This window comes from Ziziphus jujuba, chromosome 8 (assembly GCF_031755915.1).
Source record: "Ziziphus jujuba cultivar Dongzao chromosome 8, ASM3175591v1".
Classification (NCBI taxonomy): Eukaryota; Viridiplantae; Streptophyta; class Magnoliopsida; order Rosales; family Rhamnaceae; genus Ziziphus; species Ziziphus jujuba.
The window spans coordinates 4,383,922-4,453,742 of record NC_083386.1 but is presented as its reverse complement, the minus strand read 5'-3'; the positions used below and the strand labels follow the sequence as shown (position 1 = coordinate 4,453,742).

Genomic DNA, 69,821 nt, shown 5'->3' with positions numbered 1-69,821 from the left:
ACCCCACCTTAAAAGACACAAACTTTTCACTCTCAGCGAACCCAAGAAAGCTGCTTTGCAAACCTCCTCGCGGCAAGTATGTTAGAGAAGACTATCTTGTGGTATGTCATGCCCTTTATGTGTTGAAATTCTTCTTCTTGTTTAAACAATTATAAAAGAAAAAAAAATTGCTTTGGAATTTTCGAATTTGCTTGTGCATTCCATTTATGCCCCTGGTTCGTGACAGGATTTGTTTCAAATTGTTCAAAAATTTTACTTTGTTCTTTGATGTGCCATAGAAGTCTCTTTTTGGTTCAGTTTTGCGTTTCTTCCTGATGAGAGTGCACTTCCTTTTTGTTTGGAGGCCAAAATGGTGATATCTTATATAATTTTGATATTTGTTATAGTGACCTCTAATGGAGGTACAAGGCAAAGAGAGTGCATAGAAAGACTAAAAAAAGAAAATTAAGAGGACCCAAAATTATTGGATTTTGATATTCTTTTTTATCTGTTAAGTTTGAAGTTTAACTCATGTATTTGTTATTTTGGGAGAGCAGAAGAAGCTTTCAGCTCAGGAGATCCAGGAACTGGTAAAGGGAGAGAGAAATGTACCTCTTATTATTGATTTTTATGCAACATGGTGTGGACCCTGTATTCTGATGGCTCAAGAACTCGAAATGGTATTTTTGTCTGTTTCAGTTTTAGACTATCAGTTATAAGCTTTGGAAATGATTTAGATGTTCCATAAGGTGCAAAATTTAAGAGGAATAAAAAAAGGACTTTGCGTTAATCTTTTTCTTTTGAGTAATTGAAGCTTAATACATAATAATTTCTGATGGTTATTTGGCTACTAAAGAAACTTAAATCATTTAACTTAAAATCATTTTGTTTTATTCTTTTTAAGAATTAGTTGCCTTGAACTTGCCAATAAATGTATTTACATATTGCAAGAAGCTCTTTGAGATTTTGAACCTTTTTTTTTTTTTTTTTTTTTAAATTTTTTTTAAAGAAAACCAACTGCTATTATTGTTTCATGTTCATGAGTATATTAATTCAAATCTTTTAGAAGGGAAGCTAGGGTGAAAGTTGCTCCAACAATGACAAAATCATTTAGGCTCAAACCCCTATTTTTCAACGCTCATTCTCACAAATCATATTTGCTTTTGGAAAATGCTGGATTCAGCAGTTTTTCTTATTGAATGAGTCTAGTGTCATCAGTTAGTGGGTTGGCAAAAATCTTGCCATCCAGATAGAATATTCCTAAAAATTTATTGTTCTTACTTCTTAGTCTATAGCATTATTATGAAATTTCTTGAAACTTGTTTCAAAGCAGGATGTGAGAACGTGAATACAGCATGACTTTTTTTTTAGAACAATATTTCTATTGTTGGATATTTGGAATTGACTTTCAATCAACTATCTTTTAATTTTTGTATTTAAGAGGGATAGAAAATTTTGAGACTTTGTTTCATTAATAGGAAATTTTAACCATTAGATCTACTCTACTATGTTTTGAACCATATCTAAAGCTGAGCTATAATAAGTGAGGGATTCAGATTCCAAATCTGCTTTCTTTTGTATTTGGGATGTAATAGCATTAGTGTTGTCTATAAGAAACCATTTCAATTATATTTTGATTGTAATTTAATCATATCAATGGTGAGAATGGTTGTTAGGTCTCACTGGATTTGGTGCTAATTTAACATGGTTTAGATTTATCTTATCTATCATTTTATGAATCGTTTAACACGCAGATTATCTTTGGAATATAGCAAGGTTCCATATTCAGGATTGATAATAGCCGAAGTTAGATTTGATAGCCCTTATCTCAGATATACAGACTATGAACTAACACTATTTGCCGTACTGTGACTATTTGTGAATACATTTTTACTGCTGTGTTTGTTAGGTCTTATATTTGAATCGTAGAGAACCTCGGTTCTGGTAAATTATTGTCTGCATATGTGATGCTTATTTTGTTTCTGATTATTTTGTTCATTTGATATGTATTGGTTTATCCAAATTCTAATCTCATAAATTTTTTAGAAGTAAAGGTCATTCAATAAATCTTAACATGAATTCTTATAACAGCTTGCTGTGGAGTACGAAAGCAATGCTATGATTGTTAAGGTTGACACAGATGATGAGTATGAGTTTGCACGTGACATGCAGGTAATTACTTTTCCCTTATCTTTTCTTTATTCTAGATCTGCATGTTGCACTAGAATATTTGTTGATAGAAAACTTCTGGGATCTGTGAGTTCATGAACCAAATATAGATCCAGTTTGAAGTTGGTATTTGTAGCTATACTTATCCGTGGAAATTCACTTATTTGTATCATGCCTGTTTTGGGGTTTAGCAGTCTAAACCTTTTACATTCTGGAAGAAGTTACCTTGGTGTTGATTTGATATAATTGCCATGTATGAAAAAGATTGAGTTACCAGTATAAAAATTACCATTTGAAGATGATAAATGCGAAGTTTTTCACTGGTTTACTCCCATAACTCAGGTACGAGGCTTGCCTACACTTTTTTTTATCAGTCCCAATCCAAATAAAGATGCAATCCGGACTGAGGGGCTTATTCCAATTCAAATGATGCGGGACATCATCGATAACGAGATGTAATGCAAAGGAGCAAGAAGATGATTTGCCTGTTGCTTGACATATTTTTGCGTGCCTCAAGCTTCATTTTTGGTATTGCCCTTAGCTTTCTGTCTTCTAACTCAAAGCTATGTTTAACTGGAGAAATGCCTTGAAATCGGACAACATCACGGTCAAATGATGAGAAAAATGGGACGATTAACCTGTTTGGATGCAAGGATTTGCACTGTGCTGGTGGAAACATGTGAACTGAGAAACTTGGTGCAGGGATCAATGTGCCTAATTTTTGTCTTGTTTTATTTTTTGTTGGACTACCAATTGGTCAATAGAGAGTGGATATGAACTCTAAACCCTTTTTCCTCTTGTCAATTCACTCAATGAAAATGCACATATGTTAGCAGATTTTTGAGATTACATTGAGTAAAGGATAAGGAAATTGTTGCTTGGATGGTTACGTAAGAAGAATGAAACACATTTTTTGGCTTTCATGGTATTTATGGATTACATAAAAGGAATTTTCCATATTCTTAATAGTTATAAGATTCATGTGTTTTATCATGTGCAAGTATTCATGGATACAGCACAAGGGAGTTAGAAAAAGGAATGGTTTTTAGTGATTATGAGGCGTATGTTAAATGTGGAGGGGTAGATTAGGAATTAGGGAAAACAAGCACGAGCAAAATAACAAAAATGTTGAAATAGAAAGGTGGGAGTAAAAAGCCATCTTCATAGGACAACAAATGGACGAGTAAGCTGTTTTCAATCCAAAGTCAAAGAGGTCGGCTCAGTCCAAAGTTGTACTTAGCCGGCAAAGTACTATAGCTAACCCACCAAAAAAAAAAAAGTCACACAAATAATTACTTAATTTTTAGAAATTCCAAATTGATTTTCAAACTGTTTACCTTCCCTTCCTCAAAATGATTATAATGGACTTTATTCAAATTAAAATTAATTAACATTAATTGGGATATTTGACCTCGATTATTTAAAATTTTTAAATTCCTGAAAATTAGAATTTTCTTATTAGTTACAACTTACAAGTGCTAATAATCACCAAATTCACTAATTTAATCATGTATTAATTTTTTATTTTACAATTAAATTTAAAAAAATAAAATTTTGTAAATAACTATTTAAATTATCATATAATACATAAATCTTTTTTAACAATATAGATTTTATTGCTAATAGACATCAATGATGACAAAAAATTTAAATTTTTCTTATGTTGGGAATTCCGGAAATGTACTCCTGAATTTGCAAAAGAATAAAATTGGTTAAACAAATATTTTTTTTATTTAAACTGGTTATTTTTTCAAATACAATTTTTTTTTTTTGGTTTTATCTATTTATTTTTTTATCCATAATAATTTATTCATTACAAAACCTAAAATTTATTAATTATCATTAAAAAAATTATATAACACATGATATATTTGAAATTCTTTTCTGGAATTATAAATAATTTTCTATAAGATTGCACGCCAATAATAAAATAGATAATATGTATATATATATATATATATATATATATATATATATTCAAAAAACAAAGGATATTGAATAAATCTTTCATTTACTAAACATACATTCAAGCAACATCAAAAATAAATAAAGATAAAATGAAAATTTTCATTATTCTACTTCTTTCCTTTGTCAAGTCAATGTATTAATCCAAATTTTCTTCTCATATTCAGTATTACAAAGTTAAAAAAAAAAAAAAAAAAATGGGGATACTAAAATTACGAAAGAGGACAAATGCGGCAGCAACGCAGCCGCACCGCTTCTTCTACACGGACTGAACGACGACGTTTCCAGGACCATCGATGGGAGAGAAAGCCAAGAGCATCAGAGCGGCCATAATACCAACCGGGAAGAAGAGAAGCATCAACGGCGGAGGAGGCAACGGCGGCAAAAGCAACGGCAGGACCACCATTGAAACCGCTACAAACGTCAGCAAAATAATCGAACCCGCACTCATACATCGTACCATTTCCGATCTCCGATCATATCGTAAACAGAAAATGCCACCTCAGAATACAACACCACAGTATCAATTCCGAGCTACGTCGTCTTTTTTTCCTTTTCTTTTTTTTTTCTTTTTTTTTTTTTTTTTTTTTTTTGTTTTCCAACCGAATTCACAGAGAGGTTTTTGAGGGTTCGATTTGCAGGTCTCTTGGTATTTTAGTAATGGTTGAGTCAAAGAGAGAGAGAGAGAGAGAGAGAGAGAGAGAGAACGTGTTTGTGAAAATTCTCAGATGGTGGGTTTGTGATTTTATAGTGCCTGGCAAATTGAAAAGCTTGGGTTTGACGAAAGGGACTGTTTTTCTATTTTTTTTTTCTTTTTTTAATTCTTAATTCTCTATTTTATTTTATTTTTATTTTAAAAAGAAATTAAAATATTATTTTAATTTTGCCGAAAAGTGAAAATCCAGCTTGGGGCGTTGATCCGAATCAGACAGAATCAGAGCGACAGATCCCGAGATATTGAAGCCGATACGTTTTTCACTATTATCTTCTGCAAAACTATTTTTTAATTTTGTATTTTTAAAATTAAAAATTATTAGTTTCGTCGTGTGGTATTTTGTAATTTAGTTAATTTATTTAATTAATTAGTTGATTAATTTAATTTAATGTTTGGTCAGTGAGTGGGGTTTGATTAGAGTTGACAAGTCAAGTTGAGTTTTAATTTTATTTTATTTTTTAGTTTATTAAAGTTTAATCTTTTTGGTTTGTTTTTTGACCCGTGTTTCTTATATAATATTGGATTTATTGTTTTTGGGGTAAATTAAGCACAGGTTTCGTGTGCATTTTTTATTTTGAATAATTTTTCCCTTTTGAAAGTCATGCAAATGTGCTTTATACATGTTTATTTATCAATAAACCAAATAAATTTAATTATGCCATAAATAAGTGATACTATTTCAAGAAGAGAATTTTGGTCAATATTTAAAAAATTTCATTTGTTTTGAAGTTCATGAAAAGTATACATTTTTTAAACGATTCCAAGAGCCTAATGGAGCATTTATTTGATAATACACCACAGTTCATAATTGACATCTTTTTTTAAAAAAGAGAGAGAGAAAGATAGAGAATTAAGGAATAATTTTAAGTAAAGTACATTCTTATTGACAAGACTAGGAAAACAAAAAAATGTACTGGGAGAAAGACAATGGGATGGAATAAAATTATTTGTGAACTTGACGCACAACCTTTTTATTAACTTTAAATGTGGAATTTTTTGTTGTAGCAAGTAGGAATTTTGAAGGATTTAGAGAGGAAATTAGAAATATTTAATGAGGTTTGAAGGATAAACTAGGTGATGGTTGTATCTCTTCCCTTAATCTCCATTATGGTTTATGTAATAGCCTTTTGTTATGAAGAGTGTTTTATTAGATTGTTACTGTAGCTTCTGATTAATGAAATTCATAGTCACAAAAAAAAAAAGGACAAATAAAATGTCAAGAGAAAAAAAAAAAAAGAAAAAGAAAGTAGAATTTCATGATATTGTCTCACCTAAAGAATATAAATAAAGATTAGACAGGAATAGTCCCAAATTCATGAACCAATTGGAATTTATTGATATAGCCAAGAAATACAATAATTAGAATTTCATGATGTTGTCTCATCTTCACAATATAAACAAAAATTAGGCAGATAAATTAGTCCCCAAATTTGAATAAAATGAGAAAGCTCACATATGACTAGTAAAAGTTATTTTAACCAATTAAAGTTTTTTTTTTATCATCTACGATTATTTTTATAACAAATTTAGCTAATGACTTAATTAAATTAGATTACTAGTTTTAGTAGTTTAAAACATTTATAGGAAGATATAATTTAGAGGAATACTGACAATTTAACAATTACTAATATTCGGCGTTGGATTGTTTTTGATATCTTAAATCAGGAAATCCATCTGACCAAATCACTGAAAGGGGGATTTAAATTCCAATTTATTATATAAAAAAAAATAGTGATTTTACAGTAAGATTGTCTTTGAGGACACAATAAAAAGTAATAAAGAAAAAGTTGAATTCTAAAAAGTGGAGCATCATGGTCCAATTCAACGTTTCTCACATGCTTTGTCTTGCAAATGTTTTGGGTATTCATTGAATGGTTTTATTCGCGTGGGCTGTTTAATTAGAGAAGGAATTTTCCGGGTATGAGATAGGAAGAGAAAGTTTAACTTCTCATTTCTTTTTAAATAATTGTCCATTTTTTTTTCAAAGAAAAAAAATCAAATAGAAAAAATGAAGGTGCTCATATTCTCTCTGCAAAGTAATTTAATTCATATATATATATATATATATATTGAATAAAAAAACTATATATATATATATATATATGACGTCGATCCCTTATTTTCAGAATCGAATCTAGTCTCATCTCTCAACATTTTCCAAGTATTGGAAATGAAAACCAATTATTAAAGAATTTTTACTGGAATCATTCTTGGTAGTTTTATTACCTGTGGACGCATAATAAAATGCCATTTTTTCTAAGGAATTAAATAATATAAATATATAAAATATTAATAATAATACAGTAGAATCCTGAAAATAGTATGAACAAATTGGAATAAAAAAAGAGATTCAAAGATGCTTTTTTTTTTTTTTTTTACCCCATAATCCAAGAATTTGGCAGAAACATGATGATTTGGGACAGGCAAAAGGCAAAGGCAAATGGGCAAATGGGGAATATGGGGGGGGGGGGGGGGGGGGGGGGGGGGTTTGAGAAGGAATGGCAAAGTGTTGGGATTGAAATCTGTAACCCCCCATTTTCCCAAAACACAAGCATTCACCGTGACTGTCTCAGTTCAATGAACTCCACCACCAAGTCAGTGCTATCACAGACACAAGATTAGATTGTTATAATGAGATTGAGAAGATTACCCTTTTTTTTTTTTTCTGGGATTTTGGATAATAATAATAATTTGTTTCCAACTTGGTATAAAATTCCTTTTTCGGCTTCCTAAAGTTTGGTAGCGGTTCAATGTATCTAATCACCACAATTTCTCTTTTTCCAACACCATACCAACTTCGTTATTATAAAATTTTCATTTTGTTTGCTACGTTTCTCTGAATTTGATTAATTAGTCTTAATCCAATCCTCTTAATCAGTGTGTTTTGTATTTCTTGGTATTTTATTTGCACTGAGAAGTTCCAGGAGATCTTTTTGCCTACCAAATTGCAGAATCAGGATTTTGGGTTTATGTCATTTTGTGAGAACTTGGGCCCTTTTTTTTTTTTTTTTTTTTTTTTTTAAGTTTTTAGTTTTTTTACTTTTTGTTTTCTCTATTCTTGGGACTCTGGAATATGTTTGACAAAGAACACACGGAGAAAGCTCAGCTTCCAAAACATGATATATGGGATCAGACTCGAGCTTTGAGTCTTGGTTTTTGCCTTTATCAAAAAAAAAAAAAACCCAAAAAAAAAGAGTCTTGGTTTTTGCTTTTATGTAAATCTTGCTTGGGGAACAAAAAGAATCTTTAACTTGGAATTTTTATTACTTCTATTAAATATTATACTTAGAAACTTGAGTCGTTTTGGAACTCTTAGAAATTGTATTTACTTGATCCTTTGAAATATTGTTTGGCAGCATCAAATGGGTTTGAGACTTGAACTGATAAGAAAACTGGGTTTTTTAAATTAAAATTAAAAAATTTACAGACCCTTTCAAAGTATGAGAAAAACTTTGCGCTGGTTCTAATGTTTATCAATTAATAATGTATGAATATGATGTAACCGGTTCACATATTTACAGCTTGAATGAGATTTGGGTCTCTCTAAACAGAGAGGATTTCTATTATTGGAGGGGAAAAATATGAAGTAAAATTAATCCACACTGGACAATATGTTCCATAAGATTGGAAATTAGACAATAGGTTCAACAAATACAAGGAAAGAGACATCCTGGTATCTTCCATCAAATTACAGTTATTACATAAAACCAATAGCAAAATAATGGATGAGCAATTATCAAAAAATCAATTTAAACCAAGCTTCTGTTTTAGAATAATTTAAACATTAATCATAACATATGTACAATCTTTTGGATACAGCTTAAGAAATTTTTTCAAAATCCAAATTAATAATAAAGCACAAATATTAAGAAACTAAGTCAATACCAGCCCAACATGGAAAATTGCCAGTATGACTGGTTTTGAAACAATGGGACTAACGGAGATTAAAAAGCTGCACTGGCCAGCTACGTTTTCGACCATCAGGGCCAACTCCAGCAGTTTCAAGGGAAATGTCTATGCTGCGATGTTGAGAAGCTCGGACAATGCTTATGCGCAAATGGATTCTTGTAGCAGGATAGGCATCGGTACCAATTGCTGTGGATCTGTCCCTGCTAAACTTTTCTGATGCAATCACAATCGGCTCCCGGAATGTTAAGATTGTCTGCGACCAGTGTGTTTTTGGGGTGGCTGGGGACGTGGATAAATTAGCTGGCATTTCTTTGCAGAACCTGGTCGTAAAACCAGTGTCAAACCACAAGACAACTCCGTAACACTGGGTTGTCTTGGATACCAAATCATTTGAGTTGCCCGCCACACTGCAAAACTTTGGTTCCAACTCAACAGTTGCAGTAAAATCCATCTCATCTGGTGTCATAGTCACTAAGTCGAAGGTCTGAAAGCATAACAGGAAAAGAGAAACCAAAGAAGATCTAAGAGGCTATATATATATATATATAGATATGTATACAACAGGAATCAATATTCAAACCAAATTCATACAACAAAGTCCAAATTTAAGCAATGAACTTTAATAAAGGTAGCTCATTTACTACGATGAAATTATAGATCCTTAAATAGACTTCCATTCAGAAATTATGAAAAAATGAGAATCACAAGCCGAAAAAGCGATCATCTATATTCCATGATTTCAGTGCACCATGTCACAGCTCTTCACCGGCACTGCCTTTTATTCCCATTCTTTTTCCATTCTTAAGGCATTTAGCTTGAAATTTTTTGCTATCAAGTTAATCAACCTGCTCGATTTTTGATAGACAATTACACTAGTCCTCTTCATTTATTTAAAACACAAACCATTTAAATATCATTCTCAGAAACCAATTGGGTACTTCAATTCAATGACCAAAATATTTGGAGGCCAGAAAACAATTTTCCAAACTATTTAAAGAAACATCAGAATAACCAGATAGATTCCATGAATCAATCACAGACCAAGTTGAAGAAAGACAAGAAAATAAAAACCTTAACACATATCATCTAAAACATAACCAACCATTTCAAGGTCATGAACAAGAACTGGACCAACCTGGAGAACAGCAGCGCTGGTCACTAAATCATGATCATCCACAACGTCCACAATAGGAATTCTAGCTGCATCTTCAACAAGTTCCTTTCCAACACTTGACATGTTGAAACCATACACATTTTCCCAAAATGGAAGACTTGTACCACCTTTTCCAAATCCAGCAACAAACTGAAAAAGAAATCCCCAGGAAAAAATAAGCTCCAGTTCCACAAACATATTTGCAAAACAGAGTTAAAAACCGAAGAGAGTGCTCACAATAGTTGCTGTGTCAGGTAGGATTGCACCACCAGGTTTCAACCATTGATCTCGTGCAAAAAGCACTGAGCCAAGCATTGACTCATAGAGTAGGCAATAACCCATCCATTCGCTGATTAATACATCCACGCTATGAGGTTGAATATCTATACGTTTATCAAGCTCCTCAACCATCGATTGAACTATTTCTACTACTTCAGTGCAAGGGCTAGTCCCATCTGTTGGACCTTTACTCCGCAAAAGACCATTATCTTTGGCTAACTGCGATTAACAAAACCCGTTTAAGTACTGGGCAAAGAACTCTTAACAACAAAAAGAAGTTAGTTTAATGGTAATAGAACTTGGATAATTTACTTGAGTAGCTACTGCAGCCATCTTCTCACTAGCTTCTACTGAAATAACCCTTGATGCCCCAGCTCGAGCTGCAAAGAAACTAAGGGAAAAAAGAAGTCAATTAGATGATCGTCATGTTTTGGCAAATAGTAGACCACTCAGAATGGTCAACAAATATAATTAATAACATGTATCAACTGAAATTAATACAGAACATTAGCATTTAAATTACTAACTGTTGAAAATACGTATATAGACTCGCACACTCACAGACACACATATATATATAGAGAGAGAGAATGACTAACAGTAGCCCAGGAAATTGACACTAACAAAAAAATAATAATATGGAGGTAGAAGTTCAGAATCATCTGTAGATCATGACATCATCACTTGACACTCTAGCAATAATCACTGGCCCTTCCAGGAAATCCATGATACAATAAGCAATAACATAATCTTGAGTAATAAAGCTACGAGACGAAAGCAAGTATGACATCTCACCTTAGTATCCCAGTTCCACAACCTACATCCATTACAACCGCACTCTTCAAGAGAGAAGGATTTTTCAAAATAGCTTTCCCATAAGCATCCATTCTTACCTGCATAATCACAAGACTCTTAATAATACTACAAGAACTTCATCCAAAAAACAACTTGGATATTTTAAGGTCAATGTTTCTTCTAGTATAAATAAAGTATAAAACAATTAAATCTCATATCTGTCATTGACACATGCCTTATCACTGAGCATCTCTCTGTGGATACCAAATGAACTATAGGACCCAAAATAATCCTCATTGACAATCTTGATATCCTTGGCAACAACTTTTGGAATATAGGTTCTCAACTGCTTATCATTAGTCACCCTGTCAAATGAGCCGCTATGTTTTGACGAACTCATTTCATTGACAGTGCTCTTTCCTGAAGAACTGCCAATGTTCAAATGGTCATTGGATGCAGCTGCAAAATCTTTACTTGTGCTCCAACCAGAGCTATTACAATTAACAGCGAACTGTTCCCCGTGGATGTCACTACCAATGTTTATCTCTTCAAACTTTCTCAGATCATCCATCAGTTCCTCCTTCTCAGCTGCAGTAGTGTAGTCATCTTGAGCTTCGTCATCATCACCAAAGCTGTACAAGAGTGAATCATCTTGCATGAAAGGTTTTAGATATACATCGCTGTCCCAACGGGATTGAATATACTTGAGGCTCTCTGTTTCATGTAAGTGCCTCTGAAGATCTTTATTTGACTGACATGTCAGCCCGCAACTCCAACATATGTTTTGCGCAACCTGGTAAACAAATCAAATGACAGACAGATGATAAGCAAATACAAAGCCTTTTACTATATTGAGATTCTATTGCTATTCCTTCTCCATCTTCAAGATACTAAATTGTACAAATGAAAGTAGTGTAAAAGATTTGCACCAAATAAGGAATATAAATTAAATTTGTATGCAACAGCCACTAAAATGAGCCAGCTACACCATTTAACATAATAGTTCAATCCATTCATTCCTAAGCAAAGAAAATGTTAAAGAAGAAACAAAATTGTTAATTTCCACAACATCAAAAGGTTATGCTGGTCAAACTAAAATACCCATCTACCTACTCACGAATGAAAGAACATGCCTCAATTTTTCTTACGAACCACACAAAGAGTAGAAAAAGGCTTTGAAATTTAGCTTTTTTCTCATTCGGAAAGCAGTAAAAAAAACATAAAAGAAACAAACTTTAACAAGCCCGAGCACATTAAAATCAATCAGCACTGTTAAAATACAATTCAAAGACTCAAACTTGCTTGCATTATCCATTATACCCAGCAACCAAGCGATACAAACTAGACCACTCACTGACCTGAGAGCGAACATAGTTAATGAGCTTGAAGCAACCGTAGAAATCCAAACCGAGCGATTCCCTAACGAGTCGAAAATCGAAGTGGTGGTTCGAAGTGCAGTGATCGAACAAAGCATCGCTCGAACCGTAGCTGGAATCACAGAAGAGGCAGAGAAAAGCTTCTTCGGAGCCTTCTTCTGCTTCCGCTTTCCAATCGTCCCAATCTTGAAGCTCTTCGTCATCATCTTCTTCAAAGTCTTCTAAACGGTGCGTTTCGTCGTTGTCTGTATATTTCTCGGCCATGAGATTGAGGAAGGTCTCTGAGTTTGTGTTCAATGCAGGGGAAGAGGAAGGAATATGCTACGGTCACTTGTTGCTTGTTAAACCCTACCGCAAACCCTAACGACCATGCACCATCCACGTCAGCATTTTCCCTGCCACGTGTTGTTTAATAAATAAAAATGCTCTCTCTCTTTAAAAAACAAAAAATGAAAGAAAAATACTTTCCATTGGTAAGGAAAGAATAAGGGAAGTTTTTTTTTTTCATTTCTAAAATGATTTTTTATAGATACTATTATATAAATATATATAAAAATATAAAATTATTTAATATAAAATTATTTATTATTAAAATATTTTTAATTCATGTCATTTCAAAATTATATATTTTTTATAAATAATTTTTTTTTATAATTCTAAAATAACTGTATATACTATTTCATTAAAATATTATTTTTTTCTTCTTTTTTATTATAAATTAGAGTTGATTTTTTTTTAATGACATAAAATATTATTTATTTAAAAGCAAAAAACCAACGAATAATGGAAAATAATGGTAATTGGATGTTTGGTAGTATACTTCTAAATAACTTTGAAAATGTTCAGTCGTATACTACTGAACGTTTTAAAGTAGTTCAGTTCTATATTATGTTTTGAATATTTTTTTTTTGTACAATATTTGGTCGTTAACTTTTAAACTCCTTTAAGATTTTTAATTTTGTATTTTTAAATTTTTTAAAAATTGTTGAGTTATATTTTTAGATATCTTGAAAGTTGTAATTTATTGTTTTGGAATGTTTGATCATAAATTTTTGTACATATTCAAAATGTTCGATTATGAACTTAGAAACATATTTGGAATTTTTGAAGATATCTAGAAATATAAAAACATATTATATTTTTTGAAGATATCCAGAAATATAAAAACATATTTGGAATCTTTGTACATATTTGGAATATACCTAATGTATGTTTTATAAACAAAAACATATTACATTTTTTACCCTAACAAAATTTCAGGGAGCCCCAAATGTATGTTTTATGATTGATGAACAAGATTTCAGTATCTTAATCTTTATATTTTGCCTTTTCTATTATTATAGGCTCATCTATTTTTTTATATAAAAAAAAAAAAAAAGTTACAAATCAGGGTTAGTTTCGTTCCCTAGCAAAATTAGGGATTTGGGCAAAAGGACCTTCAATTTGGTGAGTCACCATGTGGAAATGGTGGACTGATATTGCACTGTGAAGGTGCTAATTATTGAGCAGAGTATAAAAATGTTAACTATATGGATTAAATTACATTGAACCTCCTAAACTGTTACACAAGTCATCTTTTAATTTTTTATGATCTTCAAAAAAACAAAAAATTATGATAAAAAAATTAAGGTTTTTTTCTTTTTTTGGTTTTTAGTACTTATGCTTGCTTAATTATTATTATCATTTTTTTTTTTTTTACACTTTGCTCTTTGAATTTTATTTTATTTTTTTGCATTAGGTCCTTTAACAATTTTTTATCCACTTTTTAGCTATTTTGAAGCATATAATAGAGTTACTGTGTCAAATAACCAATGATGTTGCATTAAATGTACTATATGCCTCAAATTGCAAAATATGAGGTGGCATAATATGATTCATTAAAATGTTTAATGAAAAGTATGGATTAAAAGTCAAGCAAGAACAAGAATATAAAATGGCAAATAAAGGATCTCTGTCAATTATAAATATAACTTGCTGCCTATATGATTCAGTTTTCTGATTGGACTTTATTTTACTAATATTGATAAAGCTGTGGAATTGAATAAGTTCAATATGCCTCTCCAAATTAGTTGATCTAATTCAATAATCGCTTAACAAACCGTCTTCAATCTTTCGTCTTTTTGTATTGTTGTCGCTTAACAACTTATCCTCATCTTTCCCCCCTTTATACTGTTAAGGTAAACAAATGAAGCTAATGATACAAACATATATTAGTTAATATTTTTTAAATGGGCAAATCTCATTTGAACTTCTTCAATTTTACCATAATTATATTTAATTTTTATGTTTTTAGAAAATCATAATTAATTTTTAAAATTTTTTATATTTATTAAAATAAATTACCTTTTTATGGTTAAATGATAAGAAAAAATTTATAATCAAATGATATTGAAAAAAATTGACAACTAATATAAAAAAAAAATTAATAATGATTTTTCAAAAATTTAATAACTAAGTATAATAACCAAAAAGTTTAATTGAAACTTTCCCCTGTGAAATTTTAATTTCTGAAATATTATTATTATTTTTAGTTTACGGTAAAAATACAAACAGCGCTACAAAGTAATTTTTGGGAAATTATTATAAAAAAAGTGTTTACTTTTGGGAAACGTCCAAACTTCAAAACGACAACGCTTGATAATTACGCATGTCTCCCGAATCTAATCTAAATATTTCAATGACTAATTAAATTATAAATAAAAAATAATTAAAAAAAAAAGAAAAAAAAAGAAAAAGAAAAAAGCTGTTGGATCCAAAAGCCTCATCGGCTTGGATTTGCTATCTCACCCAGCTCATCTCCAAAAACTCGCCGGAACTTTCGGTCGGAGCCACATACATACAATACCCAAACCCACCACAACGTCGTAAAACTCGCCGTTCTGAATCATTTTCATATGTTCTTTTTTTCCCTTTCTTCTTCATTCTTTGACTTTAACTAACTTTTACTTTGACTTCCATTTTCTTCCATTTCAATTATTCTTCTTCTCTCTTTTTTCTCTTGTAAACAGTTTCTTAGATTCTTTTGCTTCGTTCACTTCGCAGATTACAAGCACTGTTTAGTTCCCGAGAAATACTGAGGTAATAAAGTGATAGGATTTTGATGAATAAGTGACAGCATTTAATTTTTTAATTTTTTAATTTTTTAATTTTTTTAGTTTTTAAATGTTGCTTTTGTCTTACCGAGAAAATGACGGCTTTACTAGAACCGATCTGAAATGCTGGTTCTAATTCCTCACATTGTTCTTTGCAAATCCCAATTAGATCTCGTTTTTTTGAATATTTGGTTAGTGATATGTAAGCTTAAAGTTCTGGAAATTCCATATAGAGTTTTTTTTTTTTTTTTTTAAATGTTATTTTCTTTCGTTCTGGTTTCTTGTCAACCAAACAGAGCGTGATATTGGAATTGATTTAGATTTAAGATAATTTACATGGAGATGAGCTTGAATATTTCTTATAAATATATAAATAACTAATTGGGCTTGAATATGCTTTCTGAATGTGATTTTTCAGGTAGTAGAGATATAATTCTTTGAGTCTCGCGAAGATGGACGAGTATGTTTTTGCTTTCCTTTTTACTTTGGAGTTTTTCTTTTTCTATTTTTTGGAAGGAAAAGAAAAGAAAATTACATTTATTTTTCTGGTGATGAATATAGGGAAAGTGATCTGGAGCTTCTACAAAGGTACCGACGGGACAGGCAAATGCTTCTTGACTTTATACTTTCCGGTAGTCTAATACAGAAAGTTGTAATGCCTCCTGGTGCGGTGACACTGGACGATGTGGATTTAGACCAAGTCAGTGTTGATTATGTCCTTAAGTGTGCTAAAAAAGGTAGTCACTATGTTTATTTTTACAATCAAGAGTTGCTTTTTAGGAAGAATAATACATTTAGTGGTTTACCCAATTACACCTTTGTTCATGTAGGTGGAATGCTTGAACTCTCTGAAGCTATTCGAGATTATCATGATCATATTGGTTTACCCCAAATGGTAAGTAGTGGAGTGCTTACGGTATGCATAATCTGGTGCTTGTTTGTAACTGAGCATTTTATAACTTGTAATGTGCATAAAATACAAATGAGTGGTGGAATACAAATCTGCTATGTTATTCTCCTTATTGATAATCTTCTCTGCTCATGACTATGCTAATGCTTGTAGTTTCTTTCTTTTGGTTGACTTGCTTAGATATGCAGTGTGGATCATTTTGGGATTTTTATTCTTTTGAATTTTACCAGAATAACACAGGGTCTGCCGGTGAATTTTTTTTGGTTACGGATCCTGAGTTTTCAGGTTCTCCTCCTAAAAGGGCTCCACCTCCTGTCCCTGAATTTGTGCCACCTCCAGTTTACACACCTGCTCCAGTAGTTGCAACAGCTCCTATTCTAACACCAACTGACTTTGATTCATCACCTGCTATGCCAAGTGAATTAAAATCAGAGTCTTTTAACTCCACACAATGTAATGAACTAACTGTGGATGACATCGAAGATTTTGAGGATGATGATGATGTTGATGAGGTTGAAAGTCTTGTGATTTCAAGGAGGAGTAGGAATGATGCTACAGATCTTGCACTGGGATTGCCTTCTTTTGCAACAGGTATTTTGAAGATCTGGGTATACCGTATATATATTTATATATATTTTGATAATAAAGAAAACTCACTACTAATAGAACATTCAATATGTAAATTTTGGAGGATAAGAAATCATCAAAAGATAAACATAACAGAGTAACCAAAAAAAAAAAAATAAAAAAAAAAAAAAAATAAAAAAATCGTTAGATTAGCTTACTGAACATCCTTCCATCACAAGCATAAAATGTGGATAATCCTATTAGAAGACAATGCCAAAGGGAAGCCAGGAATTTAGTTAGCTTCTAGATGCAAGGAAGACCAGGAAACTTGTGTTGAAAGAGGCTATACCTCACTTCTCCATAAAAGTATTCCATATAGTATAACAATAAAAAATTGGTGATCATTCACAAGCTTGAATTGCTCTTATTAATAAGATTAATTAATAACTGAAAGATTTGGTTCCCTTTAGTTAGAACAATTATATACAAGTATAAATTATAATCCTTGTTGTGTCTGGTTCATTTTAGGTTAAAAAGAATATCTGCAATTCTGCATGGATCAATTAAAGCGCATGGGATGATTAACAAATGATGTTTCATACTTTTACTGCATTTCAGGTCTAACTGATGATGACCTTCGTGAAACTGCATATGAAATCCTCTTAGCATGTGCTGGTGCTACAGGGTATGCTTCGATTATCTCATTAGGTTTATGAATGCTTTTCTAGTTTAATAATCGTGAGGCATTCCTGTTGCCATCTCATTTTTATGTTTATTGTTACTTTAGTTTGTTTTGTTTTCCATATTCTCAATTACACTCTTTATCTGTTATAACTTATATATATGCAATCAGGGGTCTCATTGTCCCATCAAAGGAAAAAAAGAAAGATAAGCGATCCAGGCTGATGAGGAAGCTTGGACGTAGTAGGAATGAAAATGTTTTGAGTAAATCTCAACAAGCACCTGGTTTGGTTGGTTTGTTAGAGACTATGCGTGTCCAGATGGAGGTACGAGAAAAGCTTCTTTTCTTTTTCATATAGAGGCATTCTTCTTCTTCTTCCTTTTTTTTTTCTTCCCCCCACCTCTTCAGTGTGCAGAATTTTAATCAAGTCTTTTTGCCTATTGAATTATTTCCTTATTTATTGGAGGTGTGACATATTTTTGGTATTTTATTGTCTAACAGAGTAGGTCCTGTAAGGCTGTAATATTCATAGACTACGTGTCTCTAACTATTATTATCATTTTAATATGATCTTTGGACTTAAAATAAGTTTTCCAAACATGAGAATTGTAATGTTAGATAAACAGATTAAAAAATGCCAACAAAATAGACACTCAAACAGTCCTCTCGCTTCATGTCTAAAATTGTTCTCAAGATTTTAGAAGCAATATTCCTTTTATGATATGAGGTGTATCATGTATTAGAAAGTAGTAGCAGCTTTAATCATAAGAGAAATGTCCCTTTTTTGTATTCCTCCCATGTGAGTAACTTTTTACAAGCTGCTAGAGTTTTTCATGTATGATGATTTGTCCACATAAGTTGCGTTAACCTTTATTTCTTTAGGGTTGTTATGATATGGTGAATATTTGTTCTTTTTTGATGTCTAGTAATGTTCCACTGATTGTTATGTTTCACTGCAGATATCTGAAGCAATGGACATCAGAACAAGACAAGGGCTGCTAAATGCTCTTGCTGGGAAAGTGGGGAAAAGAATGGATGCACTACTAGTTCCTCTAGAATTACTATGTTGTATTTCAAGAACAGAATTTCCTGACAAGAAGGCCTATCTAAAATGGCAAAAAAGGCAGGTAAGTTTCTGCACTTTTTTTTTTCTTTCTTTTTGTCTAATAGTCTGTCTGTATAACTTCTGTCTATGGTGGTGATTATGGTGATAATATAAATAAAAATTTATACTCAAGTTAGAATTTTCAATTCTGTCACAGTTAAACATACTGGAGGACGGGCTTATTAATCACCCTGCTGTTGGATTTGGGGAGTCTGGGCGTAAAGCGAGTGAGCTGAGGATTCTCTTGGCAAAGATTGAGGAATCTGAGGTGTGTTAGTTTATTCAATTTTTATATGTTACTCTATCATTGTTTAGAACATGAATTCATTAAACGGTGCAAAATATGGCTTACCTTAGCAATAGCGTTACTTTTATGTCGACACTTCAAAACATTGTTTTAAAATGCGATACTCTAGTATTGTGATTTTAAATCTTCTTACAGTGTGTTCAGTTAGCTTAAATGCTTGATATAGTTGAATTAATTTCATCAACAAGATATTGGGATTAATAGTAGCTTGACATGTTATTAGGCTAAAGTTGTTCTGGTCTTCTCTTCAATTTTCGGTGACTATCTATTTTTGTAATTTATGTGTTTTTGTGCGTGTAACGCTCAAATTCGTTGTTGTTAAAGCATCCAACCAATAAGGAAGAGCACAACTTAGGAAACACCCAACAAAAATCAGACTGTCTCAAAACCATAGAAAATTGGGCACATCACCGTGTTAAAAGCAAGTAATAGACATGTGCAGAAACAATAGTTTATTGATTGAATTTGAGAGAAACCATGTATCCAATCATTAGAAGGGAGTACCACATGAAAGTTGGGCACATCCAAGTGTAAAAAGCCAGTGATAGACATGTCCAGAAATGATAGTTTATTGATTAAATTTGAGAGAAACCATGTATCCAATCAATTGAAGGGAATACCACATGAAAGCAGCACTTGAAACTCTGCCAATTCTCCAAGGCTAAATTGATAAGGCTCTACACTGCTACATATGTTTGCTTGATAGTTTTTAGTTTTCATACGGGTATTTTATTACTTTCTCATGCATGCTTTTAATGCTTTTCTGTTTCTTTCATGTTTTTGTATCCAATGATTATCTGTTTGAAGGTCAAATGAGTTTACATTTACAGGAATTTTCTAGAGTTCTTCTTCTAGTCTTATGAGTATCCAAATAGTAATACAATGTCCATTAGCCAAAAAGAAAGTAGTAATGCTTTGATTAGTTGTTTCTGTAACTTGTGTTTTTTTAAGAAATTCTTAAGTTGGTTTTTACATTGGAAGTATTGTTCCATTTCTAATTTTTGTTGTGCTTTCGTATTTTCTGCTAGTGCCCCTCAATATTTGGTTTCATTTTCCTTCTCTCTTTTATTTTCCATGTTGATTCAGTCTTTTCCAGCTTCCACTGGTGAAATTCAAAGATCAGAAAGCTTGAGATCTCTCAGAGAGATAGCCATTCCTCTTGCTGAGAGACCGGCTAGGGGTGATTTAACTGGTGAAGTATGTCACTGGGCAGATGGTTATCACCTGAATGTCAGACTGTATGAGAAACTTCTTCTCAGTGTTTTTGACATGTTAGATGAGGGAAAGCTGACAGAGGTTAGAACTCATGATTCTTTGTCATGATGATATGAAAAATAAATGGTTCATAATCTGCAGAACTTTGGTTTTCTCTGTATTGAAGTTATTTCTGCTTGTTAAGTTGGGTCAAAAGCTCTCTGGAAAGTATGCCAGAATTTCAATTCTTTTAGAAAGTCCTTGGATAATTAACTGCTTTTATCGAGGAACGATTTCTACCCCAGAAGAAATAGTTGAAAACTTTTGATGAATGCTTCAAATTTGCGAAAGAATATTATAATATGAATTCTAATCATTGTTAAACACTGAAAGTATTTCTTTATAAAAATGAAAAATTCTAATTTACTTATTGGACTATCTAAAGGTTACTTTGATTTTTCTTTTTAGGAAGTAGAGGAAATTCTTGAGCTCTTGAAGTCAACTTGGCGTGTTTTAGGAATCACGGAGACCATACATTACACTGTTTATGGATGGGTCTTATTGCGCCAGGTAAAACACTATAAGTTTACCATCTTTTATTGCTTTTCTTTGCAATCAATTAAATGCTGTTGATGATGTGATCCGATCCTTTACCAATACAAAAAAATTATTTTTGCTTAAATCTTAACTTTATGATAGAGAATCCAAAATTTATTGTATTATGTTGATATCTATATTATATGTGCTAAAGAGTTCTCTAAGTTGTGGAGCTAAACTCGTGATTTTATTTATTTATTTTTATTTATTTTTTATAGGAAACTTTACTTTATTAATGAATATTACATGAGAGGATGAAAAATTCATATATATATATATATATATGAAAAATTCATATATATTTATATAGATTATATTGGAAACTTTATTAAAAAAGATTACAAAACCTCAAATACAAGCAAAAAGAAAGCATCCTTCTAAATCAAAAATAGTTGAACAAGGTATCCTTAATGCCATATTTAATATTTTAGCTAGCGGAACATATTGGTCTTTTACCTATATGTCATTCTAAGTAGCTGAATGTGCATTGAATGAACTGGAGCACTTGCACAAGTAAATTGGGATGTTAAAACTGATTGTACTAAAATTACTTTCTACTTCCATTTTATAAGTCATTGTTCTTTCTCTGTCTAATTGGTTTCTTTTATCACAGCATGTTATTACAGGTGACCAAGATATTTTACAACATGCAATTGGGCAATTGAAGAAAATACCACTGAAGGAGCAGCGGGGCACACAAGAGAGGTCACATTTGAAAAGTTTGTATTCTAAAGTTGAAGGTGAAAAAGGCCCTAGAGAAATGTCTTTCTTACAGTCCTTTTTATTGCCGATTCAGAAATGGGCTGATAAGCAGCTGGGAGACTACCATCTTCACTTTTCTGAGGTATCTATTGAGTGTTGCACTTTGAATGAGATTTTTGATATTTGGTGATGATGATTAATATTGTTCAGTAATCCTTTTATATCCTATTTTTGCTTGTAAGTTGAGACAATCTAATCCATAATAGGATGTAGCTAGCACATCTGCTTTACTTAGCCACCATAAGGTTGTTAAAAGCTACCAAATATAGACTTCCATTCATGATTACTTTGCATGTTTTGGTTTCTGGTGACTCTTATAAACTATTTGTTTCTTACATCATGCCATATCCTAGCCCATGAGTTGGAATGAATAGGATGATTTGAAGTTTAAGTTATGTTCCAAATTCATTTTTTATGTTTGATTATTTAAAATAATTCTAAGTGCTTGGCCATATTTTCAAGTGTAGTTAAGTTTTTGAAGTGGAAACTTTTAAATGATTATTATGTCTTGTAAATATTAATTCTCTACCCTAAAAACTTGTTCGCTTAGTTAATTTTATGTTTGCTCTTTTCCTAGATTTGAAATCCATTTTGTAATACTTGTCAATACCTTGTAGGGTTCAGCAAGGATGGAGAAAATAGTAGCAGTGGCAATGGTTTCTCGGAGGCTTCTTTTGGAAGAACCTCATATAGTATGTGGTTTTGTTCAATGCCAATTCTATCTTTTGAAATTGCTGCTTTACTCACTAATGCAAATGCCAAAATGACAATATAGACTTCTAGTTTAAATATCTATTCCCAAATTGTAAAGAGAATGCTGATGTTTTTATGAATTTTTTTCTCAACTACCATTCTTCATTTTTCAAAATTTTTTTGCCAAACAATGCTAAAATTCTTCAAATTTTCTGAGAAAAATGAATTTGAAAAAGAAAACTAGAGACATTAAAAAGAAAAATTAAACAGCAGCAAAGGAGAAAAATAAATGTGATGGAGAAGAGGTTTGTGAAGAAGTTGAAGGAGATACAGTCTACAGGTAGAAGGAACATAAGGGTATAATCATGTAAAGAGAAAAGAGAAAAGAGAAAAAAAAAAAAAAAAAAAAAGAAAAAAAAAAAGAAAAAAGAAAAAAGAAAAGAAAAAAGAAACAAAGCAGTTTGAAACAAAAAAAGGTAGAAGGAGCTTAAGGTACAATTGAGTAAGAGAGAGAGAGAGAGAGAGGGAAAAAAAAAAAAAAAAAGGAAGAAAGAAAAGTAGTTTGAAACAAATGAGAAATGGTCACGTGAAACAAAAAGGTGGCACTGCCTTTGGCAGTCACAAATAGCAGCTCCAAATGCTGACTTCTTGCAGCTCTTATTGGATTGCTTTATCAACTATTGTTGTACTTATAATGTTAAACAGCTATTTCTTGTTTCTGAAATTTATATCTATTTCTTCTGATAGCTCTTTATCCTCCAAATATACCGCCTCCTCAGAGTTCTGCTGCATGATGTTCTAAATTTAGTGCGGAATATCATCTGTAAAATATTTGACGTTGCATTTTTTTCATGTTTCTATAGGCAGTAATGCAATCTACTGCTATCACAGATCGAGATCAGATAGAATCTTATGTATCGTCATCCATTAAGAATGCATTTGCACGGGTGAGTGTTTTAGTTGATTCTAGTAGATTTTCTGGATGATAAAGAGTAAATTAGTATGTTAAAGAAATTAGTATTTCTAACCAATCTTTAGTTTGGAAGTGCATTACCAAGGAGGGGATTATATTTGTTTTCTTATCCTCCAAAACTTTGGTTGATTCTCCTTCAATTCAATAAAGTTATACTTCTTCTTAAAGTCAATATTATCGAAATTGGTTTTCAACACCAATGGGTAGCTGCCAAAATTTTTCAATATTTATCCTTAGTTTTGTTATAATTAATTTTTTCTTTTAATACAGATATTGCAGTCTGTTGATAAATCAGATGCAAAGCATGAACATCCTTTGGCATTGCTGGCAGAAGAGACCAAGAAACTTTTGAAAAAAGATTCTACCATGTTCATGCCAATTTTATGTCAAAGGCATCCACAAGCAATCATTGTCTCAGCCTCAATTCTTCACAGGCTTTATGGAACCAAGTTGGTCCGTATAATTTTTCAGTTATTATTATGGTTAAGTTACATTTTCCTTTAATTTTTCTACTGTACATTTTGGATTGTTTATTTATGTCCACATTTCTAATTGAAGTGCTTAATTCAGAAACCTTTTCTTGATGGTGCTGAACATCTGACTGAGGATGTAGTATCTGTATTTCCAGTAGCTGATAGTCTTGAGCAGTATGTTATGGAACTTATTACGTCTGCATGTGAAGGAGAAGCTGCAGAACTCTTCTGCAAGAAGCTAACTCCATACCAGGTGAAGTAATTGGATTTTGTTATAGGATCTTGAGTACCTTGTGTTCTTTCACCTTTTTAACCTTTTTTTTTTTTTAAAAACCTATTTAACATTTTTTTTTATTATGGAAAAGTGAATGAACTTGAGACGCTTTGTACTGATTCCTAACAGTCTAAACTTTTGATATTGGTGTTAACTTAACATTGTTTTAGAGCCTAATTATCTTAGTGGTCTTCTGCTCGAATCTTGCTAGCCCTGTTTTGTTATTTATTGTGTTGCACTTGACAGAACAATGATAAATACTTAAATATATTTATTTGTTTGTTTGAACTACAATTAACACTGTTAGAGTGTTACTGTTATTCCAGGTCGCTTATTTAAACTCACTCACTAGAGACTGAAATTTAGAACCCATCATGATTGGCAGAGCCTGTTAGGTTCAATAATGAAACTCTGTTTTTCTTATTCAGTAGTTTTGAATGTAATTTGTGATTCAAACTTTGTTTGAATACAATAATTTTACTTTGTTGGTTAATTGTTCAAGTTGTAATATTGTTTACAAATTGCTTTCTTATCTTTACTTTTGAATATATGGTTTGGTCCACTAGGAATTATTCTCTTCCACTGCATTATTGTTACCAGTAAGTGCCAGTTGTTTGTATTGGTTATGTATATGTCTCGCTCATTATCTTAAACTTCCTTCTCAGATTGAATCTATTTCTGGAACATTGGTATTGCGTTGGGTCAACTCACAACTTGGAAGAATCTTAGGTTGGGTTGAACGTGCAATAGTACAAGAGGTGCAACTCAAATTTAATTATGTTCCATTTTCTTTTTCTTTTACTCTTCTAGAATGTCATGGAAATTGTTCTTCATCCACCACTTTGTGGGGCATAGATAATTTTGATGTTACTTATGTTAAATGTGTTCCTAGATATTATTTATCTAAAAACATAATATATTGTTTAGTAATGAAATTAGAACAAATATATGTTTTTGTTTTTCTTCTTTGAGTTAACACCTTTGACTGCTAGTAATTTATGTAAAATCTTGTTTCTGATTTTTAGGTAGGCTAATTTTTTCTTCTGATTTATGTATGTGGTAGTTAATGATCCATGGAAACTTGTCCATTTTTTTAGTGCTTTTTCCTAGGCATGGCATGATGGTTTTTATTCTTTTTCAGAAATGGGAACCAATATCACCACAACAGCGGCATGGGAGTTCAATCGTTGAAGTATATAGGATTGTTGAGGAGGTATGGCCATTTTTTAACTTTTTGCTTACCTTTGGACCTTTTCCAAGTGGTTTCTCAGGAACCTATTGTGAGTTAGAGTTACATCTCTGTTATAATGCATGGCCAACACACCCAGAAGACCTTCTTATAGGAAGGCATGTTGTGATGAACGAACTAATCGCTCTATTAATGCTTTTTGGTATTCTTTGTAGTTTACACAGTCATCGTATTTGCAAATATTTCTGGGATTACTTTGATGAGAATGTTCTGTTCTATCTTCTAGCATGCCTACATCTCTCTTCACAATAAATTTCCTTGTGCATGCAAATGTATGAGTGACATCCTTAACGTTCTACTACCATTTTTAACAATTCACGGATTTCACACTGAAACTTAGATAAATTTTAATTCCCTCAATAGTAAAGGAAACAAAAAACTAGGATGGCCCAATCTATAATGCCATAACATTGTTTCATCTTCTACAGATAAGGAAACTCCATTTGTTGTTAAGATACCATCATTTTCCTCTTCATCTGTAGCCCCTTACAGAATTTGAAAACAATGAGGGTGCATTGTAAGAACCAGGGTTTGATAGGATTTTAATACAAGAACAAAAACCTATAAGTCTTCGAAACCATGTTATGTCATCATCAATCCCAAACACATAAACTTGTTAGGAAGGAAACATAGTTACATATATCAAGCAGCACAACACACACTTAACCTAGAGAATGTTTCAGTAACTTTCGATTTCTTTTATTCCAAGTTCCATAAAATGCCCATTTGGTTATGTATTTATATATATATATATATATATATATAATTTTTTATTTTTTATTTTTTTAAATTTCAACTTTAACCACTGAAGTATTTAGTAATAATGAAAAATTACTATTGCCTTTAATTAAAAATTCTTCTGGTGCAGACGGTTGATCAGTTTTTTGCTCTTAAAGTTCCAATGAGGATTTCTGAGCTGAATAGTTTATTTCGTGGTATCGATAATGCATTTCAAGTGTATGCCAATCAAGTTGTTGAGAAGTTGGGTGAGTTGTAGTTCTAAATGTTAGCTGATAGATTATATCATCATTTTTTTTAAAATCTTTTTTTAATCCCATGTGTTTGATGCAGCTGTTACAGTTTGCATCCATGTGAGATCTGAATGCATTTTTGTTTGCTGCTACTTTTTTTCTTCATTAACCACTAATTCTTGTAGTAAATGCTAAGTAGCACTAGCTGCTGAGTTTTCTGTCTCTATAATTTTGTGACTTCTACATATCTTGTTTCTAAAACATTTGCATTGTGAATTTCGATCTTAATTCATTTGTCTTCTTAACATAATTCATGGATCACTCAGTTGTTTTCATTAATTCACTTAGCTACCATTTCTTTAAAATCTATGTGGACTTGAAGTTTGCTTTTGGCCATGCAGCTAGCAAGGAAGATTTAATTCCACCTGTGCCTATTCTTACACGATACAGCAAAGAGTCTGGAATAAAGGCTTTTGTAAAGAAAGAACTGTTTGACCCTAGGCTCCCTGATGAAAGAAGGTCCACTGAAATTAGTGTCCTAACAACACCAACCCTTTGTGTTCAATTAAACACACTATATGTGAGTTCATGCTTTACTTTTTCCTTATGTTTGGAAATCTGGATCTTTTTCTTTGCTTGGCACAATGGCTAGGTTTAATGGTTTTATGGATTTGTACATATGAATTTTGTGCCATTCGCAGTATGGTATAAGTCAGCTTAATAAATTGGAAGATAGCATTTGGGAGAGATGGACAAGGAAAAAGCCCCATGATAATTTAACCAGTATGTATCTCAAATTTTAATGTCTGCTTACGTCTTTTGTAGTTACATGAGTTGAACAACCATTAAAGCATCAATTTACAAAGGGTGCAGGCCATATAAGCTTTTAACACTCATCATATCCTCTATAAAATCCTTTTGAGAATAGCAGATAGAAGCAGCTTTTGCCTCTAAACTAATGATCATATTTTGATTCTTGGAAATGCTGATCTGTCTTTTGTAGAGAAGTCCACATATGAGAAATCTAAAACCTTCACTCAAAAGGGCACATTTGATGGTAGTAGAAAAGATATAAATGCTGCTATGGATCGCATTTGCGAGTTTACTGGTAACAATAATTTTGATTTTTATTTTGCCCAGTTCCTTAAGACAAACTTGGTAAATTTTGCCACCTACTGGTTGCAGGAACTAAAATTATCTTCTGGGATTTAAGGGAGCCATTCATTGAGAACTTATATAAATCAAGTGTTTCTCTCTCTCGGTTGGAGGCTGTAATCGAACCACTTGATATGGTTAGATTTTTCCATTTATCTACATTCTATTTTTTATATGATACTCTTCAGATCTACTATGTTGGTTTGATATGCATATTTGATTTAACTTCCTAGCAGCTTAAGCTTTTGAGAAAAGTTTAACTTATTGTGGTATTAGTTTACGTATTTAGGTTCACTTTCTAACAGCTAAAATTTTTTGGGTACAGTGGTTGTTTAACAACTCCATCTAGATTATCAACTGAATTCTCTGCCTTGATGCATCTTGATAATATTTAACACTAGTATAATACAACAATTGTGCTACTTCTGTATTTGTTGCCATCAACCTTTTGCGAGTATTTTCCACCTCAATTCAAGATGGGTTGAGGATATTGGCTCAAATATGTCAGACCTAGATACCATTGAACCAAAATTGCTGTTTCCTTGTCACGTATGAATTTGTTCCGATTTTCTTAGATTGCATGATTGATGTGGAGTCACTACTGCAGGAACTTAGTAATCTATGTGCCATCGTTGTGGAGCCTCTCAGGGATCGGATTGTGACGAGTCTTCTTCAAGCAGCACTGGTCAGTTCCTTATCCTATTTTCAGAAAATCCATCAGTGATGCTTCAACTCTATCTTACTACAATTTTGATTTTATTTATTTTTGTATTTGTAGGATGGCTTATTACGCATTTTATTAGATGGAGGCCCATTAAGAGTTTTCTCTTTAGCTGATGCAAAACTACTAGATGAAGATTTGGAGGTCTTAAAGGTATATACATCAATGATGGGTGTCTAGAACCTATTTTGGGAGTAGAAATGTGAATTGACCAACAGAGACTGAATTATTTGAATGTTTTTTCCAAATGGTTTTATAATCTTCTTGTATTCGGTAAAGTTTTATTGAAAAAAGAAGAGCTGAAGAAATTGCTTGCAAAAAGGGCTTGAAAATTAAAGTTTCCTGAGGCATCCTCTAAGCTGGTGGTGTTAATACATTGAGTGCTTAATTTTATGTTTAATCCGCTTCCTATGGCTATATAACCATTTCAAATGCTTATCAAATCTAGAATATATATATATATATATATATGCAGCTTTTCTCATCTTATACCGTTGATGTGCTTCATAGGAATTCTTCATTTCTGGGGGAGATGGACTTCCTCGAGGAGTGGTAGAAAATCAGGTTGCAAATGTTCGGCATGTAATAAAATTGCATGGCTATGAGGTTAGTTTTTTCTGCTTTTGACTGTTAAAAAACTTTCGCACTCCAGTTATTTCCTGCCATTCAAAATAATGGACTGCTAAACTAATTTGGTTATAGTGGCTACTTTCTATTGTTCAAGTTTAACTTTCATTTTATTTTATTTTTTCTAAATTTCAATGTTTTGCAGACTCGAGAACTCATCGACGACTTAAAATCTTCTAGTGGCCTGGAAATGCAAGGTAGTCGAAGCAAACTAGGAGCTGATTCTAAGACTCTGTTAAGAATATTATGTCATAGGAGCGATACAGAGGCCTCTCAATTCGTCAAAAAACAGTACAAGATACCAAAATCTGCTACTTAGATGCCCTTATTTTTGTTCTGAAATGGGTTGGTTAGAGCAGTACGTTTGTAATTTTTAGCAACTCGTTGTTGTTGTGAATATTAAGTTTCGTTTATTCGAAGAATACGTAACATTCACTATTTCCAATTTTTCCTTTATCTGTGTAATTTATTCTATTCCATATATATTTTTTTTGGTATATTTTCACACACGAAGTCTAGCATTTGTTATTCAGTTTGAAAAAAAAATTATTCCTGATTTGCAACTTTGTCGCTGGCATGGCATTTGCTATATGGCTTCTAGGTTGGCCAATTTCAAAGTTGAACCTTTATCTTCTCTCATTGCATACATGAAAAGACAACATTTTGAAGATCAAAACCATCATAAATTTGTTCCTGAAAGGGACCCAATTCTCCAATTTATCACAGTAAATTTTATCTAGTAGCTCATGTTTAGTATTTAAATTTCACCAGCTAGATAAAGGACATAAATGAAAGTAAAAACTTTTACTTATCCAACTTGTATATTTTTCATAATTACGATATATTTTTTCTTTTTCGAGATTCCTTAATCCAGAATTTCTTCAAGGGTAACTTCCAACCAATAAGCCTTCGACGTGTGGCCTCTCTACAAATTTCGAAAAACTTTATAGATGCAAGCCAATCTTGTTTTGACACGTTACCTGCTTTCCCTGAGCTAGTTCTACCCTAATATGTGCCCATTCTTGGGTTCAAAACGTTGTCGTTAAAACCAAGCCAAGTAAAATCCTAACTTCATGTCTCCAAAACTAGAGAGTGAGCAAAGAGACCAGTAGAGACTTAAGTGGGGAGAGAGAGATTCAATGGCGTCAGGAGGAGGGAACGCAGGGAGTGGAGTGGAATGGCATGTGAGGCCTCCAAACCCTAAGAACCCCATCGTCTTCTTCGACATAACTATCGGAACTATCCCCGCCGGCCGTATCAAGATGGAGCTCTTCGCCGACATCGCCCCGAAGACCGCTGAGAATTTCAGGTTCTTAGATTCTTTGCCCAAGAAAAAAACCTATTCGTTTTCCTATGCTTACTCCTAACTAACTTCCGACTTGTTTTTTGTCTTTTTTGGGGCTTTATGTTGGGCAGGCAGTTCTGCACCGGCGAGTACAGAAAAGCTGGACTTCCTGTTGGTTACAAGGGTTGCCAATTCCACAGGGTGATTAAGGATTTCATGATTCAAGCTGGTGACTTCCTCAAGGTTGGTTTTCCTTTTTTTTTTCTTTTTTTTTTTTTTTTTTTTTGTGGGTACATTTTTCATTTCTTGGAATGTTAGAAATTTTTATTGCAACTTTTTCCTAAAGCTCTGAATGATATAGCATTTGGGTTTTAATTGCAAAGGAGAATGAAACTGAAAAAGCTACAGTATTCACCTTTTTACAGAACACAAATTTGTGCAATGATTAGTTTTTAGTTATGATGTTAAGATTTGTTAATCAAAATCCAATACTTGTGTTTTTACTCTTGCCATTTGTAATGTTAAAATCTTGCTTTGCAGGGTGATGGTAGTGGCTGTGTTTCCATATATGGGCATAAGTTCGATGATGAAAATTTTATTGCTAAACACACTGGTCCGGGCCTATTATCTATGGTATACGCTTCTCTTCTTGGAATGATATGCTAAGTTGCGTTTTTGTTTTTTTAATTATTTTCTCTTCCTCTCATTTCTGATGGTTATTCTAGGAAAGGCTAAATTTGTTCTATAATAGCACAACCGAGGGAATGGGATGACATGGAGGAGATGAGCTATATTTTTTTGTTTAGAAAACTTGCATTGAAATAAAATGTGGGTCAGAAAGCAAGTTCCCACATGGATACATGGTTTGGAATTTAATAATGTGTTAATATCCTCTAAGCTTGGTCCTACACAACTATCCATTTGGGTAGTTAATTAATTTAGTTATAAAGTTGGTTCTCCCTTTAAGTGAAAGACATATGTGCTATAGGCTGAACCTAAGTCTTTGCTTAATTTTATGCTGTAAAATTCTGATGCAGCTCCTATATTGTAACTCTACAATAAATTGCTAACATTTGTTCATTTAACATTATTGAATTGGATACCAGACCATTTCCAGACATTGTAGAATTGTTAACATAATTCCTAGCCTCAACACCTGCTGCTCTTTGGACGTTCTTTCTAACATTTTCTAATCATGATGAGAGTTCGATTAGAAGATCACTTACACATTCCTAGCATGTAGGTAGAATTTGGTGCTCAAATGATGTTGATATGGTTTAATAATTTGTTTGAGGCTTTTTTAGAATATTTTGTTGTGAATTCAAACTAAACAGAAGCCAAGTATTCTAGAAGGCTCCTTGTCTGCACTTTGAGAATTTCCTTTAGTCATTATTTTGGGTAGAATGTGTTATTCACTTCTCCTTTCTTTTAATCATTTTAAAACTGATGGCACTGAAAGTCTGGCAGAATATATTGAATACTGCACTATTAACACTAGTGAATGTGTGAGAGTTTTCGTTTTGTGGAAGTTATATGGTTTTCACTTAACACTCAACATTGCTTTATGTTCATTATTAAATTGTAATGACTAAGGGCATCTTTTTCCCTCTTTTCTAGGCTAATAGTGGACCAAATACCAATGGATGCCAGGTAGTAAACCTCTCTCTCTCTTTCTCTCTCTCCTCAATACACTGATACATTGAAGCACTACTTGTTGATAATCATTCATCATATTCGCCACTTGTGCTAAATCCTTCTCTTTTTCTTTTTTCTGTCTTATTGCAGTTCTTCATCACTTGTGCTAAATGCGACTGGCTTGACAATAAGCATGTTGTATTTGGGGTATGTTCTATTTTCTTCAATATTCTGTCATATATATAATTTTATTCTAAGATGCCAGTTGATGAATAAGAGTTCCCTGTGATTACTTAATACAACACCAAGCTGAACGCATTAGAATTTTAATCTCAGCTTAGGATGTTTTCATAAATCAGAAAACAAAAGCAAATTCATGCAAATGACTTTTTGTCTGAGGCATTCATTGAGTGATGTCTTACAAATTCTTTGAATCGAGTTGGAATTTCTATTCTGTGCCCCATTTTCAATGTTGCTATCTGTTCATGTAAATTGTCCTGGGCCAAACTTATTTACTAGCACTTGGAATCTCTTTATTTATTTAATTTTTTTTTTTCCTGGTATCCCAAGTGACACACTTGATATGTAAAATTACATTTTGTTGATTGTTATGCAGAGAGTACTTGGAGATGGTCTTTTGGTTGTCAGGAAGATTGAGAATGTGGCCACTGGACCCAACAACCGCCCCAAATTAGCATGTGTCATTGCGGAATGTGGAGAAATGTAATGTAAATGTTTAAAAAAAGAAAAAAAAAAAAAAACTTTTCACAAACATCTCTAACAATGACTGACCCATAAAGGAAAAAAAATCGATGACACTTAGTTTTGATTTTCTCATACAATTATTTTATAGTACTAAGCTTCTATCTTGATTGATTTTGTTATATTGTGGATTTAGCTCACTTTACCCGCTTTTTTTTTTTTTTTTTTTTGTCATGGTAAAATTCGTTGAAATTTGTTCCTCAAGAACTGGTTTTTTTATACTTTAATCTCAATGTTCTTGTGTTTGGTTAGTACGAAATTTTGATGGAATACATGTCCCTAATGTGTAATAGAATTATTGCCGTCTAAATCTATGGCAGAGTTATCACAAACAAATGCAGGTCTTACTTTTCCTTAATTCTTAAAGGAAATAAAAGCGAGAAAGAAATGACTTTCTATTTTCTCATTGTTTACATTTTATTTCAACAAACCAATACAACTGAAAATAGTGTGGTGTCTGTGTGTGTGCGGGTTCCCTTTTTTTTTTTTTCGTTTAGAAGAAGATATGGGTGGGAAATATATACAATTTTGGATTTTTCGTTTAATTAAAATTTCTTTGTTATCTTAAAATTAATTTTTAAATGAAAATCCATATAATATTAACAAAATACAAGGAGACATTCGTTTGGTTTTTTTTTTTTTAAAATTTTGGGATGTACCGACCAAATAATGGTTTAGCAAAATAAAAATAGTTGTTATTAATTTAGAGTAAATCTTTTACGGGGAATGTATGATTTAATTAAATCAAAATGTCTATATGATAAAAATTTGGTAAGAGGAATAATTAAAATTCGGATTCAAATATAAATTTTAAATGGAATGTGGAATGTGGCAAATATCATTAGGTAGAATGCCACAACTTATAGCACTTGCCTCGTAATTAATCCAATTTTAAGAATGTGTAAAACGACGTCGTTGGGTCTTAGTTCACCATTTCTCGCTTTGTTAATGGTTTCTGGCACAGTCGGGGTTTTGGCCTTCTGATTGTACAGAAGAAAAAAAAGGTCTCCATTTGGAGATATCGGAGAACGAGTGAACTCACTGAGTTTGGGGCTTTTGAGGGTGAATAAAAGAATGTCGTTTTCACTGCGGAGCGTGAAGGTACCGCCGAACTCGGCGAGTCTAGAGGAAGCGAGAAGCCGAGTCTTCGATTTCTTCAGGGAAGCCTGCAGATCCATACCCTCAGTCATTGACATGTACAACCTAGACGACGTCGTCACTGTCTCCCGGCTCCGCTCCACTATCGCCTCTGAGATCCGCAAGAACTCTCACATCACCGACCCTAAGGTTCTACTCTCTCTCGCTCTTTCTCGGAGTCTTCTCTTCTAACTTTTTGTTTTGTCTATTTTCTCGGAAAATTTGCTCTTGCTTTTTTCTCATTCTTTTATCTCAATTCTTCGTTGGAAACTTGTTATGGGCAAATTATTTTAAAGAAAATTGGTCAAAATGAATGTCCTTTGATACGAAATGAGTTAGTTTTGGGGGGCTTTTTTGTTTTACATTAGAAAAAAAGAAAAAAAAATGAATTTGGGGATTTTATGATTGAAGCATCTGAAGGAGTCGTTTTATTATTGTTATCGGAAAATTTGGATTTTTAATACAAAATCAGAAAGAGTTTTTGGTGATTTTTCCTTTTTTTAAGTGTCACAGTTGTTTTACATTGAAGAATAATAATCACTGGGAATTTTACTTATGAACCATCTGAAATGATTGAATTCTACCCAGAATGGAGCTCTTACCTGTACACTTCGTATATTTTTTGCAATTTTTACATTTTTAAAATTGACTGAATGACATCATTGTCCTCCCATTAGTGTTCTTGAATTGCATTTTCCATATTGTTCTATATTATTATCTTACTGCTACATAATATGTGTCTGAGAGGGAAAAGAAAATCAAAATGTGTATGGTGGTTCTCTTCAAATGCTGAATGTAACAGCTTGTACAAACCTTATAAGTTGGAACCATCTTGTAGAATGACTCGACACCTTGAGTTTGAGGGAATCATGATATTACATTGTACTCAATGTAACTCGGAAAATGATTGTCAAATAATAGACAAATTGTGATGGTTTGATTGGGTTATTGTTGTTTTTTTCTTTTCAAATTGGAAAATCAAAATTCGCAGATTGTTCTAAAGATTTTCAAATCCATTATTGTTGTAAATATGCATCCTAATTGCATAGTTCCATAGTTGGACTAACATGGATAATGTCCACTCTTTTGGCAAGCTAAATATCTTTTCCTTGAAGTCATTAGACTATTTCTTTTTTATCTTGAAAGTTGTGATTTTCTGAAAGTAAATTTTGGTAAAATTTCTGTAGAATGACATCCTGTTCTTTATAGTTTGAACAATCTAAATCCATCCATGGTTACTTTTTTATGAAAAAAATTCTGTTTAGTCTTCGAACTTACATTTTCACTTAGAACAATGGTTTTGGCTCATGGAAAACCACCTCCTAGTGCATTTGGATTTACAATTAGGTACAGTTCTCCAGTAAAGTTTGTGTTATTATTTATTTGTTTCCCAAAGGTTCTTTGCATATAACCATGCACTTACTAGTGTTATATTGTAGCTGTTGTTAGTGTAACATGAAGAATTGTAATAAATAGGGCTGCCTAGGTTCAACATCTCAGGAGTGCAATTTGATTTGGATATTAAGATACTGTTAATTATTCAGACTCAAGATTTTGTATTCGAGAATGTCTGTATGTGTTTTTCTTGTGGTAAATAACCTTTATATTCTTGTTCTAGTATCATTTAGGCATGCTTTTGTATCTTATTTTATATTTGCCATCATAAATGTATTCAATCTGAAGAGGTTCTTTGCCATATGTTCCTTTAAACAATTATGTGTTTTTTGTATTGGATGATGTGGTGTCATATACATTTTCTATCCTCGTACTGCTTTATTTTTTCTTTATTTTTCTGTGGCCTTTGGACCTTTTTTCGCTATTGCTTGAGAAATCTAGCATGCCTGAAGAAAGAAAAGTAAATCACTCTATAAAGGGTCCTCTTTGAACTGTCTTTTCAGATTGTTAATTCCGATTTAATGTGATAAATCATTCATTGTTAATGTACTTTGACTTGATGCTTTGGCTTGATCAATTGGCATGCTTCGATATCTGGTGGTTCAAATTCTACCCTTTTGAGTCAGTGATATTTTGGGCATTGCATTAGGATATGTTAAAACTATATGCAAGTATGGCTGTAACATATATACTTGCTAAAATGTTTCATTCTCACCATTCCAATGGTTGTAAATCTGCAGGTTATTGATATGCTGCTTTTCAAGGGTACGGAAGAGTTAAATAACGTTCTGGAGCATGCAAAGCAGCGACACCATCTGATTGGTCAGTATGTGGTCGGTCGCCAAGGGCTTATTCAGGATATAGGCACCAAGGATCAGGGCATCTCTAATTTTCTCAAAAACTTCTATACCAGCAACTACTTCTGAAACTCTAATGTCGTTGTGGTTATGCTCACATGGGGTTCTTGCTTTTGGGGTTTAGACTTGCTGAATAAAGATGTATTTAAAGTTGTTTCTTGTATCTTATTGTTGGACTAGAGACATTTCTATCATCTCTTGTGGCCGTAATGTTTGGAAGCCATGACAAATAACTTTTACGTTTTCATAAGGCCTGTTTATTTTCAAGAATGAAGAAGTTGTATTCGGATGACCCTTGGATTTTATTTTGTAGACTGGAATTTTGAGACTCCATTTTTGTGATAAATGTGACAAGTAGACATTTTATAGGTAACAGGTTCAAAAACCTATTTTAATTGGAAAAAAACAAAATCCGAAACTTTTATATCCTTACAACTAGAAGGCATCCAAGGCATTTAGTATACTCATCATGTCTTGGTATGATGATCCTCAAACCACAAAGTCTCAACTAAATTTTATGCTATAGGTTCTGAAACCTATTATAATTGTAAAAAGCAAAATCTGAAACTTTCTCTCTCCTTAGAATTAGAAGGCATCCAAGGCATTTAGTATTCTCTCATCATGTCTTGGTATTAGGAATTTATCAAATCACAAAGTCCCAACTAAATTTTATGCTATAATTTCATTTTTAATATAATTTTTTCTAAAAATAAAAAGCTTGAACATGAGGTTTAATTTGGTCAGGAATAAACTTTATCTATAATTTTCAGAATCTTTTTTGACTAATTGAATTGACTATCACTCTTCCTTAAGGGACAAAATATATTTTATTTATTTATTTTCATGAAGAAATATATACATTTTTGCTTGCTCTCCTTCAGGGACAAATAAGAAAAAAGAATTCATTAGACCACTTTGTTATGAACCATGATTCGTCTATCTGAAATTGTGACTTTGGATTCTCGTGGTCCTACCCTTAGGCGATTGGAACTCCATTTAATCATGCTGTAATTTTTGTACACAGATTTGACTGTATTTTTCTCTTTTATTTTATTTTTTTTTATTTTTGGTAAATTTTATATTTTATATTTTTGAATCTTGGAGATTGGCTGTATTTTATTTTTATTTTTTGTATGGTGCTAGGAACTCTGACACAATTTACAGCAAAAGAAACTTCAAGGACAAATTAGTAAAAAATTATTTTTTTATTACCATGTCAGAAAACGTTCAACACCATTCGCAGAAAAACTTGTAAAAAAAAAAAATAAAAAAATAAGGAAAGAAAAATATATTAAAAAAAGCATGTCAAAGCACTAAAAGAATAAAAAAATGCTAATAAAATAAACACTCGCTATTGGAAAGAGGTAAGAGTTTTACAGAAGAAGACATGAAGAGATTGCAAGGATCCATATGTCACACTTAATCCAATGATCCACCTGTTATCATCATCATTACCATAAGATCCTTTGAGGTTTGGTTCAAATTTTGGTTAGCTAGTCCAGCTAGTCCATAACCAATCAATCATTCTGAAAAGAAAATTCCAATTTTACTGCAAGTGGGTGAAGCAAAAAAAAAAGTGATTTTGATCTTAATTTTATATATAAAGTTACTAACTTTAAATTTATAGACAATTTTACAATGATTTTTAGTTGATTTGGGGCTTCTGTAAATTGTTATATTTGAGTCAAAATTTGTGCGTAACGTGTCAGAGTACGTGACTTTGACCTTGAAATTCTTCTGCTTTTACACAGAATCCGCTGGCTTTCGTTCATTCAAACATATATATATATATATATATACACATACAATGTACACATACAAATATATATTTTATTTTATCATCTTGGGTAAAAGACAAAGAGTGAAGCACGGGCTTGGCACGTGGCTATGGCATTGTTTAATATAGTTATTATTACCAATAATTACCTCTAAACCTGTATAAAAGTTGTCAATGGAGAATATGATGGAAAGTGGATTTATGTATCCGGAGTAGTAGTAGTGGACTATTATTTGTCTAAATTTTATACGTTGATTATATATATATATATATTTCCATTTATAGATGAGATGAGACCCATTTCAGTATTTCTGAATATGTACTGTTGCTGCCCAAAAAAGGGGTTTCGTTGTTAGAAGAAAACCCATTTTCTTTTTCTGTTTTCTTTTTCTTTTTTGTTTTCCCGTAATAAAAGTTATGAACTATTACGGTGAATATCTCTAAATTCTCTGTCTCTTCTTTCTTTCTGGGAAGGAATTATTATTATTATTTTTTGTTCTCTTCTTAGCTTTATTTTTGCTTAAGTGGGAAGTGGTGAAAAAAAAAAAAAAAAAAAAACCCTCCTCGAGTCAAAACTTTGTATGACATGTGTTGATGCTGCAGATACAGTGTTGAATTCAGCTGGAGAAAGTGGACAAGCAGGTCCTTCTAATCCCTTCCATTTAGGAACTCCTTACAAGGTGAAATGGGAATTTTATTTTATTTATTTATTTATTTTATGTTTTCTTGGAATTCCCTTTTTATTTTTCATGTCATAGAGTTTCTAAAATGGGTCTGTTTATGGTTCTATTGCCTGCACATTTGGATTGGCTTTTTGTTTCTGCTTTTGGAAAAAAATAAAAATAAAAAATAAAACAAAAACAGCCACAATCCGTCGTCTCTATCGAATCTCAGAGTTTGAAGTCTCCAAAGGGTCAACTTTCAAATCTGGTTTCTGGGGATACAGAGAACTGGGAAGAGTCCTCCATGGCTGATGCCAGTCCTAGGACTGATATCTCCACAGATGTGGATACAGATGATAAGAATCAGAGGGTAAAGCTACTAGTTTCACCACTTTTATTCGTCTCTCTATTCCCTTTCTCTTGTTGGCTGTTATTCTTGCTAGTATACTTCAGTTTAGATAGTACCCTTTATTGGATTCTTGTTTCATCAACAAATTGTTTGGAATGCTGGGTTGATCTTAATCAGCAGTGTTGCTTATCTGACATTTGAGCATCCGATATGTGCAGTTTGATAGAAACCAATATGCTATTCAGGTGGCTTCTGATTCCAGTGATAGGTCCAAGGATAAATCAGATCAGAAGGTGATTTCTATCAAATTTATTTCATATGTAGATAAATATGAGCTGAGTTTTGTAAATTGTTACAATTGTTTGGTTTATTATACACTGCAGACCCTCCGAAGGCTTGCTCAAAATAGGGAGGCTGCGAGGAAAAGTAGATTGAGGAAAAAGGTATGGCCTTCTTACCGTGTTTCTTAATCTCAAATTCTCAACTAAATATTCTTTTGCCATTTGGCTTCTTCTCTTCTGTCTTGCTTATGATGATAGTATGGGTAATACAACTTAAAAATACAGAAAAGTTTTGATTTATTCTTCTCTTCTTCTGGAAACGGTAGGCTGTTTTAGACTCTAGTTTTAGTTTACACTAGAAGTCAGGAACAAGATAATTATTTTCTTCTATAGCCCAGGCTTCTATGACGAATCTTGAATTTACATGCAATTTGTTCTTTGGCTGATGTGATTTTGGGCTTCATATCCAATTTGGTAGGTTAATATGGTCATAAGGTAGTCTTGTTGGATTATTTACCCCAAAAAAAAAAAAAAAGGCAGTCTTATTGGATTGATAAGATGTAGCATCAAGTGGCCTTGATGATAATCATTACCTAAAGTACGCAAGCTGCTATTGAGTTGCAAGATTAATGGTGGAGGGATGTCAATAAACGTAGGTTCTTGAAATTGGGTTACATGCTTTGGAGTTTGTTTTGCCTATGTTATGTGGTACAGATTAGATGGTTATATATCTTGTACTGTTAAAGGTTTTGGTAAGGTGGTTTGCACTTTGAAACAAATAGAAAAAAGGGTCGTTTATAGCCGTCATCAGATGATCGAATAATCCTTGATTTTGAGGATTGGATGTTAGACTTGGTCCTTTTGAGTTGGAGTTTCATTTTTGTTGTTGCTGCACTCCATGTGCAATTGTTTATGGTGGCTAATGTGTATCTTATTTCAATCTTTTGGTTTCCAAGCTATTGGCTTCTTTTCCCTTTCTGTTCTGAGGTTTGGACTTTTGCTGGGATCTAAATATTACAAGGACTATGCTTGTTTTGGCATTTATACTCCAACAAAAATTTGTGTTTTACATTTTGTAATCATTATAGGGTTGCATCCTTTTTCTTCCTGTAGGCATATGTCCAACAGCTGGAGAGTAGTCGTTTGAAGCTTACCCAACTGGAGCAGGAGCTTCAGCGAGCAAGGCAGCAGGTTGAAGTTTGTTATTTCTTTATTGCTGCATTGACTAGTTTATTTTGCTCAACTCTCCTAGCAATTAGTTCTCTGTTAAGGGTGTATAGATTGTGTTTCTACTTACAAGTTGTTTCCTCTCTCGCAGGGAATCTTCATATCAAGCTCAGGAGACCAAGCCCATTCAATGAGTGGAAATGGTATTTTTTTTTTCCCCCCCCCCCCCCCCCCCCCCCCCCTCTCTCTTGGGATTAGAATTTTGAAAATGTGTTGAGGGAAGGTATACTAATACCTAAAGTAGTAGGATGAACCTTGCATTAATGGGACAAGTTCGTTATACAGCCAATTTTCTTTCATTCTTTCCAATACTTTTTCTTTTCTGGATAGCTTAAGGTAAATTCTAGCTTCATAATCATTCGACATGTTTCATTTCCTAATATGAGTAGTCAGTCTCCAAGAGCTAGCAACTTTTTAGTGACCTAGGTTTTTATTATTGTTGTGGAGAAGAACTAAGGCTTTGTTTGGTAGAAAGAAATGGAAGGCATGGAGGATGAAGAAGGTAAGAGGAGTGATAAGAATAAGAGAGAGGGATGTGTGAATGACTTTTCTTAGTTTTGTTTCATAAAATAGAGTGAAAGATGGGTTAGGGATGTACGTAAATATGATTCTTCATGTTATTTTATTGATTAATTTATGTAATTATTGTCAAACTATAAGAAATAGTTTTGGCCTCCTCCTACAAACTTGGGTTTTTAGGAGCAATGGTGTTATAACTCAGTATTAGAACATATTGTTTGGTCTTTTTGGTTTTCAAAGTTCTATGTGTGTAAGTCTCTCATTGTTTCGATTAATTTAATAGGTCTATATGCGAGGGACAGTTTTAAGTTCATGTTGCAAAGTAGGAGTGTCATGTATACGGCAGATTCTCACCCCATCTCAAACAAGTTTGACACTTTTGGAGTATCGATATCTTAATAATAGTAAAACTGTAATTTATGAAAATATAAAAAGATTATCTTCTTTCTCTCATCCAATCTCTTCCATAAATGAGATATTAGTTTATTGTGGGTTCAAAGGGCTATCTCCTTTTTTGGCAGACAAGAGAACTTGTGTCCTTCCTCCATAAATGTGATCCTGTGACTTAAATTTTGATTGTTTACATTGGGCTGATTACATTTTAGATGCCCATGGAATGTATTGGTGCCACTTAAAAAATTGATAAACATATGAACAAGTGGTAGGACATTTGCTGCATTAAGTTAGTTATAAGATCAAATCTCAATAACTTTGTATTTTAGATTGGTTATCTATCTGTTAAAGTTTTTTTCACAAGTCAGATTATATAGCTCACTGCATCTTCTGCAGGGGCCATGGCATTTGATGTAGAATATGCTCGTTGGCTGGAGGAGCAAAATCGACAAATCAATGAACTAAGATCAGCGGTTAATTCTCATGCAAGTGATACAGAACTTCGTATTATTGTTGATGGTATCTTGGCACACTATGAAGAAATTTTTAGGCTCAAGGGTGTAGCAGCAAAGGCTGATGTTTTCCATTTGCTATCTGGCATGTGGAAAACTCCTGCTGAGAGGTGTTTCTTATGGCTTGGTGGTTTCCGTTCATCTGAGCTTCTTAAGGTGTGGTCTTTGTGATGTTTTTACGATTTGCATGCATTAGGATTGCTATGAGAGATGCGATGGAACTGAAAATAAAGAAAAGACATAGATGCACTATGATAGTACTTGAATTTTACCTTGCAATTCATTATTATTTAGGAGTTGCAAATATAGTGATGCAGAATCATATATCTGTTAAGTTGGGCTTTCCTCTGGAAAAACTGATACTTATGCTTTTGTTGGGACTGGGCTTATTTGGGCCTCATATTGTGAATTTCATATCTCATTGCCTCATCAGCTATTGATGAGTGGGACATTCAGATTCCTAATTGATGTGGAAACTTATACTGAGGGATTAGAGACCTAAAGTTAGGAAGACAATGAAAATTTTCCGAAATGTACAACAAATATTGTGATTCCATTTCTTAGAGAAAAGAGCGGCAATGGTTATGTAAGTTTACTAAAGAAATTTTTTTTAAGTTTGGACTTGTGTAGAATGTGTGTTTTGTGTTTCTGTTTGAAATTTGAACTTATATCATAACAAGTCAAAAGTTGATCTACATTTCTATAATTACCTGTTCAACTAGAATAAGTTCTTTGTGCTGATCCATTTATGAACATGAAATAAATGGTTATTATGGATGCAGCTTCTTGTTAATCAGTTGGAGCCTCTGACAGAGCAGCAGTTGGTAGGAATTACAAATTTGCAGCAATCATCCCAACAGGCAGAAGATGCATTATCTCAAGGGATGGAAGCATTGCAACAATCTTTGGCTGAGACATTATCAAGTGGATCGCTTGGTTCCTCTGGTTCCTCGGGAAATGTTGCAAACTACATGGGTCAAATGGCCATGGCTATGGGAAAGCTAGGGACCTTAGAAGGGTTTATTCGCCAGGTGACTGTGTTAGATCTTGATTAGTTTATGTTTGTATTTCGTTCCGTAGCATAAAACCCACAAAATTATCTCATGATTCAATTTTTATGGAAATTATGAAACTCTTAAACATTACTATAAATATTCCAGAAATAACATTGGCGGAGGTCTCCCACTGGTCCTTCCTACTCTTCCTTAGCAAATGTTAAAAGAGGATACATTTGAAATTTTAATAGGAACTTCTGAATGGTAAATATGTTATAGATTAAGTACTATGGTTCAAAATATCTGTGGCTTTTCGCTTTCTTAAGGACTTTTCTTTGCTATTTTTAGTTTGTGGTCCATACACAATTTATTTATCATAGGGTACTATTAACATAAACAAATTTGTTCACTATTGTCTCTTTCTTTGGTGTTTTCTTCCATACTTGAATTTTGATTTTTAATTTTGTTTTCTTGTTTGTCGACTTCCTCAAGTTTCTATTTTTCTTCTTCCATGGCTAAATCAAACCAGGCTGACAATTTGCGGCAACAGACACTGCAACAAATGCATCGGATATTAACAACCCGTCAGTCAGCTCGCGCACTTCTAGCAATACACGATTATTTCTCACGACTACGAGCTCTCAGTTCCCTCTGGCTAGCCCGCCCAAGAGAGTAAGAAAATGCTTTTGCTGTAATTTCCAAGCTGATTGGTAGAGAACTGTGGGATCCTTGCAAATGATCTTTGTTGTGATATTGACTTTTCTCAAAGTAGATGCTGCTGATACTTGATCCATCTTAACCTTTTTTCTTCTACATTTTTTTTTTAACCTTTTTGTCACTAGTCCACAAATTCCTGTATATCATTAGTATTAGTCTTGTAATGTTCATTATATTTAACTTTCTTTTTTATGTGAATCCAGAAATGGTATTTGGCAAGAATCTGCATGTATCCTGTTTATTATTATTAATAATAGAATATCATTATCAATGTAAAGCTAACTGAAGTTTGTTGATGAATTTTGGGATATGTAATGCAGTAAATTTGAGTCTAAAAGTGATTAATTGTTTTTTTAACCTGCTGTGGGAAGTGATTGATATATTGATCTATATTTTTTGTTTCAGTGAAGTTTTCGAGTTCTAAAATTCATTTGCTTACAGAACTTGAGCATGATAATTTTGTCACTCTAGTACTATTGCACATGAGTTTATTTTTCTGCTCGTGATATCAAGTGGAATATCACTGAATTTAATTTCCATTGAGTGAATTATGGATCCGCATAATTATATTATACACAACATGAATGAATGATTGCTTCAAAATCATTTTGAAACTTAAATATCAATTGGTTATCAAAATTTTTGGTTAAAAAAAAAATATTAATAATATTTAGACAATATTTGTTGTGGAATATAAATATGGTCTCAATTTTTATTTTTTATTTTTTATATATAAGATTAAAGACTAAATTTTCAAAGTCAATAATATTAAAACAAATATTGAGATCCATTCTGATAAAAAGCTAGCAGAAAAGAAAAAATAAAATAAAAAATGTCGTTGATGGAGATACATACGACAAGCAACAAGTTTACAAAAAATGAGTCTTATCCATATTGGTTGCTTATATCTCTTGGTATCTAGAAGTTTGATTTTTTTTTTTTTTTTTTTTTAAAAAAAAATGCTTATGACTCTATTATTATTATAGGTCGGAATAAATTTAATATAGTTACTTTTTTTTTTTTTTTAATAATTTATATGGCCATTCAATTTAATATACTTATTTAAAAAGGTTAATGACCCTCCGGCACTATACTTAATAACGTTCAGTTTAATATACTTAGTTAAAAAGGTTAATTTTGACCCTCTGGCAATATATACAATACGGAAGTGGTTGCTTGTAATTTCAGCCCATATCCTTTTTTTTTGGGGGTGGGTGGGTGAAGAAGAAGAATAAGAAGAAGAAGAAAAGCAAGAAAAAAAAACAAAAAGAAAAAATATGGAAATTGAAATTCTTAATAAGATATAAAAATGATAAGGTTTCAATCATTACAACATAGTTACAATAATTTTGGATTAAACAAGTTAGCCATAACGATCAACTTAGACCTTTGGCTCAAAATTAATAAAATTATTTAAAATAAATAGAAATTATATTTACCAGTTTCAGACAGAGCATATAATAAGTAATAATTACATGGAACAAAGGTCAAAGTGATTGGGTAATTATCCATAAATCATTGTTGGCCATGTTAATTTGTCCAAATTAATACCAAAACTTCCAAATTCATGTACAAACTAAAAATGGCTTCCCAAATTAAACTCACCAAAATTAGCCGTCTCTATGACTCATTTCGGCTAGCCAATACCATGTTGCCACGTTTATTGTTCTCTTTCACAGATTTTTCCAAATGGTCATATGAGGCTGCGCACGTGAGATTAATCCTTAATTCATAATCCTTGACAATTACATTGAACTGGAAAATAAAAAAAACCAGATAACCTCATAGTACAAACAAAATTTTTTAACCCTAGACCCTTGATTACATAAATATATATTGGTGGTACAAAAATTCAATAAGCTTGCGGGTCATGTAAGTATCATTATAGAATCTTCTATGCCCTTTCCCTTTTGTTTGAGTTTCCACCCACCTTCCTTTTCCTCCATCACTTGTGCAAAATTTTCTCTCTCTTGACCCTATCTTTCTCATCCATTTTCTTTCCAAGAAACCTCCTTTTTTCACACATTAAGAAAATCAAGCTTCCGTACCTCCCTTTTTATAACAAAAGTTTTTGTATATAAATCTTGTGCATGGCACATAGGAGTAGAAGTACAAATTCAGTTGATGTTATTGTTTTTTCTTCATTGTTCAAAAAATCAACCATGGATGTTCTTGGTGTGAACCCCATGATGAAGAACAACCAAAAACAACAAGGAAAAAGAAGTAGAAAAGGAATCAAAGTGGTTTATATTTCAAGCCCCATGAAGGTTAAGACCAGTGCTTCTGAGTTTAGAGCTCTTGTTCAAGAACTCACTGGGAGAGATTCTGATGCTGTAGGTCTCATGGAAGCTAATAATGCTTCCGATGATACCATCATCAATACTCCTCCTCCTATTCATCATCATAAGGTTGTTGATGATGATGATGATCATGATCACCAACTGATCAAGGGCGTTGGTCATCATCATCATCATCTGAATCATGATCATGAATTTCCTTTTTCAAACTCCAGCTTGTATGATCAATTGCCCAAGAGCCCAGGGGACCAATTATTCCAATCATTTGATCGCGATGATCATTTCAACCAGCTTGATGTATTGAGAAGCTTTGATTTTCGAATGTAAATTGATGCGAGAGTAATTTTATATCCTGCACCTGCCTGCATGTAATTATTCATAATATTTTTATATATTAATATTATATATACAGTTCCTAGCTTACGATCTTGTATGTACAGCGTCTGCTTTTATTTCTTTAAAAATATTTTTTGAAAAAAATAATTTCTTCGTTGGTTTTGATTTAAAATATTTCTGACTTCTAAAATCACTTCTTAAATATTATTTAAATATTCTTAAAAATCGCTTTTGAACTTCTTTTTAAAAACCTTGCCAAATAAAACCTACTAATACTTTGCCTTTTTTTCTTATCATATACCCAAATTTGATTTAATTTAGATGCATTTGGAAGTTGCAGTTACACTTATACACTAAATTAAAATAATTGAACAAAAATAAGCAATCCAATTTACGGGAATGGAGATGGGAAAAAACTAATTGAGAGAGAGATTTGTTTTTTAGTTTTTTTTTTAATTTTTTTTTTTATGTTTTCTATATTTGTTTTTAAAACAGGCTGAAAAAATTAATGGATACATAAACGAAGTGGAAAAACTACTTGCCTGATAAGCAAATTAACAATAGTTGAGAATCGAAATTAATTTTGTTCAATTTTTTCATTTAACTTAACCCAAATAAGCAAGATTTAAACAGTGTAAGCTAAGACTAGCTGGTGAAAAAGATATTTTAAAAGTAGATAATGAAACTCTCAAATTTCAATTGTGTGTTAAGGAAATGGCCGCGTACGTAGCTAGATTTTGACACTTTATCCCTGTAACGTGATGTTTTCTTTATTTGGATAAAGAAGCTCCACATAGGCTATTGATAAAACAATATATTAATGAACAAAAATGTTTTAATTAGTGTTTGAATGAATGAATGATTTTAATTTTCTTTATTTGTATAAACAAGCTCATGCAGGCTCCTGATGAAAAAATAAATTGATGCATAAAATTAAAGTTAACGCTAAATAAAGCATGAAGTGTTTTAATTAGTATTTAAATATGAATGAATAATTTTAATTAAAATTTCATAAATGATTTTGATTTTTAGGAGACTTCCATTTGGATATCTTGGACGTAATAAATTTGAACATTTAACACCTAGAAAATATAAATCATCATCTTGAAATATGAATGAGGGCTTTTTGGTACCTTTCCAAAACAATTTTTCATTTTACTGATTGAAAAATTCTAAAAAATGTGTTAACAGCTATTTTTTGAAATATAAAATCTGTTAAAAAAAAATGAAATGAAAAGAAAGTTAGAAATATTTTATAAACATAAAATAAATTTAGAAAAACGGACATTTTACATGTGTTCAAAAAATTTTGGAGACCGAAATATTAAAAGAAATAGATAATATTTATTATTTTAAATTAAAATATTTGTTATATATATATATATATATATACACACACACACATCATATTAACATATATCAGTATAAATATAGATAATGTTTACATTTTCAATAATTTTTTTCATATAAATATATATCATATTTAACATTTATCAAACATAAATTTACCATTTTAATTTTCATGTTATTTTTTTAATATATTACCAAACATGTTTTTAAATTATAAAAATATCATCAAATTCACCATCTTCATTTTATTAAATTAATTTATAAAAATGGTTGTTGAAAAGACTACAAGGCCTTAATTTTTTTTAATCCATTTATTAATTAACATTTTGAAGAATTACTCCATACTTTATTACAGCATCTTTAATAGCTATTTAAATTGTTACTTTTTTTTTTTTTATCATATCAGAAATATAGAAATTTATTATTAAAAAAAAAAAAAACCTATCAAGTTAATATAATAACCATAAAAAAAGACATTGTGAGAGTGATATTTTACTAGACAATGTGGCCCAATGAAAATTTAAAAACAATCATTATTAATAATATAAATTTTTTTTAAAGAAGAAAAAATCAATACACATTAATATTAGACAAAATTATTTGAGATTGATTTTTAAGTTGATTATATGTTACTGACTGTTGATTATTTGTTATTAACTCTATTAAGTATACATAGTCACACTTATAACATTGAGATATTTTTAGAACGATTGATTTTAAAGTTCAAAAGATTACGAAATTAAGCATGATCATACAAAAATAATTTAAAATAAATAATCTTTTAAAAAATTTTGAACAAAAAATCCCATGTCTCCAACCCATACCTCCACAAATGGAGACAGGGCGTTACATATATATATATATATATATATATATATATATATATATATATATATATATATATATATATATATATTCTTTAACTTTGTAGCAATAAAAAAAAATGTAAAATAAAATAAAATAACCCGGAAGGTAAAAAGAAATAAAATTCTAGGCTCGCTTTTTTATTCTTTTATTTTAGGAAATGCATATTATAAAATTTGTAAAGCAATAACAATTCATTATTTTGAAAATTTTGAATCGCATAAGAATAGATAAGTTGAATTTTAAAAATTCAATTAAATAAAATAATTTAACAATTTTAAAAATACTTATTCTATTTTATTGTTTAATTTATAAACCAAACATGTCCTATTGACCATATAGATAGCCATTTAAAAAACAAAAAAAAAAATCTCTTATGGGATTATTTAAGAACTTTATAAACTATAAGAATGACATTATACTTTTAGAAGATTTGTTAGATACTATAACTTACCAAATATTTAAATAGATAGACGGTAAGCATTTTATATTATACAAATAACAATTATCATTTTTATAGGAAATACTCTTAGATATATACATACAACAAAATCATTATTTGGTATTCTGCATATTTGACAAACGTTTTGGGTATATATAAATCATTAGAACATTTTTATCTTCCTTTTAGTAATTATATATTCAAAGATATTATTAGTAAAAATAAAGTATGAATTTTGTGACAAAATTACAGTAATTTGGCTTTATATTTTCAAAATTCCAAAAACACACCCTTACATTATGAATTTTGATTGTAATATCACTTTATTTTTCATAATGTTTTATGAAAATTTCATATGTAAATTATCATATTGTCATGTGACTATAATTAATTAAATTGCAATTGACAATTATACATCTTCTAACATTGGATTTATATATGAAATTGTTTTCTAAAAAATTGTATATTAAAATATGGTGACATTTCAACAAAATTGATAATGTAAGGGTTCTTTATATAATTTGTAAAAATAAAACGACAAATGTATAAATAAAATCGTGAAACAGCTAAGGTGCAATAAATTATTTTAACTTGTTTATTTTTAGTCATTTGGGATTTTTAATTATTCTATAATTTTTTTTTATATAGGAATTCATTATTAATATTTTGAAACTCTTCATGCCAATCTAATTTTTTTTTTCTTTTCTAGTCTAATTAAATCCTAATTTACCATTAAAAAAAACTCATATTATTCCTTCCCATCCAAGAAACATCGAACGGCAAAAGAAAATCCTAAAAAGAAAAGGTCAACAAAATCAACGGCTGAGATACAGAGTTCCCAATTTTTTTCTTAAAACTAAAGCAGAACAAAAAAAAAAAATATCTAAGGGCGCGCCCACCAGTTGGAGCCGTAACGATTCACTGCACGTTGGACACGTGGCAAACGGGAAAGCAAAGCAAATTCTGATTTTTCACACACTCTCTCTGTCTCGGACTTGCGTGGGGCCCAATCCTTATGAATACTCCTTTTTTTTTTTTTTTTTTTTTTTTCTTTGTATGAAAACAACTGGACCTCTCTCTCTCTCTCCCTCTCTCTCTCTCTCTCTGTATATATAATGTTTTACTGTAAATAAATAATTTTTTTTCTATACGGAAAAACAAATAAAAACACATTTTCTCGCGCTCTCCTCTCTCTCTCCCCCTCTCTCTCTAAACAGGCAAGCTTTCTTCTCTCTCTACACTTTTTTTTTTTCTCATTTTTGTTTTTATAGTTTTATGTGTATCTTTTTTTGTGGGTCGTGTGTTTCTGTGTTTGTTTGTGAATTTTTTGGCTTTGATTTTGTGTAGGTAGGAAGCAAAGAGGAAGATCTGATGTACTTTCTGGTGGATCTTAACTATACAGAAGAACATGACGGCCCTTGAACCTAAAGGTATGATTTTTTATACCCTAAAGGATTAATATTTTTGTTTTAATTTTAATTTTTTTTTTCCGTTTGGTTTTATGGTCTGTGATGTAAATGGGTGTCTATTTTCTGATCAGCAATATTGTAATGCTTGTTTTTCGTAAATGAGTATGGAGGATTTGTGTAAATTAGTTGTTTTCTGAGTGTTTGATGATAGTGTGCTGTGTGATTTTTGTGCTTTTTTGAGTTGGATTGTGGGTTTGTTGTAGAATTGGGGGAATATGGAAGGGAATTCAAATTAAGAAATGGGTGTTGCTGGTTTTTGTTATTTTGGAAGAAATTGGATGTTGGCGGCTGGAAAAAGTTGTTGGCAGAAAAATGTAAAAATGTGATAGTATAGTGTGGAGTAGGGGATGTAGGGTGGCTTATTAGCTTGGAATTTAAGAACCTAAATATAGGAAAGCGAGCTTGTTATTTGAAATTTTATAAATATTTTAGAATTTTGCAATTTGAGCAGTTCTCTACACCGAATTTTTCGAACTATTGGCAGAAACACAGTGCATATAGCAAGGGTCATAGGCAAACAATAAACTCACTAGGTCCCTAATGATGAATGGAACCACTCGACGAGGGTGTCAGGGATGGGGTGAGGAAGAGCGTTGCTAGTCACAAACTTCACAAATTGAGCGAGTGCTTGGGAAGGATTTAGAGAATAAATGGGGATGACTTACCCATTTGAAAGTTTGACCGTTTGAGTTTGGCTCTTGTCCCATGATTTATAGCTCTGTCACTTGTGCTTTTGATTAAACCATATGTTATGGAAGATGGAGGTGGAAAAAAATGCTGCTTGCATATTGATTATTAGTTCCATCCATGTGATGTCTAATAGTGATTTACTTGAATCCCTAATCAATTAAATTATAATTACTTTGATGCCAAACAATTTGTTTGGTGTGTTAAAATTTGAGGTGGAATGGAATTATGTTGTACTATTGTAGATAAAGCTTATACGTATGTATTGATAGATGTGGTAACTATGTTTGATGCTGGTTGTTGACTGTTGACTTGAGATTGTGAGTCTGGCAACTTGAAACTTCTTACTGTATAAATATGAATGGCAGCCCCACTCTTAAGGTTATGCTTTTATTATTATGAAATGCTATCCTTTGTAATTCTTCATATCTTTTATGTTGTGCAACTATTGATGGAACAGTTAATGACATAATGAAATGTGCTTTTTCTCAAGCAATTTTTTTTCTTTCCCACAGAAAATATGCGATTGGAGGCATCTTTAAAGAGCCTCCAGAGCAAGGGTTTCCCTTACAGCCTCCTATGTAATGGGAATCCTGTTGAAGTCTTTCCAAAGGTAAAAGATGAAACTGGTAATCACCCTGGTGGGGATGTTGCTGAATCAGACTGCTCATTAAGCAGTGAATTTCTTGATCCTCCAAATGAATATTACAACCAACCCACCTACCAACATGATTTTGGATCCTGGTCAACCTTCCATTTTGACCCCCAAAAGGTGCAGCGGTGTCAGATGAATGCTTATGAAAGCCAGTTTCATCCATTTCCTATGGAGAACCGATTTCATTATGTTCCAGTGAATATGCTTGCTCAGAGTTACCCAAATGAGTTCCGGTATCAAGACTTTCAGTATTTTGTGGTCATAGATTTTGAGGCTACCTGCGATAAGGATAGAAATCCCCACCCTCAAGAGATTATTGAGTTCCCATCTGTCATAGTGAGCAGTGTAACAGGTCAGCTGGAAGCATGTTTTCAGACTTATGTGCGGCCAACTTGCAATCAGCTCCTGAGTGATTTCTGCAAGAATCTGACTGGTATCCAACAAATTCAGGTTTGTCCCAAACTTGGCATGTGTTATTTAAAATAAAGTACAGGTAAGAATAGATGATTATGGATTGAAAAACATTATTGTAAAACTGGTATAAGATTTAATGTTTTCCCTTATAGATATTATGGTACAAGACAGGGTAGTTTATGTTAAGCTTGGTTTCCTTGCATTTCGAACTGCCCAATTCAGGGTGTTGTCTAGCTGTTGTGACAATTTCTTAAATTTGTGAAATTGTTGTTCCTATCGCAACCATGCATGATTTTCTAAAAGAGAGTTTCTTCTAATTTACCTAGCTCTGTTTTCATCTGTGCTAGGGATTGAGAGATGGTAAAATTATGGAGTTTTGAGGAAAACATTTCCAAACTAATTTGGGTTTTTGATACACTAGCCTGTTTTACTGCATGGAGCTCTGATGGATTCACCCAGGTTTCTAGTCCTATTTTTCACCTTGGTTTGGATTTTTAATGATATCATGGTCCTCCTTTTGGTGCTTGATGTTCATTAACTTACGCTTCTTCCGTGCATGTTACTATAAGCTATTAATGCTGTATGATTCTGCTAGTTAATATCTGAAGAATTTTATGTCAGATTTCTAAATGTTTTAGGGCATAACTTGACAATACCATTGACATTTATTTCAGTAGAGTTTTTGTTTTCTATAGAGTTTAAGGTACATTCACACTCACAGTTATGTAAGACTCTTATATTGTACAAATTTACATCCTCAGTCAATTAGATGTTAGTTTACCAGATTGCCAGTAGATTTTTCACTATAAGTGATTGATGGAGTAAAAGGCAAAGAGGGGTGATGGTAATTATTCTATGGTGTCATGAAATTTTACAGATAGGATTGAGAGTTCTTATTGTAATAAGAATCATATTGATTGCTTCTCTAGCTAGAGAATTTGTTAATATTTCACTATTCGACAACAAATGAATAAAAGCGGCTTTTATAACTAATGCTGTGGTCCAACTCAAATCAAATCGGTTGAACTATTGATCTTAGCTCCTCATTTCCCCCCTTTCTCTGTCTTTAAATAATATCTCATGCTTTTATTATTTATCTTTTCAATTGTTAATTTCATGTAACCTGTTGCCATTTGGGGGTGTTGTCAATTTCCTCAAAATTTGATTGCAGCAGTCATTCTAAAAGTCTGCCAATTAGTCCTTTTTGTTTCTTAAAACCATTTAATTCAACAAAATTTTAAGGTGTGTACTTGACGTGTAACAGTAATTTAATATTGCTATCTATATGGCTATTTAAGATTTTGGTTTTTTATTATTGTCTAATTCATCAATTAATTTATGCTGCCTTTTTTTTTTACCCCCTCACACTCTATCTAACAGGCATGGATTAGACCTAAGTTAACCCTGGTAAAACCCAAAGTTGCCGCCACTTTCTCTTTCCCTTGCTACCAGCCCAAGCTGCGTGTTCCTGCCTTATGGCCAGCCTCTCTTGCCTCTTCTATACTTTCTGCTTGCTCTAACCAGGAAAAAACATCCAATTTTTCCTGCTTCTTGTCCTACAACTTGGTGCTGCACCTCTTACAGAACCTGCTGTCACCAACAATTATGCTAACCTGAAAACCATCTCTTACACATTCTACACCCTCTCTGTCTTCTCCAATCACCTTGGCACACTTGCTGTCACCAACAATTATGCTAACCTGAAAACCATCTCTTACACATTCTACACCCTCGCTGTCTTCTCCAATCACCTTGGCACACTTGCTGCTACCTTTATATCTTGTCATCCATGCAAAAGAGCTGCTGCTCCTTACTTTTCAGTTTTCACTGTTAACACGGCTATTGATTTGTAATGATTTTTGTTCCCTGTCTATTTTGTTTCCAATTTAGTAGTTAGGGATTTCAATCAACTTTTGACCTTTTGACCTTTTTGACTTTTGAGCTTTCTACTACTTTCTGCACGTTCTAAGTATTCCTTTAGTCATCCCCTTCAGTTTTATGCTGGAGCCTTGTTTGGTTGTTTGTTTGCATGGTGTGATTATATGAAGAATTTTGTGCTGTAGTTTACATTTTGTCTGCTTCTCCTAATTATTGTAGCCCTGGAATATTAGTCAATGATTATTCCTTTTGTACTATTATTAGAAGTCTCTTTCTGTTTGTAGTTGTGTCTCTCTCTTACATAGAGGAATATTTTTACATTCTTGTTTGCTACATCTCTTTCTAAGTCGTCAGGAGGTTCTCACTCATTGTTATTGACTATGCAAGAGGAGATATGTGTTGTATATTCTTGTGGAACTTGAGAACTAAGTTACCATAAAAAAGATCTAGTAGGTTGTCAGTGGGTCTTTGCGGTTAAGTATCATTCTGATGGTACCATCAAGTGCCTGAAAAGCCTGCCTGGTTGCTAAGAGCTACTCCTAACATATGGAGTTGATGACTTTCAGACAGTTTCTCCAATGGCCCGATTCGACTTGGTTTGGTGGTTGAGTTCACTTGTTATAAACCTAGTTTGGCATATATAACTGTTAGATGTTAAAAAATACGTATATGGGGAAATCCAGGAAGTATTGTATGTGGAACAAACAACTATCTGAGTTTGTTGCTCAGAGGGAGTCTTGAGTTTGGTTTGCCCTACGAGAACTATTTTTGGTCTAAAACAGTCCTCTCATGCCTAGTTGACAAACCTGTAGCATACTAGCCTCTTTTCTGTTTGCATTCCTACTATTCTATTTTTTGTCGTGCCAAACATAGAAATATTGGAAATATGCTGGAGAAGTTATGATATTCTGAAATGCACTGCAGGCTCTAAGTTTGTTGGTTGGGGTCTTGATACCTAGATTGACATTTATTTAATGGAGGAAAAATTCATTATGTAAGGATTCTTAAGTCATCAATAGAATGTGCTTAATCATATCACAAGGTTTTTTGTATGTGTGCAGTCCTAAATGTTTGGGAAAAGATTCCTTGCCATGGCAATAATTTCCATTGTTCATCTCTGAACGAAATGATCAAGTCCAACATGGTTGAATTTATAAATTTTGTTTCTGAAAGTTGCTGTTTGTAATAATTGTATTTTATCTTTTGTTTTGAAATTTCTTAGAGCTCAAAATGCAAGTGGAATTTTTTTTTTTTTTTGGGGTAAATGCTACAATGCCTCTCCAAAGTTCTTAGAGACTTTGGTGGAATGTGGTATAGAATATCAACTTTTAAATAGCATTTGCATTGCATTGCATTTTTTCTGAAATCAAGATTGTACAAGTACTATGTGTCGTTTGATGAAAAATAAAATCTGTCATAGTTGCCTTGCCTAATTTGGATGCCAGTACCTCAACCGTTCAACATCTTGCTATCTCAACCCTGATGCAGTTCAGTTTTTAGGAATTTAAATTTATTTTATTTGGTATCTCAACCCTGATGCAGTTCAGTTTTTAGGAATTTAAGTTTATTTTATTGGGGCACCGGCTTTTTATTTTTCTTTGTTTTGGATACCATTTTTTGTTGTACTTTGGATGTGGGACTGGTTTGCATCCCTTAAGAGCCATGCCGGCAATGAAAATAAAATCAAGTGTCATATGTTAGGTTTCACAGTGGTAATATAATTTGGTGTTCTTCTGCCAATTGTAATACAATCCATCTTTTCCTTCATTTTTTATTTTATTTTATTTTTTTTTTCCCTCTCTCTTTGTGAACCTTTGATTTCATATTTGTTATGTTGGGCTTTCCAGGTGGATAGAGGTGTTACTTTAAGTGAGGCTCTCCTGAGGCATGACAAATGGCTTGAGAAGAAGGGGATAAAGAGCACCAACTTTGCAGTGGTAACGTGGTCAAACTGGGATTGTCGTGTCATGTTGGAATCTGAGTGTCGATTCAAAAAGATTCGAAAGCCACCTTATTTTAACCGGTAAATAATGCAGCACAGGAAACATATAGTATGTTGCTCGGATTGTGAATGAATTACCTCAGTTGTTCTTTATAAGATTTTCTACTGAAAATGTAATAGAAAGGATGTTCTTTCTGCTGATCTTTTGATAGATGGATCAACTTAAAGGTTCCTTTCCGTGAGGTCTTTGGTGCTGCGAGGTGCAATCTAAAGGAGGCAGTTGAAATGGCTGGCTTATCATGGCAGGGCCGTGCTCACTGCGGCTTGGATGATGCCAAAAACACTGCCCGCCTACTTGCTCTGCTTATGCGTAGGGGTTTCAGGTTTGCCATTACAAACTCACTGATGTGGCAGACCGCTGAGCGTCCGATGACATGGAAGCAGTCTCCAGAGAACCCTCCTGTTTCTCCTCAGTACCCTTATAAAGTGAAGGATATGAACATTGTTTTATTGCAGTATCACCCTTATTGTTTCTGTGGGGTGAAGAGCAGCAGAGGAATGGTTCGCAAGCCAGGGCCAAAGCAAGGGAGTTTCTTCTTTGGGTGTGGAAATTGGACCACCACTAGAGGTGCTCGCTGCCAGTACTTTGAATGGGCATCCACCTGACCAGGTGTTGGAGCTCTTGATCTTGCATGATCGTATCTTAAGCTTTCTTCAAATGCTTTCTGTAAAAAAAAAAAAAAAAAAAAAAAAAAAAAAAGGAAAAAAAATTGAAAAAAATGAAGATATATCAAAAAAAGGAAGAAAATGGATGCAAGTAGAGGTTGTCTCCTAGAAGCAAAATATGCTTTAGCTGCTTGGTGGGGTTTCTGGTTTGGTACAGAAATTAGTTATAAAATAGCTGGCTCATCTACTCAAAGAGGCTTTGTCTGCCAAAAACATCTCGAAGTTTAGTTGTTAAGGAAACTTCAACATGTAAAGCTGACTTGTTGACAGGAGAACAAATTGGGGAGAATGAGAGAGATTGGGATAGTTAGGATGGTGCTTTTACATGCTCTGTGCATGCTAAATTATCTTAAATAATCTGAGTTAGAGACTTTTTTTCCTTGTGGAATGGATTTCTAATGGGAAAATCTAGTAGAGTTGCTTTCTGCATACTTTAGTTAGTTATTGCAAGTCACTCGTGATGAGTTTTTCTAACGTACCAAAATAAGAGGCTCAAAACGTGATAACCAACTCATCACAAGTTGCCATTACCAAAAAAAAAAAAAAAAAAAAAATCATTGCCTAGTAGTTGGTTTTTTTTTTTTTTTTTTTTTTTGGGAATATGTTAGTATAGTTTTTATTCCGTTAAATATTTTTGTAGCTCTTCATGAGAAACTTAGGAATTACTTCAAAATTTAGTAAAATTTATATAATTCATAGTTTATTCATTTATTTATATGGATACCTTTCAAATATTAAGTGAGAGGTTATAGCCTCATAGGTAAAATAAAAAACAGGTAAATTACACCCCACTAGATTTACATATAATCTGATCCATTAGACGACATTAATATATGTATGTGGATGAGTTGTGTCCACCATGTTACAGGTTCGAGAGGAGTCTGGCACAAAACAAACAACCAGAATACATGTATGTGGGTCAGTATATGTTCCACCCAAATGACCACAAAATGACAAACCCTATACAGGCGTTTACTATTTTTCTCTCTTTATCCATAAGAATCAGCAACACAACCCTATCATATTATATGGGTCTAGCTAGGATTTGAATTCTATCATTTTGCATTAAACAAGTTTTCAAAAACGAAGTCTTGTGAATATATCAAGAAATACATATATATATATATATATACATATATATATATATATATATATATATCTCATGAGACCGGACTGATTACTAATACTGCTTACACACACACAAACTGGGCAACACACACACACACAAACTGGGCAACACACACACACACACACACACGCACACGCAGAAGATTACAATATGATATTGATGAAGCGTATTTGAAATTAACACTTGTCTTAGACAAGCATTTTGAATTGAGTTGCAAACTGGCTCATACTAGATCCAAATAAGAACACAACACAATCGAGATGATTCTATGATGGGCGTGAACGCCCATATTATTCTGTAAGTGCTTGAAGGAGGCCTGACCACCACCATAATGTGGTCGTCAATGCACATTGCGGAAAAATTTGATGTGTATATATATATATATATATGGAGAAAGAGAAAGAGAGAGAGAGAGAGAGAGAGAGAGATCTAGAGAGATTAGCAAACTTGCTTGCTGAGTTTAGATATATATCTCCCTTTGATGACCAATTAACTAGCAATGATGTGCAGGTCTCACTAAATCCATCTCGAAACATAAATAAGCTCACTGATCTCTCCAGCAATCCCTGGTTACCGATAAGGCATGAATTGTAACGCCTTGCTCATCCCAGATTCTACGTGGGATTGTTTTCTGCATATATATCAGGGTTCTTGAAGATCTTTGGTAGGTTTTCATATATACAAATATATGTGTATCTATATGCTTATTTGTTAAGTTTGAAGAGTAGGAGATTTCTTTTCCAATATTCATTTTCTTAAGTGGTTCGCCGCTATCTTCCCTTTTGTAGATCAAGATCTGTGATCATTCATTGAAAAAAGAAAAAAAGAAAAAAAAAAGGAGAGTACTATTTCTCAATGTCTTTTCGTGTTCATCTAGCTTTCTTGGTGTCTTATCTTTCTGTATGTAATACATATAATTTTCTTCTTTCATATGGGAAAAATTTTCCAATATATATTATCGAGGACAAGTTGCATGACGATATTAACATTCTGCAAGGTATATATTGTGTGATGTTGTCCTGAATTTGTTGAGAGAATGAGTGTATATATATATATATATATATACCACCATTGCATCTGTTGCATATATATTAAATTTTATAAACAAAATCCAAAAGAAGGAAGGAAAAAATAAAAAGAAGTTAATATGAGGATCTCCAGAAATATAATTAATTCATCCACGGAATTTTCCAACAACTTTAGTGTTAATGAAGTAATTTATATATAAAACCGAAAAGGCTTAAATGCCTAGTACAAGTTGTTTTGAACTTGGCTAGCAAGCTTCATCTTCTTTTTCTTTCTTTTTTCTTTTCTTTTTTTGGTCATCACAGCAAATAAATAGAGGATAAAAACCCAAATAAAATATAAACGAAAGAAAATACATGCTAGCTAATTTTAGTAAAATTTTTGTCTACAAACTTGTGGCACTAGCAACATGGTGCAATAAGGAACTAAGAGTTGCAAACAAAAAAATTATTTTGTAGCATCCGCATTGTTTATGCCGTTAAATATTTATGTTGTACATGAACTTGCTAGAAATTATATATATAAACCGTTGTGCCGAAGATTTTCTCCTTAGGCAAACACTTTGAACTTTAATCCAACCTCCCAATTTCTCTTCCATAATATTAGACAATCTCTCAAACATTCTAGGAGACAAATAATTCATCCAATCTCCAACCTCACCCTTTCTAAACAAGTTTTTATTCTCAAAATTCTTAATTGATCTCCCATTTTTGTTGATCTCCAATTCCTTCAAACTCTCAAAATTACAAAGCTTCACTATCTCCTCTATAACCCCATTTTTCTCTTCCTCCAAACTAAAAGGGCAACCCAAAAACTTTGCCAGTCTCTTCAAGTGAAAACAAGTCTCTTCTTTGAGATCCTCATACTTCAAGAACAAGACCTTTTCAGGTTTCTCTACGCTCTCCTTCCAATACCCCAACATATGTTCCCAAAAAGGACCAAACCCTATAATTCCATTGCAATAAAGATCAAAACCTTCTTCTAGTGGAAATGCAGGGAAAGATCCAGGTTTCACTTTGTTGAGAAAATGCCAAGAAGAAACAAAAGTGTCAAAAGGGTTTCTACATATATAAACGATCTTGGAGTTTGATTTCTTCACAGAATTGGCCAAAGAAGGAAAAGGAACGTGGGTTCCAAAAAGCCTTGGATGTTGAGGAAAGAGCTTTGAGAGGTCAGGAATTTGGCCATTTGAATAAAGCTTGTACTCAAAGAAGGGAACAAGATCGTGGGGATTGGAAGTGAGCAAAGGGTGTTGATGATGATCTTTAACATCATCATTAGGGACTAGTACTACCGGGAATCGATCCCGGTTCACAATGGCGAAAGCCAAAGCTTTCAACCAAGTAGTGCCTGATTTTGGGATTGTGGCTAAGACTATATCGGTATCAAAAGCTTGGTAGTGGTTTTGGAATGCCATGATTGATTGAATCTCAGATGATTGGCACCAAAACCCTTGGAACTTATAAAGAAATGGGGTTCTCCAACCTTTCTCTTTTGGAAGAGAAAGAAGAAGTTGTTTGCACTCTTCACTTAGTCTTTCTTCCTCTTCCTCTTCCTCTCCATGACTACTTCTTGATTGGTTGTTCTCGTTGAAATCGGTGATAGCCATGGAAGTAGAGGGTATCAAAAGCTGGTAATGGATATAGTGTTATATAATGTTATATAACTTTGATTTCAGAATCCCCATGTATGGATATATATATATATATATATGTGTGTGTGTGTGTGTGTGTGTGTGTGTGTGAATATATTGTAGTTTATAGGCTTTAATTGGACGGTTTTCCCTTTCAAAAAAGTTGGTGTCTTTCTACTCGTTAAGCATACGAACAAATAATTAACTAACATAAAACTCTCTCATGTTTGTTGTGGTTTGTATGGAGAAAAGCATGTGTCTCATGTTTGTTGTGGTTTGTATGGAGAAAAGCATGTGGCTTTTCGTGGCTCACGATTTGGATGCTGACGTTTTCGGTATTGCTGGCAGGCAAACTGATTTTTTTTTTTTTTTTTCCCCTTCATGTTGTTTTTGATTTTGCTTTTATTTTTTATTTTTATCTTTCCCTTTTATTTTTTATTATTTGTATCAAATCTCAATATATATCTAATGCATGTTTCCCATGAACTATTATATCTCAGCTTTATATAATTAGTTAATATTTAAGCAAATTAAATTTCTACTACAAGGTTTGATCTAGTGAAAAAAATTCCCTCTCCCCTGTAATAAAAAAAAAAAAAACAGAAAAGAAAAAAAAACTCACTTTATGCATTAATTATCAGTGCTATCAAATCAGTACACATTGAAAATGGTTTTAAATTGAATAGTCCTTGAAAAGTGATTGAATTTAACAAGAAATGGGCACATTGAAATAGACATTTTTGTCAACCAAGTATAAATGCAACTATTTTCATACATTAAAGCAATAGTTAAGAGGGAAATCGTATTTACTCTTATTAAATTAAACTAAATATTAGAAATATCTATTCGGAAAATAGTTAAAGTTTAGTGGGCCGTCATTTATTAGAAAAATTGCTCAAATTTAAAACAATTTTTTCCTATTACAATAGATCAAAAAATAACTTTTAACTTGTACATGGACAAAGTTTGGAATTCGAAGTGATCGAGGCTAATATTTGGTCAAATTTACATAATTTTTGAAATATGACCATTGTGAATGATTATCTTTACAATTTTTTTTTTATAATTTTTTTACTATATCAAAACATATATGTAAGCTTATCATAAGTATTTTTTTATTTTTTATTTTTTATTTTTTTACTGAAAATGGTGTTAGCAGAAAACAACAATATGAAAACTGGTATATAAATATATATATATATATATGTTTATCATGAATATGTTTTCGTTTTTTCTTTTTTTCTTTTATTTATTTTATTAAATACTGTATTATAGCGGAAGACAACTTAATAATATGATATGTAACAATCTTTAAGTACATACGTACCATGTAATACAATTTTTGATGTATAATGGGGAGTGCATTCCTGATATATTAAAATCATACATATTTTTTTTTAAAAAAAATTGTATATATAATTTAAATATTTCTAATAATTATAAACAATTATATATATGTATATATATAGTTTTTACAGTTCTTTTTTTGCCACTATACTAGCCGTCAACGTCCTATTGCTGGTAACAGGATGGAGATGCCCACATCATATCGCCCCTAGTTGAATGCTGCCTTCTACATAATCTAGATGACAATTTCAACAAATATATATATATATATATATATATATTACATTTTCTAATTAGAAATAATGATAAACAACTTTATATACGTGTCATGCATGTGAACATGTCGCCCACACATTTATATGGCGGCTGTGGTCCAAAGAAAAAGGCTTTGGAATCTTTAACCAAATATTAATTATGATAGTATATGTGGAAATATAATCTATAAAAATATGTATTGCTTTTTAGTTAGCAGGTATTTTTTTACTGGGTTCATTCACTTTTAAGTTCAGCCACCACATAAAATCTTCCTTTTTGCTTTCGTTTTTCTGTATATTGTGTACGATCAAATAAAATCAACCAAATCGATAATTTAGGGGGATATTCATAATTTTATACTTTTCCAAACTATTACATGCATATTTCCTAATCTTTTATTATCCATAAAAATCATACATAAAAGCCTTGATATGACCTATTATTCTTTATGTTTTTCTATCAAATTAGTTTAATCACACAACTTCATTAAATTACATGAAATTGATGAAATTAGCTACATAATAATTAAATAAAATGGAATGAGAAAACTTTCGAATATATGAAGTTAAATATATAAAAAGATGTATGACTTAAATTTATATCGTAAAATTGTATAATTATTGATATATAAAGATATATTAGTAAACAATATGAAGGTTTTTATTTATAATTAAAAACTACAAAAATGATTATCAAAATTAAACTTGTGAACATATTTCAAAATAAAACCTAGTAGCCCTTCAATTAGTTTCGTGTGACATATTCAAGAAATTTTTTTTTTAAAAAATATAATGTAGAACATTACTAGGGGTTTGGTGCATTAAAATTAGTAAGGACCGCATACATAAATATAAATAGTATAGTGATGTTATATTAATTTATTAAGAACAGGAAAAAAAAAAAAAAAAAGAAAGAAAGAAAAGAAAGAAAAGCAATATAAACATGAGCATGGGAGGAGGATTGATGTGACGGAATTTCCTCATTCAAAGGTATGTCCTTTGCTATAACACAAAAAGAAAAAAAAATAAAAATTGTCGGTCCTTTGCTTTCATTATATTATTTGTTTTATTTATTTATTTTTTTCAGTTGGAATTTAATTAACTATTGTCGACAACAATCGACATGCTGCAAAATCCACAGCACATATCAAATGCACCAAAAAGGGACGGGGCAAAATTTGGGTTCAATTGTATATTGCCATCTATAAGGTCGTATGGAGTTAGGTTTTGATGAGTGCACATGGGACTTTAGCTGATCCACAAAATAAATAATTAAAAATTTTAAAAAATGAGGGACGTTGGCTGGTGTTGCCGACATGCAATTATTATTATTATTATTTTTTTTTGCGTAAAAGGAAAATTATACAAAAAAAGTTTCTTCTTGCCCTCTCTCTCTCTCTCTCTCTCTCTCTCTCTCTCTCTCTCTCTCTCTCTCTCTCTCTCTCTCTATATATATATATATATATATATATATATATATATATATATATATATATATATATATATATATATATATATATAGTTCATTTATGGTGCAGACGGTCTTCATACGGACTACAGTATTAGTGATAATTTTTCATAATATTGGTGACAATTTTCTAAAAAATCATCATTAATAGTATAAAAAACCGTTATTAATACTGCGGTCCTCATACGGACCATTTTCACCATAAAATTTCTATATATATATAAATATATATATATACATACATACATGCAAATACAATTTTGATGATCTTTTGGTAAATTAATCAAGTTAGATATCACATATCATGTTAGTACAGTTATCACTTAACGTTTGAAAAATATTCTCAATAAAATATAGCTCTATGCCTATATGGATTTTGATTGATTTGTTGAAACCTAAATTCTATTTTATATCCAAACTTGTTACGTAACAAGTATTTAAAGTTGGTATTTGTTCAATTAGAAATTTAATTAGATTTAAGTTATTTACTGTGATGTAATCTTTTTCCACTTAATACATCAGCTTATTTTCACGTCATGCTGCAAAAACAGTATGTTTTCAATAGAACATATATGAAACTATTATCCTATAAACTATTTTCATTTTATAATTGACGATGGGATGACGTAATAAGAATGATATTTTAATTAATTATTTATAGAAACAACCCTTTTACCCACCTCATTATGTTTGCCATTATTATTAGTACGTCTCCAAAGGATCAAATTTATATGTACATTTTTATAATTTCCAGTAATGAGATTTCAGTGGCTGTATGTTATTATTGTGGAGTCAGATTGTATTTAATTATGTGTTCGTACCATTCTCATTTTTTGCTAAGCTTTTATTTACTTTTTCTTTTCTCGACAGACAGTACTGATATTAAATATGTACAGAGCGGTGGAGTTGTTTTCGTTATTTTGAACTATTTTTAAGAAGGATTTTAATATATTATTAAATTACAATTTAATTATTTTTTAAGTCCACCCCAGTGACTCGAGCTCGCGCATCTCTGGCGCAAGTAATGACTCTCGACCACCAGGCCAACCAACCAACCAACCAACCAACCAACCAACCATACATACATACATACATACATACATACATGCATACATACATACATACACACACATATATATATATATATATAATTAAATTTTTATCATGTTAATCAAATGATTTTATTATTAGAATTTTTCTAGATCATTTTAATAGTTGAAATTTAAAAATTCATTTACAATTATATAGATTTTATAAGGATTTTATTTTATTTAAATAAATTTTTAACATGTTACTATATTTATATTTGATTAATAATTAAATTTTAAATTTTAATATTTAATATAATTTAAAAACTAATAATAAAGCTGACGCTGAAATTATCATATTGATTTATATATATATAATACAGACCTTGTTATAGTACGACTATATCCTATTTCCAATAACTGAACACGCTGCTACCGGTAATACCTTGTAGCCTTCTAGGGATACAACATAAACAAATGCTATCACCTATCATAGAAAAATGCTATATATATAATCTCTTTTTCTCATCAGGGATATGTTTGTCTGGAATCATATAAGAAAACATCATGCAATAAATTACTCTAGACGTGTAAATATTTGTATAATATTCTGTTAATATGTTGCATGATATTTTCTTTGATGATTTTGAATTGCATTTTTCTGAATGTGAGAACAACTATACATATAAATATATATATATATATATATATATATATGTAACCAATGTTACAAAATGTTTCATGAATAAATGATTTACGAATACTTGTACAGATTTCTTAGATATACCATGCTAATAGAATAATTAATAAATTAATTAATTTTATATGCATGCAGTACCATTGCCCTTTTGTATTATAAAATAAACATATTTCAACTAATAAATTTTTTTTTTCTAAATACAACTTTGATGGAGGGAATTTTTTTTTTTATTTATATTGAAGTTTGAATATTGGGTTTGAAAGTGTAATCTCAATAATTTTACCACTGGATCAAATTTAGGAGTACAATTACACATAACAACTAAGATTAAAGTTCTCACTTACATTATTGCCCCCTAAAAAAAAAAAAAAAAGCAAAAAAAAAAAAAAAGTACTCGATCACGGACACATAATGTACACGTGAAGTATAATTATTAGAAACAGGAATGCTATACGGTTAAATTAACCTACAATAGACATGCACTTATTAATGGCACAACAAAGTTGCTCACTACATAATTAATGGTCACCAACACTAATGCTTGGCATGTGCTGTATGCATAGTATATATTAATATATGTCTTAAGTTTACAAAATTAGGATATAGGAAAAATAAGTTAAGAGATATTACAATTAATCAATATTTCTTAACTAGTTGAGTATATTCTGATTTTATAAAATTAAAAAATTTTCATATATATATGACCCTAAGAAAGGTTGTTCTTATGAACAAATTTATTATTAATTGTGTCACGTTTAGCTTTTAGGGAATATTGATTTAACAGAAAAAAAAAAGGGTTTTGGGAAATTGAGGAGGCATGTCACCCTTACTGGGGTACTACAATACGGATAGTAGGTGCACCAGATTAATCATATATATAATTAATTTATTATATAAATGGCCTACATATTGAAGGCGTGAATTTTCTTCTACTTCTTCTTCCTTTTTTTATTTTATTTTATTTTTAATGAAAAAAGTATCTTAATCGGAAAAAGAATGTTGGTTGGTTTAAGCCAACTCAACACAGATTGGAGCATTTAATCAAATTGTGGTTGGGTTTTAGGTAGGTAGAAGCGTTGTTATTTAATTAAGGGCGTTGGATTCTCTGTCACTTCATGGAAAATCAAATACATTTGAGTCCTATATGGTCTATATTAAGGTAAGATTTGGAGAATGAAATTTAGGAAACTCATAGTGGAATTAATTGATTCAAACACTAGTTTCTAACATAGTTTTAGTATTATTTTTAAGTTGTAGGAAAATCAACATATGCACAAGATGTCCTTCAAAAGCGAAAAAAAAAAAGAAAAGAAAAAAAGAAAAAAAGAAAATTATTATACGCTCAACAAGTATCTTCGTTATCTCTAATTCTCTCTGTGGTACCCAAAACAACTAATAACATAAATAATAAAATAACAAAAATAGAAAGCAATATATATATATATATGTATGTATGTATTTTGGTGAACAAATAGAAAGCAATAGTTTTCTACCTTTTTTTTCTTTCAATATTATATATTTTACTCATGAAGGTGCTTTAAACTTATAGACATTCATATACAAGTGACTTGGTGCATACAGATAGATCATATCTACAATAGTAATTAACCTACATATTTTTATATTAATGTTCCTAAAAAATGTTCAACATTTTAATTTTCTTTTTCAATATATATATATATTCGATTTTGATATGATAAGAAATTTATAAAGAGGAATTGTGAGAGATAAATATTTGGAACTGTTAGATGATAAAAATTATACAGATCAGACGGCTAGAAATGTTGTTTCTCCACATTCTTTTTTTATATAAATACCTTAATATATTATTTATGTATATATATATATATATATTTACTATTTATATTTTATTTTCGTAAACCAAAAGAAGTTTTTTCTACTCTTCTATATCCTTTTCACAGCTGCATATCATAATGAATCTTTGTTGACAGAATTATAACACATAAAACTCGAGCATTAGATGTCCCTATATATATATATATATATATTAATGATTACATTATCAAAATATTTAACACAATTTCCTGGTCTCCAAACAATATTATCATCCCTCCCAGACTTCCTCAATGTCCAAAGAGCCTAGCAATGATTCAGATGAGCAATTTCTTCTTTCATCACTTCCTAAAACAAACGGATGGTTAGGCAATCCCTACCACTACCAGGGTTTTTGGTGCCCATCAAGAATCATTCCCGACATAGTTTCTTTCCAAAAAGACTTCCAACACTTCAAGCTCATGACCAAGACATCTTATTAGCCTCTATGCCAAAGTCAGGAATCACTTGGCTAAAAGCCTTGGTGTTTTCCATTGTCAACCGAGCCAAATATGATCCTTCCATGAGCCATTTGCTTGCTTCAAACTCTCATGAACCCGTACCCTTTGTCGAGTTTACTCTCTATGACAAAAACAAGATTCCGGAACTCAGTGATAGTCCTTCACCAAGACTATTCTCCACACATTTTCCTTATGCTTCCTTGCCTGAATCCATCAAGCGTACCAAGTGTCGAGTTGTTTATATTTGCTGAAACCCTTCCGATAGTTTGGTCTCATTTTGGCATTTTGCAGCCGGGGAAGGTCGGTTGAAGTGGACAATGGAAGAGTATGGAGAAAAGTTCTGTGAAGGAGAGGTAGGGTTTGGGCCATTTTGGAATCATGTGTTAGGGTATTGGAAAGAGAGGTTGGAGAGGCAAGAGAAAGTGTTGTTTTTAAAGTATGAAGATTTGAAAAAGACACTGTTTTTCAAGTGAAAAAGCTTGCGAAATTCATTGGTCTACCTTTTTCTATGGAGGAAGAGAAACAAGGGGTTATTGAAGAATTAATAAACTTGTGTAGTTGAGAAATCTGATGGAGTTGGAGGTGAACAAACATGGAAAATTCATGCCAAATTTTAGGAACAAACGCTACTTTAGGAAAGGTGAAGTTGGTGATTGGTCAATCATCCTAGTCAATCCACAAAGGAACAGTTGAATAAGGTAATACAAGAAAAGCTAAGCAATTCAGGATTGACATTCAAAGTAGTTTGTTAGGGTTAATTTCTCTCTTTGGGGAAGAAAATGAAATTCTCAAAGATAATATCAATTTGAGAGCTTTGTTTATTTCCATATTGTAAGCAAGTTATTTTGATTAAAACCATTCCAAAATAAACGAGAAAATTTGAAGGAACTTAATTGGATTATATTGGCTGCTTTATATGTCTGTTTTCGAATGGTCAACTCATATAAGACCAAAACGAAAAAAAAAGAAAGAAAAAGATAAAAAAGAAAAGTCTTCCTTTGAGCTCAAACCACCACCTAGGGGTGTAACTGGAAAGAACATATTATTGGGTAATTGCGCTTTTCATATTTATTTTTAGTTTATACTAAATTTTAAACCATAAAATATTAATTGAGACAGCATATATATATATATATATTTTTTTTTTCTTTTTCTTTTGAACGTTCCCAGGTTTATGATCCAGGAATAAGAATTTAAATGAAATTAGAATAAGGAGTAATAATCAATATAAATACAATCATGAATTTAATTTTCAGATCAGATCAAAATATTGTGTAATTATATAAAATATATTAAGGTCCAGTTCTGTTTACTCCTCAGTTTGAGTAGTCAACTCGATCAAGCTAGCTATACGAATATTTATATGGAACTAAGATAAATTGAATAGTTATTAAAACATTGAGCCAAAAGGCATTATTAAACCATAACCAGGTTCGCTATTCTTAAAAGCTCAAATTTATGAGAAGCAAACTAAAATTAGGTTATATACTTTAATACCTCCTTTACATATGGGTCCAGATTATTAATATGAACTTTCTAATGACAAAAGGATTATTTAAAATCCATAAATAGAAAACGATAACTGACACTTTAAGGTAGAGAACCAATATAGAAAGCCTAATTTATGAAAGAGCATTTAATTTTGCAAATTAACTCTACCATATTAAATTATTATTTTCAAAAGTTTTAACTTATGAAAAGTAGATTAGGATTGAGTTATATACTTTAAGTTATCGAGAAATTAATGACCCATTAAATCCATCATGAATCCCCAACTATATAATCAAATTTTTTTTTTTTTGGGGATAAATACAGTTAGCTCTTTTTAGGAATAAATAAAAATGACTTAATAACCTTTTATTATTGGTCCCATTATGCAGCCTTGATCATCATAATTGTGATAAATAGCTTTACATAAAAATAAATTTACCCTCCATTTTTTAAAAGGAACACTTGGCTACTGTGCATGCTATGATGAATCATGAATGGTTAGCTTTTCTTTTTTATTTTATTATAAAAAAATTGATGAATGACTTTACATATGTTTGTTCAAGAAATTAATTTTACTTTTCGTTTTTCTGATAACTTTGAAATTGTTTTTTCTTTTCCAGTCCAAGTTCTAACAATTGGAAGTTGGGTTTTTTATCTGCTCCGATTCTTTTTTTCATAATAGACCTAAACCAACATAATTTATCTGCTCCGTTCTCTCATAATAGGCCTAAACCAACAGTTGTAATAGGCCTAAACCAACATAATATTATGAGTGTTGGTTTAGACCTATTATGCGAAAACGAATCGAAATTGATAAAACCCAAACCACTTCAATTGTGGAAGTTCCAATAGAGGGGACCATTTTTGTTCATATTGGGCCATCGTTAATGGCTCTGGGTTCTTTGTTTTCAGCTTTTGCTTTGGCAATTCATCTTCAGCTTTTGGTTTTGTTTTAATTGCTTCTAAAAGTAGTTTTGTTATTTGATCATCGAGACCTGAACCTTATTCGAGTCGGATATACCATTTATGCACAGCAGCCCAACACCATAGACCAGATTATGGCCCATTTTGGTTTTCTAGTGCTCCAAGTATAGGCCTTGCATAACATCAAAGCGGTTGAAAATGCAAAGCCCAGTTAGAAAAGCTTGCCAGCAGGAATTCCCGAACGATTTTCATGTCGGGGTCTGATTCGGTGT

General features: G+C 31.9%; 9 protein-coding genes across 14 annotated transcripts in view; 7 read left to right on the top strand and 2 right to left on the bottom strand.

The window, feature by feature from the left end:
• Positions 1-3,031, top strand: part of LOC107428668 (thioredoxin-like protein CITRX, chloroplastic) — a 3,343-nt gene extending 312 nt beyond the window's left edge. The window contains exons 1-4 of the mRNA XM_016039233.4: positions 1-101; positions 537-659; positions 2,071-2,151; positions 2,491-3,031. The exon at positions 1-101 is cut by the window's left edge and continues 312 nt beyond it. Of these exons, the coding sequence (XP_015894719.3) occupies positions 1-101; positions 537-659; positions 2,071-2,151; positions 2,491-2,607 (422 nt within the window). The 3' untranslated portion in view covers positions 2,608-3,031. The remainder of the gene's footprint in view (positions 102-536; positions 660-2,070; positions 2,152-2,490) is intronic.
• Positions 3,032-8,572: 5,541 nt separating this feature from the next.
• LOC107428666 (probable protein arginine N-methyltransferase 3) lies at positions 8,573-12,668 on the bottom strand. The gene is made up of 7 exons (XM_016039230.4): positions 12,323-12,668; positions 11,200-11,757; positions 10,965-11,062; positions 10,482-10,560; positions 10,128-10,388; positions 9,873-10,040; positions 8,573-9,221 (listed from the first exon to the last, which is right to left on the bottom strand). Exons 1-7 carry the CDS (start codon positions 12,602-12,604, stop codon positions 8,763-8,765), a joined length of 1,905 nt encoding a protein of 634 aa, XP_015894716.3. The 5' UTR covers positions 12,605-12,668; the 3' UTR covers positions 8,573-8,762.
• A 2,377-nt stretch (positions 12,669-15,045) lies between these two features.
• Positions 15,046-29,130, top strand: LOC107428702 (protein unc-13 homolog). 5 transcript variants are annotated; one of them, XM_016039275.4, is made up of 28 exons: positions 15,046-15,201; positions 15,349-15,418; positions 15,851-15,892; positions 15,994-16,169; positions 16,263-16,327; positions 16,573-16,933; positions 17,528-17,594; positions 17,763-17,916; positions 18,551-18,718; positions 18,854-18,964; positions 20,090-20,299; positions 20,666-20,767; positions 21,408-21,638; positions 22,174-22,248; positions 23,113-23,196; positions 23,493-23,675; positions 23,793-23,948; positions 24,635-24,727; positions 25,111-25,182; positions 26,087-26,204; positions 26,591-26,769; positions 26,891-26,972; positions 27,193-27,297; positions 27,375-27,481; positions 27,952-28,029; positions 28,123-28,218; positions 28,576-28,671; positions 28,838-29,130. In XM_016039275.4, the coding sequence occupies exons 3-28, from the start codon at positions 15,885-15,887 to the stop codon at positions 29,009-29,011; spliced, it is 3,351 nt and encodes a 1,116-aa protein (XP_015894761.3). In that variant the 5' UTR covers positions 15,046-15,201; positions 15,349-15,418; positions 15,851-15,884; the 3' UTR covers positions 29,012-29,130. The 5 variants fall into 5 exon arrangements, with proteins under 5 accessions (XP_015894761.3, XP_015894764.3, XP_015894763.3 ...); XM_016039278.4 differs by having other exon boundaries at positions 15,047-15,201; positions 15,383-15,418; XM_016039277.4 differs by having other exon boundaries at positions 15,049-15,204; positions 15,383-15,418.
• Positions 29,131-29,756: 626 nt separating this feature from the next.
• LOC107428673 (peptidyl-prolyl cis-trans isomerase CYP22) lies at positions 29,757-32,496 on the top strand. Its single transcript, XM_016039242.4, has 6 exons — positions 29,757-30,001; positions 30,109-30,220; positions 30,518-30,610; positions 31,595-31,627; positions 31,763-31,819; positions 32,229-32,496. The coding sequence occupies exons 1-6, from the start codon at positions 29,832-29,834 to the stop codon at positions 32,337-32,339; spliced, it is 576 nt and encodes a 191-aa protein (XP_015894728.1). The 5' UTR covers positions 29,757-29,831; the 3' UTR covers positions 32,340-32,496.
• An 825-nt stretch (positions 32,497-33,321) lies between these two features.
• LOC107428671 (NADH dehydrogenase [ubiquinone] 1 alpha subcomplex subunit 6) lies at positions 33,322-36,055 on the top strand. Its single transcript, XM_016039240.4, has 2 exons — positions 33,322-33,661; positions 35,647-36,055. Exons 1-2 carry the CDS (start codon positions 33,449-33,451, stop codon positions 35,830-35,832), a joined length of 399 nt encoding a protein of 132 aa, XP_015894726.2. The 5' UTR covers positions 33,322-33,448; the 3' UTR covers positions 35,833-36,055.
• Positions 36,056-37,721: 1,666 nt separating this feature from the next.
• LOC107428714 (transcription factor TGA2.2) lies at positions 37,722-43,472 on the top strand. 2 transcript variants are annotated; one of them, XM_016039294.4, is made up of 10 exons: positions 37,722-37,970; positions 38,144-38,220; positions 38,405-38,572; positions 38,770-38,844; positions 38,935-38,994; positions 39,946-40,023; positions 40,151-40,202; positions 41,368-41,639; positions 42,266-42,514; positions 43,008-43,472. In XM_016039294.4, the coding sequence occupies exons 1-10, from the start codon at positions 37,958-37,960 to the stop codon at positions 43,152-43,154; spliced, it is 1,191 nt and encodes a 396-aa protein (XP_015894780.2). In that variant the 5' UTR covers positions 37,722-37,957; the 3' UTR covers positions 43,155-43,472. The 2 variants fall into 2 exon arrangements, with proteins under 2 accessions (XP_015894780.2, XP_048326305.1); XM_048470348.2 differs by having other exon boundaries at positions 37,722-38,220.
• Positions 43,473-45,080: 1,608 nt separating this feature from the next.
• Positions 45,081-45,910, top strand: LOC107428678 (uncharacterized). Its single transcript, XM_016039246.4, has one exon. The coding sequence runs from the start codon at positions 45,286-45,288 to the stop codon at positions 45,817-45,819; it is 534 nt and encodes a 177-aa protein (XP_015894732.3). The 5' UTR covers positions 45,081-45,285; the 3' UTR covers positions 45,820-45,910.
• Positions 45,911-49,551: 3,641 nt separating this feature from the next.
• Positions 49,552-56,684, top strand: LOC107412862 (uncharacterized). The gene is made up of 5 exons (XM_016020685.4): positions 49,552-49,701; positions 49,832-49,914; positions 51,156-51,745; positions 55,435-55,610; positions 55,742-56,684. The coding sequence occupies exons 2-5, from the start codon at positions 49,893-49,895 to the stop codon at positions 56,193-56,195; spliced, it is 1,242 nt and encodes a 413-aa protein (XP_015876171.1). The 5' UTR covers positions 49,552-49,701; positions 49,832-49,892; the 3' UTR covers positions 56,196-56,684.
• LOC107412859 (cytosolic sulfotransferase 15) lies at positions 56,252-60,094 on the bottom strand. The gene is given in 2 exon segments (XM_016020682.4): positions 56,252-58,987; positions 58,989-60,094. Coding segments are annotated over 2 exon segments (1,059 nt in total). The 5' UTR covers positions 60,020-60,094; the 3' UTR covers positions 56,252-58,959.
• Positions 60,095-69,821: the final 9,727 nt, after the last annotated feature.

Bases quoted from the DNA above. Each gene is read 5' to 3' on its own strand.
- LOC107428666 (XM_016039230.4), bottom strand. From the start codon at position 12,604: ATGGCCGAGAAATATACAGACAACGACGAAACGCACCGTTTAGAAGAC. The intron at 10,561-10,964 runs GTGAGATGTCAT...TTTTTCCCTTAG, and splicing joins TGTGGAACTGGGATACTAAG to TTTCTTTGCAGCTCGAGCTG. The intron at 10,041-10,127 runs GTGAGCACTCTC...TTTCTTTTTCAG, and splicing joins TACCTGACACAGCAACTATT to TTTGTTGCTGGATTTGGAAA.
- LOC107428702 (XM_016039275.4), top strand. The intron at 16,328-16,572 runs GTAAGTAGTGGA...GAATTTTACCAG, and splicing joins ATATTGGTTTACCCCAAATG to AATAACACAGGGTCTGCCGG. The intron at 26,973-27,192 runs GTATGTATCTCA...TGTCTTTTGTAG, and splicing joins GCCCCATGATAATTTAACCA to AGAAGTCCACATATGAGAAA.
- LOC107428673 (XM_016039242.4), top strand. From the start codon at position 29,832: ATGGCGTCAGGAGGAGGGAACGCAGGGAGTGGAGTGGAATGGCATGTG. The intron at 30,002-30,108 runs GTTCTTAGATTC...TATGTTGGGCAG, and splicing joins AAGACCGCTGAGAATTTCAG to GCAGTTCTGCACCGGCGAGT. The intron at 31,820-32,228 runs GTATGTTCTATT...ATTGTTATGCAG, and splicing joins ATAAGCATGTTGTATTTGGG to AGAGTACTTGGAGATGGTCT.
- LOC107428671 (XM_016039240.4), top strand. From the start codon at position 33,449: ATGTCGTTTTCACTGCGGAGCGTGAAGGTACCGCCGAACTCGGCGAGT. The intron at 33,662-35,646 runs GTTCTACTCTCT...GTAAATCTGCAG, and splicing joins CTCACATCACCGACCCTAAG to GTTATTGATATGCTGCTTTT.
- LOC107428714 (XM_048470348.2), top strand. From the start codon at position 38,122: ATGACATGTGTTGATGCTGCAGATACAGTGTTGAATTCAGCTGGAGAA. The intron at 38,995-39,945 runs GTATGGCCTTCT...TTCTTCCTGTAG, and splicing joins AAAGTAGATTGAGGAAAAAG to GCATATGTCCAACAGCTGGA. The intron at 40,203-41,367 runs GTATTTTTTTTT...CATCTTCTGCAG, and splicing joins CCATTCAATGAGTGGAAATG to GGGCCATGGCATTTGATGTA.
- LOC107428678 (XM_016039246.4), top strand. From the start codon at position 45,286: ATGGCACATAGGAGTAGAAGTACAAATTCAGTTGATGTTATTGTTTTT.
- LOC107412862 (XM_016020685.4), top strand. From the start codon at position 49,893: ATGACGGCCCTTGAACCTAAAG. The intron at 51,746-55,434 runs GTTTGTCCCAAA...TGGGCTTTCCAG, and splicing joins CTGGTATCCAACAAATTCAG to GTGGATAGAGGTGTTACTTT. The intron at 55,611-55,741 runs GTAAATAATGCA...ATCTTTTGATAG, and splicing joins AAGCCACCTTATTTTAACCG to ATGGATCAACTTAAAGGTTC.